This window comes from Acomys minous (genome assembly GCF_964271855.1).
Source record: "Acomys minous genome assembly, chromosome: 10".
Lineage (NCBI taxonomy): Eukaryota > Metazoa > Chordata > Mammalia > Rodentia > Muridae > Acomys > Acomys minous.
This window is the reverse complement of record NC_140491.1, coordinates 74259619-74331707: the sequence shown is the minus strand read 5'-3', so window position 1 is coordinate 74331707 and position 72089 is coordinate 74259619. Positions and strand designations below refer to the sequence as shown.

The 72089-nt window shown below is 40.3% G+C and overlaps 2 protein-coding genes and 1 pseudogene across 3 annotated transcripts in view; 2 read left to right on the top strand and 1 right to left on the bottom strand.

Annotated features, from left to right (window-relative positions):
- The window catches only part of LOC311607299 (uncharacterized protein), a gene marked incomplete at both ends in the record, with an annotated part of 23766 nt that extends 8376 nt beyond the window's left edge, over positions 1-15390 (top strand). Inside the window, one exon of the mRNA XM_084798967.1 lies at positions 14443-15390. Coding sequence (XP_084655093.1) covers positions 14443-15390 — 948 coding nt within the window. The remainder of the gene's footprint in view (positions 1-14442) is intronic.
- Positions 15391-27353: 11963 nt separating this feature from the next.
- LOC311607298 lies at positions 27354-51276 on the top strand (annotated as a pseudogene). The gene is made up of 2 exons: positions 27354-28288; positions 50321-51276. The product of its transcript is annotated as an uncharacterized misc_RNA (transcript).
- A 7148-nt stretch (positions 51277-58424) lies between these two features.
- LOC311606596 (olfactory receptor 1J4-like) lies at positions 58425-59366 on the bottom strand (the record flags this gene model as incomplete). The annotated part of the gene is made up of 1 exon (XM_084797926.1): positions 58425-59366. One exon carries the CDS (start codon positions 59364-59366, stop codon positions 58425-58427), a length of 942 nt encoding a protein of 313 aa, XP_084654052.1.
- Between the last annotated feature and the right edge of the window lie 12723 nt (positions 59367-72089).

The following is a 72089-nucleotide window of genomic DNA, read 5'->3' as shown; positions in this document are numbered from 1 at the left end:
TTTAAGAAAGAGGGAACAAACAGGTATTGATTTACATCAGGGACATAAAATAGGATTCATTTTCATAGTGAGTGTGCTATGATGATATTTCTCAGTCATTTAAAGTGGTCTGCACATGAAATGAGAGAATTCACCAACAAAGAAGATATTTAACAAGTGGCATCACCAGCATTCATCAGCATCTGAAGACAAGGCAAGAGAGATCATGTGATAACTTGCAGCTGTGTGCAGTCAGGAAAAAACCTCAATTGTTTTAGGAGAGGAATTTTCACCTTCAAATTGTAGTGTGCACTTTTGAAATGTGACTTAATTGGCATTACTAGTTAAAGTCTAAGATGGAGATTTCAAAGTGTTCAATAACAAAGATGTAAATAAATTTGGGTCAAAAATAGATTGTTGGAAGTACGGCACACTGGTAGATCACTCATTCTGCAAGCACAAAGCCTTAGGTTCAATCTCAGCACTGCAAAAACAAATAGCCTCTACAGACAATACATTGCCAAAGTCTCTGTTATTTATTAATTTTGTGAGAAAGGAGACATAGCTATTAACTATGACATCAAGTAGAAATATTATTGATGGCTGTTATACAATTATTGACAGTTATCCTACTTGCCAGAATTTTTAGATCATTTCTAATCATCTCCTGACTCAGTGACCTCTCTCTTTTTTTAAATTTTTTAAATTAATTTATTCTTGTTACATCTCAATGGTTATCCCATCCCTTGTATCCTCCCCTTCTTCCCTCCCTCCCATTTTCCTCTTATTCCCCTTTCCTATGACTGTTCCTGAGGGGGATTACCTCCCCCTGTATATGCTCATAGGGTATCAAGTCTCTTCTCAATAACCTGCTGTCCTTCCTCTGAGTGCCACCAGGTCTCCCCCTCCAGGGGACATGGTCAAAGGTGAGGCACCAGAGTATGTGAGAAAGTCATATCCCACTCTCCACTCTACTGTGGAGAGTGTTCTGACCATTGGCTAGATCTGGGTAGGGGTTTAAAGTTATCGCCTGTATTTTCCTTGGCTGGTGCCTTAGTTTGAGCGGGACCCCTGGGCCCAAATCTGCCTATCAGTGACCTCTCTTGACCTCATGAAAATACATAACCCAATATAGAAAGAGGACTTTGTTTCTTTTGTTTCTAATCAAGAGGTTCCCCAAAACAGAATCACTTGTTCCTATTTAGCTTCCTCATTTTGGGCTTCTAGCATCTGGAGCCATCCATTGACTGAGCAGTCTAGTCACGGCCCCTGGTCCTCTAGTCATCAGTATCAAGTATCCTTTAAAAATCTATCTGTGGCCTTCCCTGAAGCCTATTGTCTTCCATTGGAAATACTCTATAGCATAAGTTACCAATGCTCAAGTGTGTAGGAAAAAGAGTTGAAGACCTATGTTTTGATTGCTTTTAAGAGCTCATTTAAAGCCCAAATCAATGCTGAGTGCCTGCTCCACACACCCAAAGAGTGAGCAAGGCAGGGTGTCAGGATCTCATTGTAGTTCTCATGCACAGGAAAAGCTGGACCAACTTATGAGGTTCGTGTCTCTGACAACTCATGTTTTCCTTTAGTCTTCTTTCTGGTTTGAGCATCCTCCAATCCCACATTAGCACACTATGTCCTCTTGCCCCTTATTGAAGAGTAGCCAAATTACCATGATGAGAATCCTGAATAGTCAAGAAAACGAGAATACCTAGCCTGAGTCCCCAAGATGTCACTGCTCACAAGTATTTTGAATCTGCAGGGATGTGTGGTCTGAAGGATGAAGCGCTGAGGCTGTGCACACCATTGTATGCCGAGACAACATTGCAAAGAGGAAAAGAGAGAAAATGAGAAGACCGGCACCAGGATTCAATGCAGTTTATCACTACAGTGGGATCTATACGTAACTGTTAAATTTATGGAAGAGTCATTCTTAAATTTTTTTATTATCATTTTGAATTCAATTACAAAAGAAGATTCTCTTATGACATTTTCATACGTACTTCATTTTGGTTGGTCTCTCACTGCTCATACCCTTCTCCTTGCTCTTCATACATGACTAACCTACTTCATTCCCAGTATTATTCATCCTTCTTTAAAATTAATAGGTGTTTAAATAAGTATTTAAAATAGAAAGAATGTGTTTTGATGATAATGCAGTGGCTAAGTTAAAAACTGAGAAACTAAATATAATATGAAATTAAGACATCAGTTAAAAAGAAATTTTGACATGAAATATGTCAAAGTGTTGGTATTAATGATAGCTTGATAGTTGATTGTTTCTTGTCACTATTTTCTTCTAACTTCAAAAAATATAATTTTTCCAAAGTGTAATCAAAATATACTATATGAAATTCTCCAATAATACTTGAAAACACAAAAAAATATTTTCCCATTTTTTTCTGTGCTTTTTATTTGTATTAGTTAAAAATATTTTCTTCACTCTAAAAAATTGTCTAGAGTACCTTTATAAATCGATAAGTGTCAGACTGTTCTAGGGAATGGAGGCAGAAAATTATCAATGGACTCTTTAAAAAAGTTGGAGAATGAAGACAGTTTTTACTAAGTTGAGCTTTCTAACTAGATATATTCTTCATACACTTTCAGTGCCATCTTAAATGAGAATGTTGAAGAAAGTTAACACTGGACTAGTCACTCACTAGCTACTCTAAATAATCATATACCATGATACCTACAAAACATAAATGATGATATAAGGCCCCCAGACAGGCTGTGTAATCAACTATCTCAGTCACTTTTCTTCAATACCTAAGCCTTTGGGGTGAAATTTGAGAGAGTTATTGGCCAGTGATGACTGATACATCCCTGTCTCTAGGAACTATAGTAAAAAGTTACTTCATCAAGAGCACAGACACTTGCTGAGCACCTGGACACACACACACACACACACACACACACACACACACACACACACACATTTGATCTGAAATTCATGCTTAGCCTACCCAGCTCTCAGAAACTTCTTGGCTCACCTCTAGGAGATCCAGTGTACCCTCATGGTCCAAACCCCTCAGTGACAGAGAAAAGTCTTTAACCTGTATCTTAACTTTCTAAATTCATGGGCTTCAGAAACACAGGTGTCAAGACTCCACTCTCTACACCACAGAAAATACACAATGGACTGGAAACCACGCTTTCAGCTAGAGAAAGCTGTTAAAGATGTACTGACTTCCCAATTTCCTTCTGACTCCCTCCAGAACAGAAGCCCTAGGGCAGTGGTCTCTAAAGTTGGATATCCAGGAGAATCACCTAGGGAACTTGTTAAGGAGTGCAGCTCCAGAGACACTCATTCATGAGCTTTGAGGTCAGGTCATTCTCAGCCATGTGTTTCTAAGGGCAGACTTTGAGAAAACTGTCCAAGGAAGAGTGCCACCTTGCCTGTAAATGTGAGCGCAAGGGGAGATGGGAAGACATTCTCAGCCACAGTCAGATTTCTCTACACTAGGTCATATTGGGAAAGTTTTTCAAAGTGAAAATGCTTTTTTTATTTGATACTTAGAAAATTAATTTCCCCTTATGCCAAAAATCTAGGTAATACAGGCATGAGAACAACTATTCTATTGTTAAGCTGCTAAAATCCTGCAAAATGTTTTTCTTAATAAACACATATGTTTATATAAGTGGAATTTATAGTGTCTTTTTATACAACAATTTAATGTCATTATATCTGTATTTCCAGGTCTCTATATTATTATTACATTTAAAAACTAACAGTTGTACAAAATCGAATCTGATGTTCTCAAATATTTCAGGAGACTAAGCAGGGATTCAGAAGTTCTGGAAACTGTAGCAATAGTTTTGGTTGCACACTCTTTATGTTGATGTAGAGGATGGCTGTGAAAGAATATATAGAGTACGGATTGGTGGACAGTTTTCAAATGTTAGTAGAAAGTAACTCTTTTAGGCCTTGTGAAGCACATGGCTGTCTTGAAACTACCTCAGTTGTACTATTGCAATGTGATATCAGCCATTGATATGAGAGTGAGTGTGGCTGTGTCCCAATAAACTCATGAGAAGAGAGCATTCCTTCCACTTACCCACAGCCTGGGATGCCCTTGGCTCCACTCTTGTCACTATGGATTAGTGTGGTATGTTCTAAAACTTCTTTAAGGGGTTATAGCAACATAAAACCAGAGATACTAAATCCATTAGAAGAAAAAGCGAAGAAGAGCCTGGAACACATTGACACAGGAGACAAGTCCTGAACAGAACAGCAGCCCAGGACTTAAGGTCAACAATTAATAAATGGGACTTCATGAGGCTGAGAAGCTTCTGTAAGGCAGGAGATACTCTCAGTAGAACAAAGTGACAGCCTACAGACTGGGGAAAGATCTTAATCAACCCTACATCTGACAAAGGTCTAATATCCAAAATATGTAAATAACTCAAGAAATTAAAAACCACCAAACCTTCCAACCTTTTAGCCTCACCTTTGACCATGTCCCCTGGAGGGGGAGACCTGGTGGCACTCAGAGGAAGGACAGCAGGTTACCAAGAAGAGACTTGATACCCTATGAACATATACAGGGGGAGGTAATCCCCCTCAGGAACAGTCATAGGGGAGGGGAATAAGGGGAAATTGGGAGGGAGGGAAGAATGGGAGGATACAAGGGATGGGATAACCATTGAGATGTAACAAGAATAAATTAATAAAGGAGAAAAAAAAGTAAAAAGAAACACTTAAAGAAATGCTCAACCTCCTTAATCATCAGGGAAATGCAACTCTGAGATTCCATCTTACACTCATCAGAATGGCTAAGATCAAAAATTCAAGCGACACCACATGCTGGCGAGGATGTGGGGAGAGAGGAACACTCCTTCATTGCTGGTGGGAATGCAAACTAGTACAACCACTTTGGAAATATATCTGGTGCTATCTCAGAAAAATGGGAATAGGGCTTCCTCAAGACCCAGCTATTCCACTCCTTGGAATATACCCAGAAGATGCTCCAGCACACAACAAGAAAATTTGCTCAACCATGTTCATAGCAGCCTTATGCATAATAGCCAGAACATGGAAACAGCCTAAGTGTCCATCAGTAGAAGAATGGATAAAGAAACTGTGGTACATATACACTATGGAATACTATTCAGCTATTAAAAACAAGGAATTCCCGAAATTTGTGGATAAATGGATTGAGCTAGAAATGATCATAATGAGTGAGTTAACCCAGAAGCAGAAAGACTCAAATGGTATACACTCACTTATATCTGCATATTAGCCCAAGGGGCATGTCCCATGAAAGCCTTCACTTACCAGGAAACTGAGACAGAGGGGAGGACATTCTAGTGGGACTCTAGATGAGAGAAGCATGGAAGAATGACAAAGTAGAAGGATCCAGAGGGTCCTAGAAGCCTACAAGTAGAACATTATGATAGGCAGATTTGGGCCCACGGGTCCCACTCAAACTAAGGCACCAGCCAAGGAAAATACAGGCGGTAAACCTTAAACCCCTACCCAGATCTAGCCAATGGACAGAACACTCTCCACAGTAGAGTGGAGAGTGGGATATTACTTTCTCACATACTCTGGTGCCTCACCTTTGACCATGTCCCCTGGAGGGGGAGACCTGGTGGCACTCAGAGGAAGGACAGCAGGTTACCAAGAAGAGACTTGATACCCTATGAACATGGACAGGGGGAGGTAATCCCCCTCAGGAACAGTCATAGGGGAGGGGAATAAGGGGAAAATGGGAGGGAGGGAAGAATGGGAGGACACAAGGGATGGGATAACCATTGAGATGTAACAAGAATAAATTAATAAAGTAAAAATAAATAAATAAATAAATAAAAATAAAAAATAAAAAACCCACCAAACCAAATAATCCAATTGAGAAATGGGGCTCAGAATTAAATGGAGAATTACTAACAGAGGAATATCAAATGGCTGAGAAACACTTAAAGAAATGCTCAACATCTTTAGTCATCAGAGAAATGCAAATCAAAACAAATCTGAGATTCCATCTTACACCCATCAGAAAGGCTAAGATTAAAAATTCATGCCCTTAGGATTCTTGAACATACTAGACTAGAGAATCTCTGATAGCTCAATTTTGCATTAAAAAGCTTGAGAACTTCTATGCACTCATATATGTGTTTTGATAAAATCCACCTTCTCGTCATCAATTCCTTTTTTTATTTTTTATTTTTATTTTTTTTTTATTATTAATTTATTCTTGTTACATCTCAATGGTTATCCCGTCCCTTGTATCCTCCCATTCTTCCCTCCCTCCCATTTTCCCCTTATTCCCCTCCCCTATGACAGTTCCTGAGGGGGATTACCTCCCCCTCTATATGATCATAGGGTATCAAGTCTCTTCTTGGTAACCTGCTGTCCTTCCTCTGAGTGCCATCAGGTCTCCCCATCCAGGGGACATGGTCAGAGGTGTGGCACCAGAGTGTGTGAGAACGTAATATCCCACTCTCCACTTTACTGTGGAGAGTGTTCTGTCCATTGTCTAGATCTGGGTAGGGGTTTAAGGTTTACCGCCTGTATTGTCCTTGTCTGGTGCCTAGTTTGAGTGGGACCCCTGTGCCCAAATCTGCCTATCATAATGTTCTACTTGTAGGCTCCTAGGACCCTCTGGGTCCTTCTACTTTGCCTTTCTCTCATGAATCTCACATCTAGAGTCCCACTAGAATGTCCTCTCCTCTGTCTCTGTTTCCTGGTAAGTGAAGGCTTTCGTGGGACATGCCCGTTGGGCTAATATGCAGATATAAGTGAGTATATACCATTTGAGTCTTTCTGCTTCTGAGTTAACTCACTCATTATGATCATTTCTAGCTCAAAAATTCAAGCGACACCACATGCTGGCGAGGATGTGGGGAGAGAGGAACACTCCTTCATTGCTGGTGGGAATGCAAACTAGTACAACCACTTTGGAAATCTATCTGGTGCTATCTCAGAAAAATGGGAATAGGGCTTCCTCAGGACCCAGCTATTCCACTCCTTGGAATATACCCAGAAGATGCTCCAGCACACAGCAAGAAAATTTGCTCAACCATGTTCATAGCAGCCCTATTCATAATAGCCAGAACATGGAAACAGCCTAAGTGTCCCTCAGTAGAAGAATGGATAAAGAAACTGTGGTACATATACACTATGGAATACTATTCAGCTATTAAAAACAAGGAATTCCCACAATTCCTTTTTTTAAACCCCAAAGTCTTGGCTAGTTTTATATCAACTTGACACAGGCTAGAGTCATCTGAAAAGAGGGAACATCAACTGAGAAAAAACGCCTCCATTACATTCACCTGTAAGGCATTTTCTTAGTGATTGGCAAGAGAGGGCCCAGCCCATTGTAGGTGGGTCATCCCTGGGCTGGTGGCCCTGGGTTCTATAAGAAAGTAGGCTGAGCAAGTCATGGGAACATGAGAAACTTTCCTCCATGGCCTCTGCATCACCTCCTGATTAAATTCCTTTCCATGCTTCCTTCAGTGAGAAACAGTGCTGTGGAAGTGTGGGCCAGATAAACACTTTCCTCCCCAAGTTTCTTTGGCATGGTGTTTCATCACAGCAACACTATAATTAATAGAAACCCTATCTAAGACACCCACCAACATTCCCTGCCAGTTTTTTATTCCCTCCCTTCCCCTGCCTCTCTCTTTTCCCATGGAGTCCACTTAGTGATGCCAGCTTGTGCATGGATATAGGGGACACCTACTGGATCATAGATAGCTTCTATGATGGACCAAATTCTTGACTAAAGCTGACTCCTCAGTTCCTGAAAGCCATCAATTGCCAATAGCTCCTCAGCTAGGGGTAAGAATTCATACCCACTTCTTCCATCTGTTCTAGGATTTTGTCTGGATTGGTCTTGCACATGTCTTGTAAATGCTGTCTTAGCTTCTTGACTTCATACATGACCCTGCCATGTTGTTACTGAAAACATTTTCCCTGTGGCCTTCCACTACCTTTGGTTCTTACAATCTTTGCATTATTTCTTCTTCTATGATCTTTGAGCCTTTGGACGAAAGGGAATGTAGAAGGAATAATCATTCTTTCTATATTAATTAATACAGGAGGTTGTCATATCAGCAGTTTTCATTAACCAGAGAGTTTCCCAATGATTTATTGGGAAAGACTGATTTATTATTAAGCTGTAGGTACTATGCTGGGTAGATTCTGAGCTATTCTAATCTTAGCACATGTAAAACTCACATAAAAGTCAATAATTTTTCTGTTGCTTTTACCTAACAGATTTGGACAGCTTCATGGAGAACATTGTAGAAAATTTCTGATCCAATTTGGACCACCAATTTCAGTCTCCTACTAAGCCTGGGATCTCTCAACATTTAGAAACTGAACCACAAATGCAGTCACTAGATTGCTTAACCATTGTCTCCAATTTTTGGGTGCCCATTCCAAGGTATTTTTTGCTCCAGTTGAACCTGGAGAAACCTTAAGAGAATGATGCCCCACTCCCTCAAAGTGGGAGGGGGTGTGTGGGGGAGTTGTATAGGTTGCTGTTTGCTCGCTTGATCTACGAATGGTTATTCTCATCGGGAGGTAGCCAGAAGTCATTATTGGTCTTATACAGAGAAAAATTAGGAGAAATGCAGGAATGTCTCTCTTTGCCTTTATCTTGCATACATAGGCAAGAATATGGGAGCTGAAAGGAAAGAAAGGGAGATTTAGGAACATAGAGGGAGGATAGCACAAAAGGTAGATGATTGAACCTACTCTTTAACTCAAGGCCTTAATTGTTACTTATAAGGAAGGTTATATCTAAGTCATTGCCATAGAATTTAGTATACTGATACAAAACATGTGTACATCAAAACTTGGCAGATTGTACCACAAGAATATATATCCTAAGTCTAACAGATAGATATGACTCTATTGATATATGTAGTAAATTAGTTGAATAAGGTCTTCAAAAGCCTCAAAGACACACAGAATGTGGCATTTAAAGTTGTTCTTACAATCCTAAATTTCTTCGACAAGTGGACTCCTGACAACACCCAGCTAGCCTCAAAGAAGATGATGAGCATAAAAGAGCCTCTTTATGGAAATGGCTTCAAAGGTGGCAAACCAACCATTGGGCAAAATGTCCTTGTTCCTGCCACAAACAGAATCTGCCTAAAAAATGGACAACTTAGATGCAGGCAGAGTCTATGGCTGTACTCTGCCAAGTCAGGATAAGCAAGTCCTCAACAGTTCCTGCCCTGCAAACAAGTCTGGCAGAGATATTAGGCCAGAAAGCTGAAGATGAGGCTCCAATGTTATAAAGTGTATTGGGTGACTGGTCAGGCAGTAAACTGTCTTAAGTCAGTTTGTACATTTTGGAAGCTGCTAACCCACACTGCTGGTTCACTCAGGAATTTAAGTTTTATTCCTTCTCAATTCTCTGAGGGACATTGAAGACAAGATAGTATAGTTTTACAACCAAGGGATAGTTGATTAGGGGACAAGATTGTCTTAGATTAAGTTAAAGAAGTTAAGCTATTGGAGTTGAGATAGGATAGATATTGAATTTCATTTGGAAATTTAGACCCAACAAGACAAAAAAGACACTTACTTCAAATGGGATGAATGCAGATGGCCAATTCACTATGAATGTAATATGTATAGGACTCATTATTCTCATGATTGTCACATGGTTCTCCCTGATGTATGTAGTTTGTTTTATACATGAGTAATAAAATAAAAGGAAGGACAGCAGGTTACCAAGAAGAGACTTGATACCCTATGAGCATATACAGGGGGAGATAATCCCCCTCAGGAACAGTCATAGGGGAGGGGAATAAGGGGAAAATGGGAGGGAGGGAAGAATGGGAGGAAACAAGGGATGGGATAACCATTGAGATGTAAAAAGAATAAATTAATAAAAAATAAAAAAGTATTTTTTAAAAAGTCAATCATTTGCCAGTCTGATGACTCTCAGGCAGCTTCTTTTCCATTAGTATGTCCTCACAGCCACGAGCTCATTGTAAGCAGATTGGATCTTCATGGTAGAGCTCAATCGACAATCCTCAGACTGATGACCTTAATTTTTTTTTTGCTTACATAATTCATCAACTTGTACTTGTCTGTAGTTATAGAAAAGGAACATTTCCACACCAAGAAAAATAAAAGAGAATGACATCAAAGGACTAAAAATAGGAAAGGAAAAAATTCCCGTTTCTGCGTGACATAATTGTATATTTTATTGAGATCCAGCAAAGACCCTTGACTGGGTCTCACTCAAAGGTTCATGTTGAAGGCTTGGTCCCAGTGTGGCAGTACTGTAAGGTGAGAAAAACTTTAATAAGTGGGGTCTGAGGCAAGGGTGTCTGTTGGACTTCCTGCTGTTTCATGCTAATGACACAAACAGGCCTTTCTCCCATGCACTCCCAACATGACACATTTCTTCAGCACAGGCAGGAAACAATGGAGGCAACTGATCATGGGCCAGAACCTCTAAAACTGGGATAAAATAGTCCTGGACTCCACAAGTTTACTGTCTCAGGTATTTTGTGGTAGTGATGGATCCATGACTAATATAATATACTTGACATCGAAGACACATGTTTAGGTGACTCTGGCAGCTCAGTGCCTGCTCTACTCCCTGGCCTTTTCTGCCCTAGCCCCCATGCAGACTCATCCCCAAGGACTGGCAGGAATTGAAGCTAATTATTCTGCTTCATTCTTTTCCTAACCAGGAGCTCTGGGACTCTCCTTCTGGCTTTTGGTATCCTGCTTATATTCTGGAGCTTAAGGTCAGAAGGTCTTGTGGTGACAAAAGATGTCCATTGATCTTTTTGTTCTTGGTAGCCTTAATGGAACCAAAGGGCTAAGAGAAGTGGGTTATCAGGTGCCAGGGCTGGCAGAGATCACTGGGAGCTGGGAGCTCTTGGAGGGCAAGGTGTGTCTCTGTGTCTCTGTGTCTTTGCATATGTACTTCATTCCACCACCACCACCACCACCTCTCTCTCTCTCTCTCTCTCTCTCTCTCTCTCTCTCTCTCTGTGTGTGTGTGTGTGTGTGTGTGTGTGTGTGTGTGTGTTTTATGTAATTGGCTAGTTTACTCCTCTAGATCCAGAACACACAGTTCTGAATTGCACCCATGAGAGTAGTCCATTTATTTCTGTTTGGTAGTCCCCAAATCAGTCCATTTGGTCTAAAATATTTTCTATGCTCTCATTCTGTTTCCTCCTTTATTTTCATCTATGTGAAGACACAGACCATTCAGAAAAGACTGAAAGGTCTGAAGATATAATATGTATTCAGCAGTCTGAAATCATGTTCTGTATTTTCTTGTTTTTACACATGTGGGCATGTGTGAGCTTGTATTTTGTGAGTTATGCTTGGTATATGATTGCATGCCTTTGAGAGTTGTGTGTGTGTGTGTGTGTGTGTGTGTGTGTGTGTGTGCGTATGCATGCATGCATGAGTGTGTGTTGCCATCTGGATCATTTCAAGGTAATGTTTATGTTTTATGCCTGTGAGTAAAAGGAGATCAGAGATTTGCTGACTAAAAATCTTCATGTATGTCGGTGGCAACCAGAACCATTATTCTGAGTGGGCTGTGCACATGTGTACACTGTGTAGTTTTTGTCTTCCTAAGATTTGAGGTATATCTATGTAATTGATATATTTTTGTATGGCTTTCCATGATGTATTTAACTTTGTATTTTGGTTACCGTGTGTGTGTGTGTGTGTGTGTGTGTGTGTGTGTGTGTGTGTGTCTATAATCAGAGTATGAGCTCATTCCTCTGATATGTAATTTTTTTGTATTGTTTAATGTGTTGTGTTGGTTTTAAAGTGAGTCTGTGTGACTAGTTTTATATTTTGTTCTTATGTCTCTGTAGGTGACATCCTCTCACCAAGACAACTGTAGCTGGTGAGAAATCACAAATCAGCAGTGCAAGTGTCTGCATGGGTGTGTGCACTCACTGTGCATGTCTGTTTCATTGGTGTGGTCTAGGGGCTTTCATTAGTCCCTGGAATGTCAAATATCCCTTGGTGGCCAGTTGTTATTCTGCACTGGGCAGAAAGGCTCATATGTATTTCATTACCATCATGAACTCATGCTAAGAGTTCAGTTTAGAAACAGATTCCTCATTACTCAAGGACAGTGACCATGTCAACTTATAGATGTATTTTGTGGACTAATGATGCCAGTGTATATAAAGTACTCAGTGCCATGTTTGGTTTATTGTAGTCAGTAAAAAGAAATTATTGTCTTTCCCAAGATTCAATGTCTGGGTGGTGGAGGCTCATTAGTTCACTATTATCTGAGGAAGGAACAATGGAAAACAGAGGAAACTGGCCTATTCTGACTTGCCTTCACACTTCAAGGTTGCAGGCTGAATACCTACTGCAAGATTTGCCTATAGTAGTGTTCAGGGTTCATTAGTGGTTTCCTCTGGCTTTCTGAGGTGATACAGACTCTATCAAGTGAGAAGCCTGGTGTCTGCATTGGTGTCAGGTCACAATCTTCTTTGGGGACTATGTTCAGTAAAAGCCTGTGTCTTGGTGAGGTGCAAGTTCCTACAGGATGACTCGCTACAATGCCCTGTCCAAGTCATGTATCCTTTCACAATATCTCGGTCCAAGGTCAAGCTCAATGAATTTGTTTATTTGTGTTACTCTCCCACATGCCCTTCTCTATGTGTATGTGTATGTGTGTGTGTATGTGTATGTGTTTGTGTATGTGTGTGAATGCACACATGCTACAGAACAAGTACACAGGTCAAGGGGAGACTTGGAGTTGGTTGTCTCCTTTCACCACATGGGATCCGGGGGTCAAGCTCAGGCCATCAGGTTTGGTGACAAGAACTTTTAGTCACTAAATCAGAGGTTCTCCATCTTCCTAATGCTGCAATCCACACAGTTTCTTGTGTTGTGGTGACATCAACCCATAAAACTATCTTTGTTGCTACTTCATAACTGGTATTTGCTACTGTTATGTATTATAATTTTTTTGGAGATAGAGGTTTGTCAAAGGTGCCCAAACCACAGGTTGAGAACTACCGCAACAATCTCACTGGCCCCAAATGTATACTTACTGCTTTGAAAGAAGTTAAAAAGTGGAAATCTTTTGTAAACTGCACTATGTATAAATTATGAGTGGCACCCTTTTGTAGGACTTTTGAAAAGAGTAGTGGACACTGTATAACATCCTTGGATATTTGGGTGAGTGATGATTATGATTCTATTAAGAGCATGGACACAAACATACATCATGATTTTACCTGTTACCTTTGCTTGCAGACTTAGACACTCTGGCTTTGTTTACTCACTCTTAAAATGAGTAAGATAATGTGCTCATAACTGAATGGTGATGGAGATTGAATTGGAAAATGTGTGCAAAACATTTATAATAGTATTTGATGCTAAATTAATGCTGTCTTGGAAATCATCCTCAACCAGTTTTGGTGACAGGTAATTTGGAAAGACTCAGTACAATTTAATTTAAGGTGTTTTACATTGTTTTAAAAAATAATTGATAATCACCACTTAATGCTCTATATTTGGCTATATTAAAATTGTACATATGAAGTTTTACATTTTTTTATTCTCTTTTCCCAAGAAGAGCTATATTATGTTGTAGAAAAAAAATAAATAATTAACTTTTAGTAGCTTGGAAAAACAAACAAATAAACAAACACAGCCCTTATAAATGATGGATGCCTCTTTCTTACTGTCCATTTCTCATTTCAGAGTAAAGTACTGAGACTTGATATGACTTAATATGAAGGCACGGTCTCCTACACAGGGACCTGGCTGTTGGATCACTGCTACTGTTCATGCACTTATTATACATGAATGTGTGATCGCGCCAATACTCTTTCCCAGTAAACATGGGTTAAGCAAACTGCTGGTGACCTTAGTTTCTTCAGCAAGACATTCTTTAATGCGAAGGTGTGATACACCATTGGAGTTAGAACGGGAGATGCTTATTTATTCATGCACCAATAATTTAAAGAAATTGACATAAGCATCATGAAAGTTAAGGAGGAGATGGGTAATTGGTGGGTGTTGGACAGTGTGAAGGTAAACATGATACAAGACATACTTTTATTTTTACATTCAACCTTGACACAAGACATACTTAAATGAAAATATCTTCATGAAATTTATTGTGTTACAATGAGTATTTGTCCATAAACATTTAGAAAAAAGGAATATATTTCTGTTCCAAAACAGGCAAAAAACCTCAAAATGTAAATTTAAATGACCCAACATGCACATGTGATGTGCTGGGTAGCATTTGAGTGCCAGAACTTTTATTATTGTAGTGCAGATAAGGAAGTGGCATTCAGTATCAAATGGGTACTAGCAAAATTGGTTGCGTTTAAGTAGAAAGTAAGCAGAAACTAAACTGTGAATAATTCTTCAGTATTTTATGCAAATTCCTTGCATTTAAATCCAAGAAGAAGAATCATACAGAAAAGATCACTGCAATAATGTGATGGCCATGCTCATGTGTGTTCCATCTTTTTCTACTTCTGAAGAGCAGCACGAGGATGGAGAACCAGAGCAGTGTGTCTGAGTTCCTCCTCCTGGGGCTCCCCATCAGACCACAGCAGTGGGGCATCTTCTTCGCCCTGTTCCTGGCCATGTACCTGACCACAGTGCTGGGGAACCTGCTCATCATCCTGCTCATCAGGCTGGACCATCACCTCCACACCCCCATGTACTTCTTCCTCAGCCACTTGGCCTTCTCTGACATCTCCCTTTCATCCATTACAGTTCCCAAAATGCTGATGAACATTCAGACTCAGCAACATTCCATCTCCTACAAGGGATGCATCTCTCAGATGTATTTTTTCATTGTGTTTGGCTGCCTGGACAATTTCCTTCTTGCGGTGATGGCCTATGACAGGTATGTGGCCGTCTGTCATCCTCTGCGCTACATCACCGTCATGAGGGAGGAGCTCTGTGTCTGCTTAGTTGCTGGGTCCTGGTTCCTCTGTTGTGTCCATGCCCTGCTGCACACCCTCCCCTTGACTCAGCTGTCATTCTGTGCCAGTAATACCATCATCCCCAACTTCTTCTGTGACCTCACTGCCCTCCTGAAGCTGAGCTGCTCAGACATCTCCCTCAATAAGCTAGCCATCTTCACGGAGGGAGGAGTGCTTTTCATCTTGCCTCTGAGTAGCATCCTGGGCTCTTATATTCACATAGGAAGCACTGCCTTGAGGTCCCCCTCCACAAAGAGATTCCTTAAAACCTTTTCTACCTGTGGTTCCCATCTCTTTGTGGTGGCTTTATACTACGGGACAATTGCGGGCGTTTACTTTTTCTCTTCATTCCAGGACTCCAGTGACAAAGACATAGTTGCTTATGTTATTTATGCCGTAGTCACACCCTTGCTGAACCCTTTCATTTACAGCCTGAGGAACAGAGATATAAAACAGGCTCTAGATATAGTTGTCACTAGGACCCACTTCTTTAAGTGAAAGACATTCACTCTACTTATTATGAACACTTCACCGTATATTTCCTAAATTTTTTGTATAGTTGATAATTCTGTGTGCTTAGTATGAAATGTATTGCATTGTTATATGCAGGCTTTTCCAGTTTTTGTTTTGGTTATTTGATGCAGTTCTGGGTGTTGACCTGAGGGACTCCCTAACTGTAGGCTGCATCCCAAGTCCTGCACAGTGTTCTTAATATGTCAATATGTCCTGAGTTTTTTCAATTTTATCTTAGTCTTTGCTTGTTCACAATCCTATATAGCTAGTGTTATTATCTATGCCTAGTAGAATGACTCACTATCCTGGTGGGCTGAAGCAGGCTTGTGCTGAGTTTATGCTGTTTGTATACATATCTTCCCAACTGGACAGTTATGACATCACACTCGTAGCTTGAAGTCAGACATCAAAAGGATGATTACACTATAGAAATTGGCCACTTCTGTAAACATGTGTCATTCCATCAGCACATATCAGAGCCTTTATAATAGGCAAGAGTTGACTTAATCTTTGTAGACAGCCTCTGCCTTGTCATCATTACTTCTTAGGCAGCATCGAATGTCAGTTTTTATGTATCAGTGAATACATGCTTATTTCAATAATTTTACTTTCAACATCCTACACGTGTGATGTATATACTTTATAACAATGTAAAGTTGAATTTTTCTTTCTTCATGTACCTTGAAAATTATGTTTCTAGAGAGTTCAATTATCAACATTTAATGTAACTGTGGTACACTTGGATTTATACTTTCCACATTCCTAATTTCTGTTTGAGACACTTATTGCAAATGTTTGTCTGCAATTTGAGTATGTATTTCTGTAATTTCATTTCCCCTACTAATTTGTTTTGGTGGTGGTTAATCATTTGTTTGTTTGAGACAGAGTCCCAGTATGTAGCCTTGGCTATCCTGGAACTCACTAGGTAGACTAGGCTGGCGTTGACTCCCAGAGACTCACCTGCCTGTGCCTCCTGAGTGCTTGGCTTAAAGCTGTGTGTCACCAAGCTCAGCTCCCTTACTAACCTGTTAATAGTATGTTATTTTCTATTTTGTGCTTGTGTGAGAGTGTGCTTTATGTGTAAATTATGATTCTTTTCTTTCTGTCAAAAATTTAAATTGAGGCATAATATGTATAACATACTAACACTATAGGATTTATGGTCTTAAGCAATTTCAGGTGTATGATTAACCATCACAATTGTCCAATTCTCATGAGATCCAAAGAAAATGGCTATAATCTTGATTGAAAATATTTTCAATGATTTGTGTCTACATATTTCATTGTGTATATTATTTTCCTGAAAATACATTCTAGGAGCTGGAGAGATGGATCAGTCATTAGAAGCACTGGCTGTTCTTCAGACGGCCCAGCTTTGACTCCCAGCTCCAGCACGGTGATTCACAACTGCCTGTAACTCCAGTTACAGGGATCTAGTGCCCTCTTTTGGCTTTCACAGACACCAAGGATGCACATTGTGCACAAAAATACACACAGGCAAAACAAACACTTAAAAATTAAAAATTAAAAATGTAATCCTGTGACAATTTTTTCACATGCTGAGATTTCAGCTACCAACAACAAATGTTTGCAAGTAACCTGTGTTGTTTGTACCTTCTGCTAAACTATACTTTTGTCCTGTTTCTCAATAGTTCGGGGTACGATAAGGTCCAGTTTTCTGTGTATTCATCCTGATGGATTCTTGAAGTGTTTTATATGGGCTATTGCATCCACGAGTTTTGGGAAATGCACAGCTATTATCTCATTAAATATTACTTCTGATCTCGTTAATATTTCGTTTCTTCTCAACCACTTAATCATATACATTTTAAGTGCTTGAGTACATCCTCAAGTCTCAGATCTTCTTTGGGGCATTATTCAGTTCTCTTTCTCATTATGCTTCAATTTATCTGTCATCTAACAGCTTGCTTTCCAGTTCAAGAATTCTTTCTTGGCCTAGGGAGAGAGATGGCTCACTGGGCAAGAGTGCCTTTTGTGCAAGACCAATGACCTGAGTTCAGATCCCCAGAATGCACACAAAAGTCAGATGCAGCAATAATGCAAGCATCTGCAATCTCAATTTACATATGAGAATTGGGAGGCAAAGACAGGAGACTTTCTAGAAACTTATAAGCCAGTTGTTCTGGATTACACAGTTGTGACAAGCTCTTTCCCAGGCCATGTGTAAAGGTGAGGTGCTGCCCTCCATAGCATATCACAGCATGCACACATCTCCCAGGGGTCATTGTTATGGTATCAAATGCAGAGCATATTCTGGTGCTATGAGAACTGCACCATAGAAAAACGGCTTTTAGGTCGGATCCAGCTCAACTACCCAATTGGTTGTCCAATTCAAAGTAGTCGGCCATGAAATCACATACACACAAGCAACAGAAATGGATTCAGCAGGTTGTGTTTGAATATTTATTGTCCATATATGTAATCATCATAACCAAAGAAAAAGAAGCCATTAATCTGAGTGGGCTTATCCTCTGTGCCACACCATGGAGATCCAGCCCTACCAGCACAGGTACCTCAGACCCGTATGAGGTGCCTTCAGCTCCTTGGCCCAGCAGAGGATTGGGGACACCCAGGCTTGGGGACTTCCATCAGCCTCGCCAAGCCCTGGTAGGCTCCAGGTAGCAGACAAGTCCATCACCTTCCTGAAGGACATGGAGACTACCTTCTCCGTTTTGAGCTCTCACTCAGCTCCCATAGTTCTGTCACTGATTTCTGTTACTGGGGTGGACAGAATCCCCTCATTTCCACCTAAGATTCTGCCACTTCCTTACATTCTTACAGGATGACTCTTCTCAGTCTTTTCTGGTCATGCCCATCTGTCCAACACCTTTACTTGGCTAAGATATTCTCATCCTCTCCCTGCCCCCCGTAATCTCTTCTGACTCCCATCCTCTTCTCCTGCTTGCTTCACAGATCCTGACCCCAGACTTCCCTGTCCCTACCCTACCAGATCCTGACCTCCAATATTGGGATAACTCCACCCTAGTAATTGCTACCCACCACCAGCCAATCCTAGCATTCCTTAAGGACCGTTCCTCCTTCCATTCCAGACCCCAGTTGTCCATTTCCGAAACACATCACGTGTTCTCAAGCCCATCATTACCCACCTCCTATTGCTGGGGATTTTGATTCCTATTGACTCACCTTGAAATGCTCCCATTCTCCTGGTGTTTAATCTCTTCATTGCCCGCCCCATAGTTCAGGACCTCTGCCTCATTAGTGAGGGAATCATCCCAATTCACCACACAGTTATCAACCCCTACGCCCTCTTCTCTAACACTCCTCCTACAACATCCCTCTTTACCTCCTAGACCTAAAGGTTGCTCTCTTTACTGTCCCCTTACACGTTGACTCATATTTTCTCTTTGCCTTCACCTAGGGAGGAGCCTAATATACGGATTTCAAGGCAGTGCAGAAGGACAGGTCTCCCTCAGGGTGATCAGGATAGTCCTACATTTCCTTGGCCAGGACTTGGCCCAAGCCCTCTCCTCCTTTGATCTTAATCCTAGTACACTTCTCCAATTAATAGATGATCTCTTTCTTTGCAGCCCCTCTCTATATCTATTCTAGAGTGCCACTTATTTACTTCTGAAACATACTGGCTCCCTGGGATACCATGTCTCTCCATCTAAGGCTCAACTATGCTTTCCCATTGTTATATACTTGGGTGTTCAACTTAGCCGTGGCTCTAAGACCCTCATCTCTAACCGAGTTGTGACTCTGAGGGACCAATAGACCCAAACTATGGTGAATCAGATTCTTTCATTTTGGGGTATGGTAGGGTTCTTCAGACATTGAATTCCCAATTTTGCTATTATGGCTAAGGCGCTATACCAGGCAGCCAAGAAAACCCCCAATGGGCCTCTCATCCATAAGGCTATAGCTCACTGCCATTTTTTCTACTCCAAGATGCTCTTGTAACAGCCCCAGATTTGGCCCTTCCAGACTCTTTGGCTCTACCATCTCTTTATTGATGAGATGCTTGGGGTAGCATCAGGGGTCCTGACCCTACGTGTTGGGTCCTCTCACAAAACTGTCACTTTTTTGTCTAAACAATTGGATTCTATTGTATGCTAATAGCAGCCACTATTTTAGGCCCCAGTGGTGGCAGCTGAACTCAGCTAAGAGGCCCTCAATGTCACCCCCACTCCAGCCTATTTCTGTATACTCTACCCCCTACCTTTTCAATCCCCTCAGTCATTTTTCTCTCTCCCCTTGGACCCTCACGGGTGCAGACTTTTCATCTGTTATTCCTGGAAAACTCTCAGGTTACTTTGGCTCCTATCCTGGATCTATACCCAGCAACCCTCCTTCCTGTTTCGTTCTCCTCTCATACCACTTCCCACTTGTCTAGAAGTTGGGGAGCCCCTACGTTCACTCTTACCCAGCCTCTTAGAACAACCTCTCACATTTCCACAACTCATCCCCATTTCTGTTTGTTTTTTGAGCAGGTTTTCTCTGTGTAGCCTTGGCTGTCTTGGACTCACTTTGTAGACCAGGCTGGCCTCAAACTCACAGAGATACGCCTGCCTCTGCATGGTGTGAGTCACCATGCCCGGCTTCCAAAACTCTCCACAACTCACCCTTTTGTGGCTGGAAATTCCCTTATAGATAACTTAGGAACCCTTTAGGTGGCACACATAGTGGTCACCTTGGCTGAAATGATTGAGAAACTGCCTCTTAATGGGGAACCTCTTTTAAAAAGTTGAACTAGTTGCTCTAATGAGGACACTCCTTATTGCCAAAGGGTAAGTTAACAGTTACACTGATTTAAAGTATGCTTTTTTAAGAGCTCTATCCTACAGAAGGGTAGGGGTTTCCTTTTCCTTACTACCAAGGGCACTCATGTTGTCAATGGTTTCCTTATAGTTAAGCTCTGTGACCCTTCAACTCCCAGCAGAGGTGGGGGCACCAGACCTCCACAGATGCACTGGCTCTGGTAAATTCCAGGGCTCACTCAGTTGGAACTGAGAAGCTTACATTGTTTTGGTAGCAAGGCACACTCTTGTAATTTGTGTAACAATGGAAGACATTAAGTTTGCACTATCCTAGGAAGAACTCTGGCTAACCAAATTTTGTAAACTAATGATTATCTGAAAGTGTACTCCCATTAAATAAAATTGGATTTTGTATCACTTTGTTTGAAGCAGCATGAGCCAAAACTTAATCTGCATCAAGAGTTACTGAAAATACTAGACTAGACAATCTCTGATAGATCAATTTTGCATTAAAAAGCTGATTTTGTGATATAATTGTTATTTTTTGTAGCTTGAGAACTTCTATGCACCCATATATGTGTTTTGATAAAGTCCACCCTCTACCTCTCTTCACCAATTCCTTTTAATAACTCCAAAGTCTTGGCTTAATTTTATTTAAACATGACACAGGCTAGAGTCATCTGAAAAAAGAGACCCTCAACTGAGAAAAAACCCTTCATAACATCCAGCTGTAAGGCATTTTCTTAATTAGTGATTGACAAGAGAGTGCCCAGCCCATTGTAGGTGAGTCATCCCTGGGCTGGTGGTCCCGGGTTCTATAAGAAAGTAGGCTGAGCAAGGCATGGGAACGTGAGAAGCCCTCCTCCATGGCCTCTGCATCAGCTCCTGTCTCCAGATTCCAGCCCTGATGGAGTTCCTTTCCTTGCTCCCTTCAGTGATAAACAGTGCTGTGGAAGTGTGAGCCAAATAACCACTTTCCTCCCCAAGTTTCTTTGGTCATGGTGTTTTATCGCAGCAACACTCTAACTAATAGAAACCAATAGAAATCTTATCTAAGAAACCACCAACATTCCCTGCCAAATTCTTTATTCCCTCCCTTCCTCCCTCCCCTTTCTCTTTCTTCCCATGGAGTCCATATAGTGATGCCAGCTTGTGCATGGGTATAGGGGCCACCTGCTGTATCATAGACAGCTTCTATAATGGACCAAATTCTCGATTAAAGCTGACTCCTCAACTCTTGAAAGCCATCAATTGCCAATAGGTCCTCAGCTAGGGGTGAGAATTCATGCCTGCTTCTCCTAAATGTGCCAGGTTTTTGTCTGTATTGATCTTGCACATGTCTGGTAAATGCTGTCTTAGCTTCTGACTTCATACATGACCCTGCCATGTTGTGACTGAAAACGTTTTCCCTGTGGCCTTCTGCTACCTTTGGTTCTTACGATCTTTGCATTCCTTCTTCCTCTATGATCTTTGAGCCTTTGGAAGAAAGAGAATGTAGAAGGAATAATTATTTTTTTTATGTTCACTTTACTTTTTTATTTTTTATTTTACAGTTCTTTTATTAATTTATTCATATTACATCTCAGTTGTTAGCCCATCCCTTGTATCCTCCCATTCCTCCCTTCCTCCCGCCCCCCTTCTCCCCTCCCCTATGTCTGTGACCGAGGGGGACCTCCTCCCCCTGTATATGCTCATAGGGCATTGAGTCTCTCCTTGGTGACCTGTTATCCTTCCTCTAAGTGCCACCAGGCATCTCCATCCAAGGGACATGGTCAAATATGGGGCACCAGAGTTTGTGTGAAAGTCAGATCTCCTTCTCCACTTAACGGTGGAGAATGTCCTGTCCATCAGCTAGTCTGGGTAGGGGTTCGAAGGTTACTGCCTATATTTTCCTTGGCTGTTGCCATAGTTTGTGGAGGACCCCAGGGCCCAGACTCGCCTGTAGTTTTCCAGGACCCTCTGGATCCTTCTATTTCCTCATTCTCCCAGGCTTCTCACATCTAAAGTCTCAATAGGATGCCCTCCCCTCTGACCCACTTTCCTGGTAGGTACAGTTTTTCATGGGGACGTACACCTTGGACTAGTGTCTCGATATAAGTGAGTATATACCATTTGACTCTTTTTGCTTCTGGGTGAACTCACTCATTATGATAATTTCTAGTTCAATCCATTTGTCTACAAATTTTGGGAATTCCTTGTTTTTAATAGCTGAGTAGCATTCCATAGTGTAGATGTACCACAGTTTCTTTATCCATTCTTCTACTGAGGGACACGTAGGCTGTTTCCATGTTCTGGCTATTGTGAATAAGGCAGCTATGAACATGGTTGAGCATATGTCCCTGTTGTGTGGTAGTGCATCTTCTGGGTATATTCCAAGGAGTGGAATAGCTGGGTCTTGAGGAAGCCCTATTCTCATTTTTCTGAGAAAACACCAGATAGACTTCCAAAGTGGTTGTACTAGTTTGCATTTTCACCAGCAATGAAGGAGTGTTCCTATATTAATTAATGCAGGAAATTATCACAGCAGCAGTTTTAATTAACCAGCTAGTTTCCCAGACATAGAAAGACTGATTTATTATTAAGCTGTAGGTACTATGCTGCTAGATTCTGAGCTCTTCTAATCCTAGTACCTGTAAAACCCACATAAAAGTTAATCATTTGCCAATCTGATGACTCTCAGGTCTGCTCCATCAGTCCATCCTCACAGCCACATGCTTATTGTGAGCAGATTACATCTTCATGGGAGAGCTCAATGTACAATCCTCAGATTCCTGACCCTTAACTTTTTTGGCATACAAATTCATCAACTTGTATTCATCTGTAGCTACAGAAGAGGAACATATCCACAACAAGGAAAATACAAGAGAATGACATTAAGGGCTAAAATTAGGAAAGAAAAAAATCCCCATTTCTATATGACATGATTCTATATTTGATTGAGATCTAGCAAAGACCCTTGGCTGGGTCTCACTCAAAAGTTCATGTTGAAGGCTTAGTCCCAGAGTGGCAGTACTGCAAGGTGAGAAAAACTTTAAGAAGCAGGGTGTGTGGCAAGGGTGTCTGTTGGACTTACTATTGTTTCTTGCTAATGACACAAGCAGGCCTTTCTTCCATGCACTCCCAACATGACACATTTCTTCAGGACAGGCAGGAAATAATGGAGACAATTGATCATGGAATGGAACCTCTAAAACTGGGATAAAATAGTCCTGGACTCCACAAGTTTATTGTCTCAGATATTTTGTGGTAGTGGTGACTAATAATATGCTTGATGTGGAAGACACATGTTTAGGTGACTCTGAGCAGCTCAGTGCCTCCTCTACTCCTTGGCCTTTTCTGCCCCAGCCCCCATGCAGACTCATCCCCAAGGACTGGCAGGAATTAAAGCTAATTATTCTGCTTCATTCTTTTCCCTACCAGGAGCTCTGGGAATCTCCTTGGGACTTTTGGTATCCTGCTTATATTCAGGAGCTCAAGGTTAGACGGAGAAAAGTCAGAAGGTCTTGGGATAACATAAGATGGCCATTGATCTTTTTGTTCTTGGTAGCCTTAATGGAACCCAAGGGCTCAGAGAAGTGGGTTATCAGGTGCCTGAGCAAACCAAGGGCTGGGAGAGGTCACTGGGAGCTGGGAGCTCTTGGAGGGCAAGGTGTGTCTCTGTGACTCTGTGTCTTGGCACATGTACTTCATTGCACCATCTCTCTCTCTCCCTCCCTCTCTCTCTCTCTCTTTCTCTCTCTCTCTCTCTCTCTCTCTCTCTCTCTCTCTCTCTCTCTCTCTCTCTCTCTGTGTGTGTGTGTGTGTGTGTGTGTGTGTGTGTTATGTAATTGGCTAGTTTACCCCTCTAGATCCAGAACACACAGTTCTGAATTACACCCATGAGAGTAGTCCATTTATTTCTGTTTGGGAGTCTCCAAATCAGTCCATTTGGTCTAAAATATTTTCCATGCTCTCATTCTGTTTCCTCCTTCATTTTCATCTATGTGAAGACACAGTTAAATAGAGGAAACTGAAAGGTCTGAAGATATAATATGTATGCAGCAACCTGAAGTCATGTTCTGTATTTTCTTGGTTTTACACCTCTGGGCATGTGTGAGCTTGTATTTTGTGAACTGTGCTTGGTATATGATTGCATGTCCTTCAGAGGAGAGAGAGAGAGAGAGAGAGAGAGAGAGAGAGAGAGAGAGAGAGAGAGAGAGAGAGTGTTTGCATGCATGCATGAGTGTGTGTTGCCATTTTGATCATTTCAAGGTAATGTTTATTTTTGTGCCTGTGAGTAAAAAGGGATCAGAGATTCGCTGACTAAACACCTTCATGTATGTCAGTGGCAACCAGAACCATTATTCTGAGGGGGCTGTGCACATGTATGTACTGTGTAGTTTTTGTCTTCCTAAGATTTGAGGTATATCTATGTAATTGATATATTTGTGTATGACTTTCCATGATGTATTTTACTTTATATTTTGGTTTCCTTGTGTGTGTGTGTGTGTGTGTGTGTGTGTGTTTCATTCCTCTGATATGTGATTTTTCTGTATTGTTGAATGTAATGTGTTGATTTTTAAGTGACTGTGTGTGACTAGTTATGCATTTTGTTGTTATGCCTCTGTGGGTGCCATCCTCCCTCCAAGACAACTGTAGCTACTGAGAAACCATAAATCATCAATGCAAGTGTCTGCATTAGTGTGTGCATTCACTGTGCATTTCTGTTTCATTCATGTTGTCTCAGAGGCTTTGATTAGTCCCTGGAAAGTCAAATATGCCTTGGTGGCCTTTCAACAGTTGTGATTCTCCATTGGTCAGAAAGCCTCATGCGTGTTTCATTATCATGAACTCATGATAAGGGTTCAGTTTAGAAAGAGAATCCTCATTACTCAAGGACACTGACCATCTCAACTTTTAGAAGTATTTTGTGGGCTAAGTGAGCCAGTGTATATAAAGTACTCAGTGCATGTTTGGTTTATTGTAGTCAGTAAAAAGAAATTATTATTGTCTTTTCCAAGATTCAATGTCTGGGTGGTGGAGGCTCATTAGTTCACTACTATCAGGGGGAAAACAATATAAACCAGAGGAAACTGGCCTATTCAGACTTGCCCTGACACCTCAAGTTGCAGACTAAGTGCCTCCTGCAAGATCTTGCCTATAGTAATGTTCAGGGTTCGTGAGTGGTTTCCTCTGGCTTTCTGAGGTGATACAGACTCTATTAGTGAGGAGCCAGGCCTCTGCATTGGTGTCAGCTCACCATCTTCCTTGGGGACTATGTCCAGTAATAACCTGTGTCTTGGTGAGGTGCAAGTTCCTGCAGGATGACTCACTGCAATGCCCTGTGCAAGTCACGCATCCTTTCACAATATCTCGGTCCAAGGTCAAGTTCAATGAATTTGCTTATTTGTGTTTCTCTTCCCCAACCCCATCTCTCTGTGTATGTATGTGTGTGTGAATGCAGGAGTGCCGCAGAACAGGTATGAAGGTCAGGGGGAGACTTGGAGTTGGTTCTCTCCTTTCACCACATGGGTTCCAGGGGTCATACTCAGCCCATCAGGTTTGGTGAAAGGAACCTTTATCCACTAAATCAGAGGTTCTCCATCTTCCTAATGCTGCAACTCACACAGTTCCTTGTGTTGTGCTGACACCCAGCCATAAAATTATTTTTGTTGCTACTTCATAACTATAATTTGGTACTGTTATGAATCATAACATAATTTTTTTTGGACATAGAGGTTTGCCAAAGGCACCCAAACCAGAGGTTGGGAACTACTGCAACAGTCTTACTGGCCCCAAATGTATACTTAGTGCTTTGAAAAAAGTTAAAAAGTGGAAATCTTTGGTAAACTGCACTATGTATAAAATATAATTTCACCCTTTTGTAGGACTTTTTAAAGGGTCGTGGACACTGTATAGCATTCTTGGATATTTGGGTGAGTGATGATTATGATTCTATTGAGAACAGAGACCCAAGCATACATCATGATTTTACCTGGTACCTTTGCTTGCAGACTTAGACACTCTGGATTTATTTCCTCACTGTTAAAATGGGTAAGATAATATGTGTTCATAATTAGACTATGGTGAAGATCGAATTGGAATACATGTGCAAAACATTGAGATTAATATTTGATGCTAAATTAATGCTGTCTTGGAAATCATTCTCAACCACTTTTGGTGGCAGGTAAATTGGAAGGACTCAGAACAGTTAAGACTTTAATGTTTCTGCTTTAACTTAAGGTGTTTTGTGCTATTTTAAAAATAACTGATAATCACCACTTAATTCTCTAAATTTGGCTATATTAAAATTGCACATTTGAAATTTTACAATATTCTTTCTTCTGTTTTCCCAAGAGGAGCTATGTTGTGTTGTAGAAAAGAAAGTTAATAAGTAATTTTTAGTAGTTTGGAAAAACAGATAAACAAACACAATCCATGTAAACAGTGGGTGCCCGTTTCTTACTGTGTCCATGTCTCATTCCAGAGTAAAGTACTGAGACTTGATATGGGTTAATATGAAGACACAGTCTCCTACACAGGGGCTGTATGATCACTGCTACTGTTCATGTTTTACATGAGTGTGTGATGGAGGTCAATACTCTTTCTAAGTAAATATGTATTAAGCAAAGTGCTGGTGACCTTAGTTTCTTTGAAAAGACATTCTTTAACGTGAAGGTGTGATATATCACTGGAGTTAGAATAGGATATGTTAAAGAAATTGACAGAAGCATCAGGGAACTTAAGGAGAATAGATGAGAATAATTGGTGGGTGTGGGGGAGTATGAAGGTGAACATGACACAAGACATACTTAAATGATAATATCTTCATGAAATTAACTATGTTACAATGAGTATTTGTCCATAAACATTTAGAAAACAAGGAATACGTTTCTATTTCAAAAGAAGAAAAAAAATCCTCCAAAATATAAATTTAAATGACCCAACATGCACATGTGATGTGCTGGGTAGCATGTGAGTGCCAGAAATTTTATTATTGTAGTGCAGGCAAGGAAGTGGCATTCAGTATCAAATGGGTCCTGCCAAAAGAAGTTCGTTTTAAGTAGAAAGTAAGCAGAAAATAAATTGTGAAAAGTTCTTCAGTATTTTATGCAGATTTCTGCATCTAAAGCCAAGAAGAAGAATGATACAGAAAAGATACCTGCAATAATGTGATGGCCATGCTCATGTGTGTTCCATCTTTTTCTACTTCCCAAGAGCAGCACGAGGATGGAAAACCAGAGCAGTGTGTCAGAGTTTCTCCTCCTGGGGCTCCCCATCAGACCAGAGCAGTGGGGCATCTTCTTCGCCCTGTTCCTGGCCATGTACCTGACCACAGTGCTGGGGAACCTGCTCATCATCCTGCTCATCAGGCTGGACCATCGCCTCCACACCCCCATGTACTTCTTCCTCAGCCACTTGGCCTTCTCTGACATCTCCCTTTCATCCATTACAGTTCCCAAAATGCTGATGAACATTCAGACTCAGCAACATTCCATCTCCTACAAGGGATGCATCTCTCAGATGTATTTTTTCGTTCTGTTTGGCTGCCTGGACAATTTCCTTCTTGCGGTGATGGCCTATGACAGGTATGTGGCCGTCTGTCATCCTCTGCGCTACATCACCGTCATGAGGGAGGAGCTCTGTGTCTGCTTAGTTGCTGGGTCCTGGTTCCTCTGTTGTGTCCATGCCCTGCTGCACACCCTCCTCTTGACTCAGCTGTCATTCTGTGCCAATAATACCATCATCCCCAACTTCTTCTGTGACCTCACTGCCCTCCTGAAGCTGAGCTGCTCAGACATCTCCCTCAATAAGCTAGCCATCTTCATGGAGGGAGGAGTGCTTTTCATCTTGCCTCTGAGTAGCATCCTGGGCTCTTATATTCACATAGGAAGCACTGCCTTGAGGTCCCCCTCCACAAAGAGATTCCTTAAAACCTTTTCTACCTGTGGCTCCCATCTCTTTGTGGTGGCTTTGTACTACGGGACACTTGCGGGCGTTTACTTTTTCTCTTCATTCCAGGACTCCAGTGACAAAGACATAGTTGCTTCTGTTATTTATGCAGTAGTCACACCCTTGCTGAACCCTTTCATCTACAGCCTGAGGAACAAAGATATAAAACAGGCTCTAGATATAGTTGTCACTAGGACCCACTTCTTCTTCAAGTGAAAGACATTCACTCTACTTATTATGAACACTTCACCATGTATTTCCTAAAGTTATTGTATAGTTGATAATCCTGTGTGCTTAGTATGAAATGTATTGCATTGTTATATGCCGGGTTTTCCAGTTTTTGTTTTGGTTATTTGATGCAGTTCTGGGTGTTGACCTGAGGAACTCACTAACTGTAGGCTGCATCCCAAGTCCTGCACAGTGTTCTTAATATGTCAACAGGATCAAGTTTAATTCTTGAGTTGTTTGAGTTTTATCTTAGTCTTTGCTTGTTCATCATCCTATATAATTAGTGTTATGATCGATGCCTGGTAGACTGACTCACAAATCGTGGTGGGCTGAAGCAGGCTTGTGCTGAGTTTATGCTGTTTGTGTGCATTCCTCCCAACTGGACAGTTAGGACATCACACTACTGGCTTGAAGTCAGACATCATAAGGATGACTATACTGTGGATATTGGCCACTTCTGCAAACATGTGTCATTCAGTCAGCACACATCATAGCATTTATAATAGGGCAAGAGTTGACTTAGTCTTTATAGACAGCTTATACTTTGTCATCACTATTGCTCATAGCAGCAAAACAATGCCAGTTTTTTATGTATCAGTGAATATATGCTTTTTTCAACAATTTTACTTTCAACATCTTTACATGTGTGAAGTATACACTTTATAACAATGTAAAGTTGAATTTTTCTTTCTTTATGTACTTTGAAACTTATGTTTCTACAGAATTCAATTATCAACATTTGATGTAACTGTGGTACACCTGGACCTATATTTTCCACATTGATAATTTCTGTTCAAGACACGTATTGCAAATGATTGTTTGCATTTTGATTATATATTTCTGTAATTTCATTTTCCCAACTAATTGTTGTGATGGGGATTAATCATTTGTTTCTTTGAGACAGTATCAGTATGTAGCCTTGGCTATCCTGGAACTCACTATGTAGACTAGGCTCGCCTTGATTCACAAAGACTCACACCTGCCTGGGCCTCCTGAGTGCTTGACTTAAAGGTGTATGTCACCAAGCTCAGCTCCCTTATTAACTTGTTAATAGTATGTTATTTTCTATTTTGTGTGTGAGAGTGTGCTTTAAATGGAAATTATTATTTTTTCTTACTGTCAAAATTTTAAATTGAGACATAATATGTGTAACATACTAATACTATAGGATTTATGGTCTTAAGCATTTCAGGTGTATGATTAACCATCACAATTGCCCAGTTCTCAAAAGTTCCAAAGAAAATCGCTATAATTTTGATAAGGAAATATTTTTATTGGTTTGTGTCTACAATTTTCTTTGTGTATATTATTTTCCTGAAAATACATTCTAGGAGCTGGAGAGATGGATCAGTCATTAGAAGCACTGGCTGTTCTTCAGACGGCCCAGCTTTGACTCCCAGCTCCAGCACGGTGGTACAAAATTGCCTGTAACTCCAGTTACAGGGATCTAGTGCCCTCTTTTGGCTTTCACAGACACCAAGGATGCACACTGTGCACAGGAATACACACACAGGCAAAGCAAACAATTAAAAATTAAAAATATAATCCTGTCACAAATTTTCCATATGCTGAGATTTCAGCTACCAAGAACAAATGTTTGTAAGTAACTTGTGTTGTTTGTAAGTCTGCCAAACTATACTTTTGTCTTGTTCTTCAGTAGTTTGCGGTACGATAAGGTCCAGTTTTCTGTGTATTCATCCTGATGGATTCTTGAAGTGTTTTATATGGGCTATTGCATCCATCAGTGTTGAAAATTCACAGTTATTATCTCATTAAATATTACTTCTGATCTCGTTAATATTTCGTTTCTTCTCAACCACTTAATCATATACATTTTAAGTGCTTGAGTACATCCTCAAGTCTCAGATCTTCTTTGGGGCATTATTCAGTTCTCTTTCTCATTATGCTTCAATTTATCTATCATCTAACAGCTTGCTTTCCAGTTCAAGAATTCTTTCTTGGCCTAGGGAGAGAGATGGCTCACTGGGCAAGAGTGCCTTTTGTGCAAGACCAACGACTTGAGTCCAGACCCCCAGAATGCACACAAAATGCAATAATAGATGCAGCAATAATGCAAGTATCTGCAATCTCAATTTACATATGGGAATTGGGAGGCAGAGACAAGAGACTCTCTAGAAACTTATGAGCCAGTTGTCCTGGATTACACAGTTGTGACAAGCTCTTTCCCAGGCCATGTGTAAAGGTGAGGTGCTGCCCTCTATAGCATATCACAGCATGCACACGTCTCCCAGGGATCCTTGTTATGGTATCAAATGCAGAGCATATTCTGGCGCTATGAGAGCTGCACCATAGAAAAAAGGCTTTTAGGTCAGATCCAGCTCAAATACTTCATTGGTTGTCCAATTCAAAGTGGTCAGCCTTGAAATCACATACACACAAGCAACAGAAATGGATTCAGCAGGGTTAATATCCATATATGTAATGATGATAACCAAGAAAAAATTGGCCATTAATTTGAGAGGAAATGAATGGGGGGACATGGGAAAGGTTGAAGGGAGGGTACATTTATATTTTAATTGAAATAAAAAGATAAAACTTAAAATATATTCTTCCACTGAGTCAACCATTATGAAGCTGTATACTAAGTAATAAGGAAGCATGAAAAGAATATGTGAGATCTATGTGATACCATTAAAAATAACTTGAAAACATGGGTGTAGAAGAACACATACAAGCTAAAGGCATAGAAATTACAGTCAACAAAAGCATAGTAGAAAAAAATTCTACTAGACTGGGCAGAATATATCATCCTGATTACAGGACACATTAACTTGCTAAACATGACAAGAAAGGAGCCTCCACAATTTATAACAGAGTTAAAATATTAAGGCTGATGAAGAGAGACTATTGATGGCTGCAAAAGAGAATCACCAAATCACACATAAAGGCAAACCAATAAGAATATCAAAATTTCCAACAAAAAGCAGAAAAGCTAGGAGAGCATGACATACAGTTTCAAAAGACAGTGACTGTCAAACCAAATTTTATACCCAGCAAAATTATACATTACAACTGAAGGAGGAAAATTAATGCACAAATTAAAGGTGTTTGGAACTTCTGCTTGCTCCCACACAAGCTGGGAAACCCTGTCTTCTCTCCTTCCCTCAACCCCACCCAAAAGGAGGAAACTCTGGCCCACACTTTATCACCCATTATTCTATGTTTCCAGCAACCCACCCAAGAAAGCCCATGGGTTCAGGTTTTGACCATATGTGGACACAATCCCAGCTGCTACTTGACACGTCATCACCCTTGGCCTAAGACCACTTGCCATAGCCTGCGTGGAAAATTTCTCTGGCCCCATTCCTTGGGAACTGGTGACCCTCTTGATGTAGTATCTGATACACATGCTTTCATCTACTTTTAATCTGGTCTAATCTGGCCTATATAATGTCAGAAGAAAACCTATTATATTGATGCTAAAACCTGGAAGGAAGTGAACCCCCAGCCCCTAGGTTGGCCTGGCCTCTGTGGGGACAGCCCCCTACCTCTGACATGGTTGACTTTCCACTCAAGATATGTCACCTTTTCCAACTGCTGCCCAAGAGGTACTGGGTCCCTGACACCCAGGATCCCCTGCCAAGCTGCACGTGTGCCAAGGCAAGCTCATCTGTTCCAGAACAAAGATGATCTTTGTTCTTGGGAGCCTTAGGAAATTGGAGACATCCTTTCCACCTCCCACTGTTTGAACCCAGGCTATCTGTGGCACACTGGTGGTGGAATCACGGTCTTTGGTTTCAGCACGTGCTTGGAAATAGGCAACTCTGGGTTAAAATCTATTGCTCGGTTGACCCTGGGGTGCCAACTGCAAAATTTATCCAAATCAGAGTTGTCTCAGACCTTACATCCAAAATGCCTGATTTTCTATTGTTCTGTGGCTTGGCCTCAGTACATTCTAGATTGCCAGCCTAGATGGCCACCAGAAGGCACTCCTTTTTTGCATTTTATCATTTTTAATTCTTCTTTCTTTCTTTTACATATACATTTATATTATTACACCTATATGCATTAAACTACATATAATAAGAAGAACCTTGAAACAATCAGGAAATATATCAATGTTACATTCATAATGTTTTGGCTACTTGTATTTGACAACCTTGAAGAAAACATCTTTCCCATCTTGGTGAGCCTAAAATTCTGAATGTAAATCAAAATCTATTATATCTCACCTCTATCAAATTTGACTATAACATCTTTTGTGATTTGGCTATTTCTGAAGGCGTATGGATAAGTGGTCTGAATTCCCTATGTTCAGGTTTTTTGGGAAATGTGTTCCTGCTGATCCTCCTTCTGTAGCCAATGCTAGAAGTCCCAGGTCTTGTTGGCCAGGGTTGCGGCACCTCCAGTTACCCTTTCATTGGTGGTCTTGGTCCCTGAGCCTCCGTCCATCCTGAATGAGCCTCCTGTGTTACTTGCATCCCCACCCCTTCCTCCTTTCCCACCTGCCCATTTCCCTCCTACACTGGCACATGCTTTACCTACTCCCCCCCCCCACACACACACGTTCCTTCATCCCTTCCCTCTGAGACAAAGCCATGGGCAGTAAGCCTCCATCTCCTTACCCATCTCTTTCTTCCTCTCTCTCTCTCCTCCCGCTGCTCCTCTTTCTTCTTTACCACCTAAGGATCCACCTAATAGTCAACCCTCTCCCTTTATCCACTGACTCTCTATCCTCGTCTTCCCTCCTTGCCTTCTCTCTCTCACCTGCATCTTCTACAATGCCACAGTGAATATCTTGGTCCCCATGCACACATTAGTCTACTCCTCCTTAACCCTCCCCTTAACCTCTCATACATATCCCAACAAACCCATGCTCTCCTCTGTCCTATCTGGGAAGTGACTGGAGTTGAGGGGGTTTGAGTTGCATTCATGTACCTTTCTCCCTCCAATATCTATCCCAGATTGAAAATCAGCTAGGCTCCTTCTCTGCCAACCTGTCCACCTATAATAAGGACTTATGCTATCTTTGCCAGGCCTATGACTTAACATGGCATGCCCTCTATGTCATCCAGGCCTCCACTCTCACCCCTAAGGATCACAGACAGGTTCAGGCAACAGACAAACGGTACCCAGACCAGACCCACCTAGTAGACAATATGTCCTTGTGGGTGACACTGAGGAGTGTGCTACAGAACCTAATTGAGACTATCAACCAGATCAAAAGAGGAGGGACCCCATGGTCCACTCTCCTCCTTCATGACATGGAAATGGTCTCAAAAAAAGTTGTTAACTTTGATATGTTCCTCAAAATTACACAGTGAGCTAACAAAAATCCAGCCAGTTTTCTAAATTGATTACAAGAGACTATGATCCAATATACCTGCCTTAATCCAGCATCCGCAGTGGAAGCCATGGTCCTGCATGCCTGTTTTATTTCCCAGTCGTTGCTAGATATTTAAAAAAAAAACCTAAAGACTAAAAAATGCTGAAGATGGTCCTCAAACCCCCATACAAAAGTTGGTGAAGATGGCTTTTAAGGTCTTTAATGCCCAACAGGAGGTGGCTGAATCTTCATGACAGGCTCAGCAACAAAAAAGGCTACCCTCCAGGCCCAAGCCTGGACAGTTGCCTTGAGGCCAACAGCAATATTGCAGAGGGAACAGGGATTGCCATCCAAAACCCATCCTGCTGTAGTCCAACCAAAGTCAACTCTGTCAGGGCCTTGTGTCATTTCAAATGCAGCCCGGAAAGCCACTGGTCACATGGCTGCCACAACAATGACCCACCAGGTCATGTCCTATGTGCCGGTGGCCCAGTCACTGGAAGTTGGAGTGCACCAGTGTGGGCTTGTCCTCTGTGGCACACTATGGAGATCCAGACCTACCAGCACAGGTACTTAAGGTCCTTCTGAGGTGCCTTTGAGCTCCTTGGCCCAGCAGAGGATTAGTGGCACCTAGACTTGGGGACTTCCATCACCCTCACCAAGCTGTGGTAATGCTACAGGTAGCAGGTAAGTCCATCACCTTCCTGATGGGCATGGAGACTACCTTCTCCGTTTTGAGCTCTCACTCAGCTCCCCTAGTTTGATAACAGATTTCTGTTACTGGGGTGGACAGAATCCCTTGCTTTCCACCTAACACTCTGCCACCTCCTTATATTCTTGCAGGACGACTCTTCTCACTCTTTTCTGGTCATGCCCACCTGTCCAACACCTTTACTTGGCTGAGATATCCTCACCCTATCCCTGCCCCCATAATCTCTCCCAACACCCATCCTCTTCTTCTCATGCTTGCCTCACAGATCCTAACCCCAGATTGTCCTGTCCCTACCCTACCAGATCCTGTTGACCTCCAAGTATGGGATAACTCTACCCCAGTGGTTGCTACCCACCACCAGCCAGTCCTATCTTGCCTTAAGGATTCCTTCTCCTTCCCTTCCAGACCCCAGTTGCCCATTTCTGAAACCCATCGTGTGTTCTCAAGCCCATCATTACCCACCTCCTATCTCTGAGGATTCTGGTTCCTATTGACTCATCTTGCAATGCTCCCATTCTCCTGATGTGTAAGCCCTTTACTGCCCACCCTATAGTTCAGGACCTCTGCCTCATTAATGAGGGAGTCATCCCAATTCACCTCACAGTTACCAACCCCTATACCCTCTTCTCTAACATTCCTCCTACAACATCCCTCTTTACCTCCTAGACCTAAAAGATGCTTTCTTTACTGTCCCCTTACACCTTGACTCATATTTTTCTCCTTGCCTTCATCTGGGGAGGACCCTAATACATGGATTTCAAGTAAGTTCACAGGGACAGGTCTCCCTCAGGGCTGTCAGGATAGCCCTACATTTCCATGGCCAGACCTTGGCCCAAGACAACTCCTTCTTTGATATTAATCCTGGTACACTTCTCCAATTTATAAATAACCCCTTCCTTTGCAGCCCTTCCCTATATCTATTCTAGAGGGCCATTTCTTTGCTTCTGAAATATAGTGGCTCCCTGGGATAGCGTGTCTCAGCTATGCTTTCCCACAGTAATATACTTGGGTGTTCAACTTAGCCATGGCTCTAAGACCCTCATCTTTAACCAGGTTGTGGCTCTGAGGAACTTACTGACTCAAACTGTGGTGAATAATGCCCAATTGCAAGAAATTCTACTCTCCTCTAAGTCAATAGAAACATAGTAGATGGTACCCTACACTCTGATCCTTCCCACCCCCTTGGCAGCTGTCCCATCCCATGGAACATGTCAAGCCAGGGTAAACCTGAAAGAGGGGGTGTGAATGGAGAGAGATAGAACAGGGACACACAGAGATGAAGGCAAACATGAGATGTCTAATCAAGGCCTTCCATTTATTATACACAAAGTGAGGTTTCTATAGTAATCACACAGCCACCTACATAGACTCCATCCTGCCCTGCCCCCTCCAGACAGGCTAAAAAGAAAGCACTCTCCAGCAACTCTCCAGATAAGCTCTGAGCCTGAGCTCCTTTGAGTATCTCAGTGATAGGTAATCCAAACATCCAAGTGCAGCAAAAGTCCTTCAGCAGCATAAGGAACAGCAAGGATTCTCTCAGCAGAGGCCGCAGCACATCAGATTTTACTCAGCTAACCACAAGCTGAAATATAATTTTTGGCTCTCTAAAGGAAGCGATATTCCTAGGACATCAGTGTTGGTACCATCTACCTAGCCTCAAAATGGCCCTAGCAAAGATAGATGGCCTATCTAACATCTGGGACCCACCACTGTCAGGTTCTGCAGAGATTCTCAAGGACACATCTGAATTTTCAGGCCTGGCTGCATTCATTCTCATCATATTCACCCTCATCTCTCTCTTTCTGGGTCATGCATTTTTCTCTCTCTATCCCCTGCCACCACAAGTGCCAGATGCTACGACTGAAACCCCTGCCAGCTTGCCCTTTTATTTACAATCATCTCAGTCCTCACGCAGCTGGGTGAGACTGTGCCAACTCTAACATACTCCTGGCATTTCTTTTTTTTTTTTTTTTGGCTTTTTGAGACAGGGTTTCTGTATGTAGCCTTGGCTGTCCTGGTCTCGCTTTGTAGAGCAGGCTGGCCTCGAACTAACAGCAATCCGCCTGCCTCTGCCTCCCAAGTGCTGGGATTAAAGGCGTGTGCCACACGCCCGGCTTCAACTCCTGGCATTTCCATGTTTAAGAAACTTGGACCCATGGAGCTTGCAGGACACACAGTGACACCATGGGCCAGGCCAACTGTTGTGTTCTAATGGATGCCAAAATGCCATCTTCTTCCCAGTACCTCATTTTAAATGCACAGAGAGGTATGATTACCTCAGTTTTGCTTTACCTTTGACCGGACAGACAAGGGCTATCATACCCAATAGGTGAAAGAACATATGGGCTACCCATGAAGCTCTTGTAAAAAGAACCCCCTAAGATGGTGTGGACAAAATTTCTGTGGGCTAACATGGTCTACTATTCCCTAGTGCAATACAGCAGTATATTAATATCCAAGATCCCTGGGATGACCAGTGGACTCAGGGAGTAATAGGCAGGGTCTATCAAAGGAAACTGTCTTCATACACATGTAAGCAAATAGAAATCTGGTGAGCCTACATCCAGACCCTGACCTCTGCCCTCCAGAACTTGGCAAACCTCACCAAGACCATGCAACAGCAGGAAGAGTCCCTCCAATCACACCTAGGAGACCTCTCCCAATCTCAGGAAAAAAACTAAGGAAAATGAACCTTTCTCCAGGCTGGGCACAATTCCAGAGAAAGCAACTCTACTTAACTTCATTAAAGCCCCCAACCTTAGCAACTGCTCTCTCTGTGCTGGTTTGGGTCAACCCCTCTGATTACAGTGCCCTTGTATAGTCCATTCATAATGTCAAGGACTGAAACCCAACCAAGGACAACTACTATACAAGACATATCCCTCTTTCAGGACTTTCTGGACACCCTATTCTCTTTCTGCTACACAAGACCTTTGCACTACTAAAAACACAAATTTGGTATCTACCTGGGCACCCACAGGAGGGTTCTTTTGGTGCAATGTCTCTGTATTTAAAAAAAGCTTGTCATTGGTAATGCCTCCTCTCTATTTATCCTGGTGACATTGGTAGCAGACCTAACACTTTATGGAAAGGGTGAAAAGGCCATTCTCTTTTCTCCTACTAAGACCTCCAAGTCCTGGGCAACCTTTACCCAGACACAACAGGATGTCCCAATTGTGGCACAAGCAGGCATTGGTACCGTGGTTTCAAAAATAGCGACTGGGTTAAGCACAGGTACCAGAGGGATACGGGATACTTAGCAGTTGGAATCAAAAGGGTGTTCAACCATCTTTAAATGGTGATGGACAACTTGGTGGCATTATTGGCCTCCCTCCAGCATCAGATCACTTCGGTGGCTCAGGTGGTCATGCAGAACTGGAGAGCATTGAGCCTCCTCACAGGAGACAAGGGAGGCACCTGTCTCTTCTTGTGGGAAGAGTGCTGCTACTATATAAAAGAGTCTGGCCTGGTGAAAATTAATATCAAGTCACTTCACAAATTGTCTGAAGGATTCTGCCAATACAACCAGGGCACATTCTTTTTCCACTCATTCTGACAGTCTTCACTACTCGCATGACTGTCCCATTCCTAGGGTCAATGGTGGTATTATTTGTATTTTTTCTCTTAGTACCATGCCTCCTCCACTTTCTCCAGGCATGAATTTGCTAAGTTTTCCCTAGTAGCCGACTACCAAATGTTTCTGCATGGATATTTCCCACTCAGTGTGAGCCCTCTGACTCCTGATTCTCTCACCCCATTCAGTCCCTCTTCATCAGGAAGTAGAAATATCTGAATTGGTGCCCCTATACCCCAAAAGGTCAGGATGTTTGTTTGGAGCCCCTGCTCACCCTACAGAATCTGAAACACCCAGTCTTCTTTCCTTTCTTCAACACCACCCAGACAGAGAAAATTCCAGGATAACAATAATCACCCCTCACCCCTGCATTCCCAGCAATCCTCCCAAGAGTGCCTGCCCAAGGTTTAGCTTTTGTACATATATGAGCACAATCCCAGCTGCTAGCTGACACATCATCACCCTTTGCCTAATAACTATAAAACCCTCTTTCCTTAGCCCCCTTGCCTTAGCCTGGGTCCACGACTTCCCTGTTCCCATTCCTTTGGACAGGAGAACCCCACCAGGAGCAGCATCTAATAAACCTACTTTTATGTACTTTTAACCTGACCTAGTGTGGTCTATAGTGTGTTGCTGGAAATCATATTAAGAGGAATCCATGACCACCAAGCTGAACTGTAGAGTATACCTGAAGGAATCTTGCACACTAAAGAGAAAGATAAATAGATCCATGAAGTTAGAGCAAAGAATAAACTATGCTAGAACAGTAAGCAAATGAACAACAGGAAGGTAACAGACACCACAAAACAATAAAATGACATGGACTAGTATATGTTTTTTTTAAATACTCTGAATGCTAAAGGTCTCAAGCCTCCAATCAAAATACACAAATTACCATGTTGGATTGAAAACCAGGATCCATGCAATAATGAGAAGGACTAAGAGGACACGAAATTGAGAGGAGTTTGTTAGGGGGCAAGGAAAAGTTGGTTGGAGAAATTTTTGAGGTCTAAATATTTTACAAGGTTGTTTGTTCACTTAATAGCAATTCAAATAAAAACTAATTTCCAACATAAAACAATCAGATAATAAGACTTATAAATAGCTAAATATGTCTACATTTAGTAAGGAAGAAATGGAATGGAAGATCTATGGATTTGATTTAGAAACAACTTCCTGAGGCAGTAGTTCTCACCTTGTGGGTTATGGCCTCTTTGGGAGTCAAACAACCCTTTCACAAGGGTCACCTAAGACCACTGGAAATCACAGATATTTACATTATGATTCTTAGCTGTAGCAAAACTGTGCCTATGAAGTACCACAAAAACAATTTTATGGTTATGAGTCATCACAATATGAGGAACTGTATTAAAGTGTGGCAGCATTAGGAGGGTTAGGAACTACTGTTCTAAGGTGCTGAGTGGAAATTACATTAAATGATTGTTTCATGGTGTTGTGAAAACCTTATGCCAATGGGATGCCAGCTTCATCATTTTGTGACAAGAGAGTATCATTTATAGTAATAATGCTCCATTTCCCAGGGAACAGTGCCAGTCTCAGTGAGATATAATTTGTTTCCTTTAGTCAGAGAATGAAGGTAGTCCAGTGTTTCTAGAGAAACTCATTAACTACAGAAATTGACTGAATCTGTCTCCAGCATGCTTCATTTGTAGGCCCTCAACACATTTCCCAGTGAAAACTTAGAACACAATGACTTGTGAAGCACCACCATCTTAGTGGTTGCCTTGTGGTTATTATTGATATTTTTCTAAAGGTGAGCTCTCTTATAATTGTTTCAATAGTAGTTTTTCCCCAAGAGAGTCAAAGGCAGTGCAATAATTATACTCTTGTTGCCCATAATTTGGAGGTGAGGATGATGGAATCACCCTCAGGTCCTGTCCATGGTTTGCCAAATTAAAATTCTTGGATTCTCAGGAGCTATAAACAAAAGTATGTATATATAATTTGGCAATTAGTTGATTAATCTGCCTATGACAAAGAGCACTTTGACAACTCCAACTGTTCCATTACATTTTGTGTCTTCTAGAAAGAAATTGATCATTCTCTTTCCTCTCTATAGCTGAAGGTATCCTTGCTCATCACCAAAGGGCCATGCCAAAGCAGGATGTACAAATCACAGTAAAGTATTTTTGTTATGCTGGGATGTGTTCTCCAGTGTGGTGTGATGATCTTAACCTTAATGTGATTCTTTGAGGATGTTACCTTGATGATAGAAGCTAGTCTCAGATCTAAGCATCGAGGAAGAAGCATGTCAACAAGAAGGGCAAGAGGTTCTGGGGGAGTTTGTGGCTCTTAACCCACACATTTATCATTACATATGAAGACATTATTCAGGGTAAAGGAGAAGCTGTAACTGTGAAAAAATAGAAGCCAATTGAGTTCCTTAAATCAAACCCTTAATTAATACAATGGAATGAGAAACACCGCCAGTTTTACCAGTAGTTAGGATGATAGACTATCAATAGTTTATTCAGCAGAATTTAGTTATTATACTACTTGGGGGAATTCCATCCCTTATAAGATGTCCTGAGGACAAGGCTATCAAATTCTGCACTTTACAGTTTGTTTTTAGCTAAATAAATATAAATGTTCGTTCTATCTATCATCTATCTATCTATCTATCTATCTATCTATCATCTATCTATCTATCTATCTATGTATCTATCTATCTATGAATCTATCTATCTATCTATCTATCTATCTATCTATCTATCTATCTACCTACCTATCTATCTATCTATTTGAGACAGGGTTCCTGTGTGTAGCCTTGGCTGTCCTGTTACTTGCTTTGTAGAACAGTCTGGCCTCAAACTTATAGAGACCCATCTGACTCTGCCTCCTGAGTGTTGGGATTAAAGGCGTGTTCCACCACTGCCTGGGCAAAATGGAACTTTAAAAAGAAATTCATTTGTCTACTATTCTTATTGATAGTGTGGCACATTTTCTGTAATAATTGTAATTTATCCTTAGTTTTTGAAATCATTAATATTCCTAGTTAATTTTTAATGTAACATAAGATCAAAACTCAATTTACTATCTTCTCACATCAATTATAAAGCATTTACAATACTTTATCTCTTTTCCTTTAATTTACAGTCTAACTGCACCATGAATTTACACTAATAAATGTCATCCCTTATGTAGATATTATACTTAACTTTTATTATAAAATATATACCATCAGATTACCTGTTTAGAAGCTATAGATTCATGTCTTTGTGGTAAGACAAGTACAGTTAAATAATTTACACATTATATCTCAAGTTTTCCACCCATGGTATACAACCATTAAAATGAGTTTGTGCTCAACAAATGGCATATGTAAAAATGCACTTAAAAATATACAATTACATCAGTATTTATTTCCATAAATATATAAAATAAGTAAATTTTTCTTCATTCTAAGCAGCTGAATTGAGTGTTTTCACCATCACAGCATAATCCAGTGTATTATTTCCTTTTATATTAATATTTTCTCAACTGTGGAATACAGTATTACTAGCTAGAAGCATTATTCCTATTTTATTTAATTAATTTATTCAGATTACATTTCAATTGTTATCTCATCAGTTGTATCCTCTCATTCCTCCCTCCCTCCCACATTCAGCCTATTCCCCTCTCCTATGTCTGTGACTGAGGGTGACCTCCTCCCCCTCTGTATGATCATAGGCTATCAAGGTTCATTTTGGTAGCCTGCTATCCTTCCTCAGAGTGCCACCTGTTCTCCCCATCCAAGGGATGTGGTCAAATATGGAGCACCAAAGTTCATCTGAGAGTCCTTCCATGTTCTCCACTCAACTGTGGAAGATTTCCTATCCATTGACTAGATCTGAGTAGGGTTTCACCGTTTACTGCATGTATTGTCCTTGGTTATTGCCATAGTTTGAGCAGAACCACTGGGCCCAGATATTCCCATCATAAAGTTCTTCTTGTAGGTTTCTAGCACTCTTTGGATCCTTCTGTTTCCCCATTCTCCCATACTTCTCTTACCTAGAGTCACAGTAGACTCTCCTCTCATCTATCCCAATTTCCTGGTAAGTGAGGTCTTTCATAGGACATGCCCCTTGGGCTAGTGTCGCATTATAAGTCAGTATATACTATTTGAGGCTTTCTGCTTCTGGGTACTCTCTCAGTATCATCATTTTTAATCCAATCCATTTGTCCACAAATTTCAGGATTTCCTTGTTTTTAATAGCTGAGTGGTATTCCATAGTGTAAATGTACCACAGTTTCTTTATCCATTCTTCTACTGAGGGACATTTAGGCTGTTTCCAGGTTCTGTCTATTATGAATAAGGCTGCTATGAACATGTTTGAGCAAATGTTCTTGTTGTGTCCTGACGCATCTTCTGGGTATAATCCAAGGAGTGGAATAGCTGGGTCTTGAGGTAGCCCTATGCACAGTTTTCTGAGAAAGTGCTAAATACATTTCAAAGGTGGTTGTACAAGTTTGCATTCCCACCAGCAATGAAGGAGTGTTCCCCTTTCTCCACATCCTCCCCAGCATGTGGTGTCACTTGAATTTTTGATCTTAGCCATTCTGATGGGTGTAAGATGGAATCTCAGAGTCGTTTTGATTTGCATATATCTGATGACTAAGGAGGTTGAGCATTTCTTTAAGTGTGTCTCAGCCATTCGATAGTCCTCTGTTGAGAATTCTCTGTTTAGTTCTGAGCCCCATCTCTTAATTGTGTTATTGGTTTTGGTGGTGTTTAATTTCATGAGTTGTTTATATACTTTAGATATTAGACCTTTGTCAGAAATAGGGTTGATGAAGATCTTTTCCCAGCCCATAGGTTGTTGCTTTGTTCTGTTGACAGTGTCTTCTGCTTTACAGAAGCTTCTCACCCTCATGAGGTCCCATTTATTTATTGTTGATGTTAATGCCTGGGCTATTGGAGTTTTGTTCAGGAAGTTGTCTCCAGTGCCAATGTGTCCCAGGCTCTTCCTCACTTTTTTTTCTAACCGATTTAGTGTCTCTGGTTTTATGTTGAGGTCTTTAATATATTTGGATGTGAGTTTTGTGCACGATGATGAATATGGATCTAATTGCATTTTTCTACATGTAGACATCCTGTTAGACCAGCACCATTTGTTGAATAAGCTATCCTTTTTCCATTGAATAGATTTGGCTTCTTTGTCAAAACTCTAGTGACCATATGTGTGTGGATTCATTTCTGGAACTTCAATTCAATTCCATTGATCAACCAGACTATTGCTTTGCCAGTACCAGGATGTTTTAATTACCGTTACTCTATAGTACAACTTGAGATTGGGTATGGAGATTCCACTGGAGGATTTTTTATTGTACAGAATTGTTTTAGCTATTCTGGGTTTTTTTGTTTTTCCATATGAAATTGAGAACTGATCTTTCAATGTCTTTTAAAACTTGTACATGTAATTTGATATGGATTGCATTGAATCTGTAAAATGCTTTTGATAAGATGGCCATTTATACTATGTTAATTCTCCTGATCCATGAACAGGATCTTTCCATCTTCTGATGTCATCTTCAATCTCTTTCTTCACAGATTTGATTTTTTTCAAACAAGTCTTTCACACCTGCTTGTTTAGAGTTACTCCTAGATATTTTATTTTGCTTGTGGCTATCATGAAGGGTGCGGCTTCCCTAATTTCTTCCTCTGCAGGGATGTCCTTTGTATATAGGAAAACTACTGACTTTCTTGAGTTAATTTTGTATCAAGCCATTTTGCTGAAGGTGTTTATCAGCAGTAGGAGATCTCTGGTGGAATTTTTGGGGTCCCTTATGGACATGATCATATCATCAGCAAATAGGCATAATTTGACTTCATCCTTTCCCATTTGGATCCCCTTGAACTCTTTTTGTTGTCTTATTGCCCTGGGTAGAACATATTAAAGAGATATGGAGAGAGTGGACAGCCTTGCCTGGTCCCCGATTTTAGAGGAATTTCCTTGAGTATCTCTCCATTTAATTTGATTTTGGCTATTGGTTTGCTGTATATATCCTTTATTATGTTGAGGTATGTGCCTTGTATCCCTGCTCTCTCCAAACCTTTAAACATAAATTGGTGTTGGATTTTATCAAACGCTTTCTCTGCATCTAAGGAAATGATCATGTGGGGTTTTTACTTTCAGTTTGTTTATATTGTGAATTACATTGATGGATTTCTGTATATTAAACCATCCCTGCATGCCTGGAATGAAGCCTTCCTCATCATGGTGAATGATCTCTTTGATTTGTTCTTGTACTTCTTTGCGAGTATTTTATTGAGTATTTTAACATCAATGTTCATAAGAGAAATTGGTATGAAATTCTCTTTCTTTGTTGGGTCTTTCTGAGGTTTAGGTATCAAAGTGACTATGACTTCATAGACTGAATTTGGTAATGTTCCATCTACTTTGGAGTAGCTTGAAGTTCCATCTTTTGGAGTAGCTTGAAAAGTACCTTGGAAGAGCTTAAAGAGCTCATCTTTGTAGGTCTGGTAGAATTCTGAAACCATCTGGCCCTGGGCTTTGTTGTGGTTGTTGTTGTTGGGAGACTAACAATGATTGCTTCTATTTTTGTAAGGGAAATGGGACTATTTACCTTGTTTATCTGTTCTTGAGTCAATTTTGACAAGATCAAGAAATTGTCTGTTTCCCTTAGATTTTCAGATTTTGTGGCATATATGCCTTTAAAATGGGATCTTATCATTCTTTGTATTTCTTCAGTGTCTGTTGTTATGTCTCCCTTTTCATTTCTGATTTTGTTGATTTTGATACTATCTCTCTGCCTTTTAGTTAGTTTGGCTAATGGTTCATCTGTCTTGTTGGTTTTCTCAAAGAACCAGCTCCAGGTTTTGTTGGTTCTGTGAATTGTTCTCTTTGTTTATGATTTATTGATTTCAGACCTGAGTTTGATTATTTCCAGACATGTACTCCTCTTGGGTGTTTCTGCTTCCTTATTTCTAGTGCATCCAGCTAGAATGTTTATGTGGGATGTTTCCAATTTCTTTATAAAGGCACTCAGTGGTATGAATTTTCCTCTTAGCACTGCTTTCAATGTATTCCACAAATTTGGGTGTGTTGTTCCTTCATTTTCATTGAATTTCAGGAAGTCCTCAATTTCTTTCTTTATTTCTTCCCTGACCCAGGTGTCATTAAGTAGAGAGTTGTTTAGTTTCCATGTGTGTGTAGGCTTTTTGTTATTTCTGTTGTTGTTGATGTGCAGCCTAAGACCAAGGTGAGCTGATAGGATACAAGGTATTATTTCAGTCTTCTTGTATCTTATGAGGCTTGCTTTGTGAGCTACTTTGTGATGAATTTTGGAAAAGGTTCCATGGGGTGCTGAGAAGAAGGTGTATTCCTTTGTGTTTGTGTGAAAAGTTCTGGATATATCTGTTAGATCCATTTGATTCATGACATTGGTTAAACTTGTTATTTCTCAGCTTAGTTTCTGTTTAGATGACTTATCTGTCATGGAGAATGGAGTGTTGAAGTCTCCCACTATTATTGTGTGGGGATCGATGTGCTGTTTAAGTTTTGTTAATAGTTCTTTTACAATGTGGGTGCCCTTGTATTGGGAGCATAGATGTTCAGAATTGTGATGTCATCTTGGTTCACTTTACCTTAATGAGCATGAAATGTCCTTCCTCATCCCTTTTGGTTAATTTTGGTTCAAAGTCTATTTTGTTAGATATTAAACTGGCTACACCAGCTTGCTACTTGTAACTATTTGCTTGGAATATTTTTACCAGTCTTTTAATCTGAGATAATATCTATCCTTACGGGTGAGATGTGTTTCTTGAATGCAGAAGAATGTTGGACTCTGTTTATGCATCCATTCAGTAAGCCTGTGTCCTTTTATTAGAGAATTGGGACCATTGATGTTGAGAGATATTAATGACAAGTGACTGTTTAGATCCTTTTGATGTTGCTTCCAGTAGAGAGTTTGTGTGGTTGTGTTTTTGTGATGGTGTAGTTATCTTTTTCCTGTGTAGTTTTGGTTGTAACTTGTCTCTTTGGGGTAGAGTTCTCCTTCTAGTAACTTCTGTAAAGCTGGATTTGTGGATAGGTACTGTTTGAATATGTTTTTGTCTTGGAATATTTTGTTTTCTCCGTCACTGGTTATTGATAGTTACACTGGATATAGTAGTCTGGCATGCCATCTGTGGTCTCTTAGGGTTTGCAGAACCTCTGTGCAGGCCTTTCTTCCTTTTATGGTATCTGCTGAGAAGAAAGGTGTGATTCTGATAGGTTTGCCATGAGATGTTACTTGGCCCTTTTCCCTTGCAGCTTTTAATATTTTTTTGTTATGTATATTTTTGTTTTGATGATTATGTGACAGGAAGTTTTTCTTTTCTGTCTATTCTATTTGGTGTTCTGTAGGGCTATTGTGTGTTTATAAGCATCTCCTTTAAATTGGGGAATTTTTCTTCTATGATTTTGTTGAAAATATTTTCTGAGCCTTGGAGTCTGGCATCTTCTCTTTCCTCAATTCCTATTATAATCAGGTTTTTTTCTCTTCATGCTGTCCTTGATTTCTTAGATATTTTCTATCAGGAATTTTCCAGACTTAGTCTTTTGTTTTATGGTTGCTTCTATACCTAAGATTAGTTCCTCCATCTCTTGTATTCTGTTCGAAAAGCTCCCCTCTGTGTTGCTTGCCTTCCAATCTGAGCTCTCTCATTCCCGTTTTTCTTCTGTGTCTTTATCATTGTATCCATTTTCCTCTTCAGATCTTGACATGTTGTATTGATTTTTTTTCATCTGATTGTTTGTATATTCCCAAGTTTCTTCCATTGCCTCTTTACAGTCCTTCAGAGCTTGAACAGTTTTATTGATTTCCTTCATCTGTTTTTTTATACTGTTCTTGAAATAACATGGGTGTTGGGAGGCTCAGTAATTAAGAGTATGCACCATTCTTGCAGAGGATCTGAGTTCAGTTCCCAGTTCCACTCCAGATAGTGCACAACCACCTGCAACTCCAGTTCTGAGGGATCTGAGGGATCTGAGGGATCTGACACCCACTTCTGTCTTTTGTGGGCACCTGCATTCATAGGCACATTATTCCTCACATTTAATAAAACAATACAATGTTTCAGAAATAAATAACCTGGGATCAGAAGCAAATTTAAATATCATTCGCTACAGCTTACTTCATGGTGAACTCTTAACGTTTTCTGCAAGGCAAAAGTAGAAGACAACAAACTTTTGCAACTGCCAAATACCTAATGGCTGCCTTGGGGTTATTATTGTTGCCCCTCAAAGGTGAACTGCCTTCTGTCTGCTGCAGTAAGAGATTTCTTCCCCAGGGAACCAGAGGAAATGCAGTAATTATAGCCTATCCATGTCAGATTTGAAGCTGAGGGTGGTGGGGTTGCCCCTTGTAGCTTCTTCATTGTTTATGTTAAAGTCACTCACTATATTAGGAACTGAAAACATGAGGGAACGGTGTAACTATAGTGTCTGTGTTTGATTATAGACTTATTCAATTACAATGGAACCTGGAATCTTAGAGATGACCCTTTTCACAGTGCTATGTGCCTTTTAGGGACAAATGAGAGAATCGACACACATCTTGTGCATGAAGGTAGGTATGTTCACTAAAGGGTCTTGTCAGGGCATCCGCAGTATTTACATTACCTTACTATGTGTTTGGATGTGCAGATGTGAGTGTGCCTCGTGTGCACTACTGATTTCTGACATCTCCTCTTCCACAAACCAGAACATAGTCGTTACATCTACTGAAAACAGCTCATCTGAACTAGTATGCACTAAAATCATGAAAGGATGGGGTCATATCAAAATTCTACATGAAATAATTTCACTTAAGCAAACTGATCTTTGTGTGTACCTTCTCAGTGGATGGCAGGAAAGCTTTATCTTGTTTTCCCTTAACCCTCACAGTCTGACTTTAAAACAGGCATTCTGTACCTAACTCCTGAAATATCGTATTCAGATTCCCTCATTACAATGAAATCTATACCATTAAAAATATAAACTGTGTAGCCCAGGCTGGCCTCGAACTCGTGATCCTCCTGCCTCTGCCTCCTTCAGCAAATCCTACCAGCGTGTGCCACCACAGCCGATGGACAGGACATTCTCCACTGTTGAGTAAGAAGGAGATCTGACTTTCACACAAACTCTGGTGCCCCATATTTGAAAATGTCTCTTGGATGGAGATGCCTAGTGGCACTCAGAGGAAGGACAATAGGTCACCAAGGAGAGACTTGATACCCTATGAGCATATACAGGGGGAGGAGGTCCCCCTCATACACAGACATAAGGGAGAGGAGTAGGGGGGAAGTGGGAGGAAGGGAAGAATGGGAGGATACAAGGGATGGGCTAACAACTGAGATGTAATATGAATAAATTAATAAAAAAATTAATATATATAAACTGTTTAGACTACTTTGTTACTTATTCAAATCTCTTTTTTGTTTGCTTTGCTCTTTCTCTTTGCATTACATTCTCCAACTATAAAGTGTTAATAATTATGGTGTAAACCTATCCTCATGAGAATGCTGTCAGGAATACAGAGACTGACACAGGTAACAAGTTTAGAACAGTTTGTTTTATCACCAGTAATAATGAAAAACCATTTAACAGACAAGTATCGTGTTCACAGAAAGATGGTTTTCTGTATAGCCCTGGCCTGGAACTTACTCTGTAGATCAGGCTGGCCTCAAATTCAGAGACCTGCCTGCTTCTGCCTCTCAAGTTCTGGGATTAAAAGTGTGTTCACCTGGCTCTTAAATCACTCATTTAAAAAATTAAAATACTCTGAGGACTTCATACACCAGTACTGTATTTAACATTGCTTCTATTTTGTATATGTACTTATATATGTCTATACATACACAGGTATGCCTACATGAATGCAGCCTGATGCTCATATCTATAGAGTTGTGTTTAGAGAAGTGGTAGTAGTAGTTTCTCCTCTATGGTCCATGATCTCAACAGCCACAGGCAGTTGGTTAAGTTTGTGGTACCAGATGTGAATTCATTTCCATGAATCTTCAGTCCAATTAGACAGCTGTTGGTAACCCTCAAGACATAAGTGCCTTTGAGGAATCCTGCTGTTCTGATAATTGGATTTTGCAGGCCTCACATCTGGGTAGATGTATTCCTTGCTTTCTCCCTTGGCAGCTTGTGTAGCTTGTTCCAGACTATAAGAATTAGTCCTCGGGGGCACATTCAGTTCTGATTGATTGCTCCAATTCTGTGTCCAAAGTGTGTGGTGTCTTCAGCAATAGCGTCTTCCCTTCAGGTTCTGTGAGACAACCAACAGCAATAGCCTGTATTTTGGAAGAGGGGTTTCTTCAACTCTGTTGAATAACTCAAATGAAGCTTTCCATGCCTGGCTCTGAGGCTTCGTTAGCTACGCTATGGCTTTAGAGTAGGGGTGTTTTTGTTACCCCCAAGTGACTTAACTTCCTTTGATATACACACACACAAAACAACACACACAACACAAACACACACACACAGACACACACACACATGCATGCATGCTTAACTGTGTCTATGAGGATAAGTATTTAGATTATGGTTGAAAACTATACTGGTTTTGGATAATTCAGGGTAGGTTCTTCCCTGATGTCTATGACCTCTCCAAACATATAGTAGATACTTAGAGAGGGAGAATAGTTTTCTCAGTGGTAAGAACCCCTAACAAGTTATTAGTCTCGGGTGGTCAGTCCTAAACATATGTACATATAAGCATCTTAACGGACTTAGTAGGCTATGTGGATGGTGTGTGTGTGTGTGTGTGTGTGTGTGTGTGTGTGTGTGTGTGTGTGTACACTCATTGTATATATGAGGAAATTTGAGAGGAAATAGGAACACATAGGTAGTTGAAGGAAGGAAGGAATAAAAGTAATGGAAATACAAGGACACATGTATAGAATTCTCACAAAATAAAAAGTTAAAATAAAAAAGGAAACTGATTTTTGTGGGCAGGGTCACATTAGCTTTTTATTAAATGAGTCATGTAAAATCATGAGCAAACAATCTTACACTCTGGTTCCTGAATCTTTTGTTGTTGTTGTTGTTGTTGTTGTTGTTTTTCTTTTGTTTGCTTGCTTTTTGAGAGAGACTATCTCTGTGTAGCCCTAGCTGTCCTGGAACTCACTTTGTAGGCCAGGCTGCCCTTGAACTCAGAGAAGCACCTGCCTCTGCCTCCCAAGAGCTGGGATTAAAGGCATGTCCCATCACATCTGGCTGCTCCTGATTCTTATATATTCATTCTAGGTGAACTCCTGGATACTGAAGTGATCCAATGATTTGCCTGTATGTTGGGTTTCTAGGCAGACAATGATTTTTTTTTAATTTTAGATAATCACTAGCCTATTGTAGCAACAGAAAATGTGATATATGAAGTTAAATGCATTTAAAATGCTATTTTCTGGTGTAAGAGTTACAACAACTCATTCTTTGATATTTCCATGTTTTTTCTTCTCCAGCAAAAGAAAGAAAAAAGAGCATGAGGAGAGATAATGAGAGCAGTGTGTCTGAGTTCATCCTCCTGGGACTCCCCATCAGGCCAGAGGACCAAGCCATGTACTCTGCCCTGTTCCTAGCCATGTACCTGACCACGGTGCTGGGGAACCTGCTCCTCATCCTGCTCATCAGGATGGACTCTCACCTCCACACCCCCATGTACTTCTTCCTCAGCCATTTGACTTCACAGACATCTCCTTCTTATCAGTCACAGCTCTGAAGATGCTCATGAATATGCTGACACACAGTCAGTCCATCTCACATGCTGCATGCGTTTCCCAGGTATATTTTTTTCTATTTTTAGTAGCATTGGCAGCTTGCTTCTGACCTCCATGGCCTATGACAGGTAGGTGGCCATCTGCCCCCCCTCTGCACTACACTAGAATCATGAACCAGAACCTCTGTGTCCTGCTAGTAGTTGTATCCTGGGTCTTGTCTAATGCCTGTGGCCTTGTGCACACCCTCATCTTGGCTTGCCTATCTCACTTTAGAGACAACACCATCCCTACTACTTCTGTGACCTCTCTGCTTTGTTGAAGCTGTCCATCTCAGACACCACTATCAATGAGCTGGTCATCCTTCCTGTAGGCACTGTGATCATTACCATGACACTCATATTCATCTTGGTCTCTTATGGCCAAACTAGGGCTACTATCTTGAGAAATCCCTCCATCAAGGGAATTTACAAAGCCTTATCCCCATGTGGCTCTCACCTCTGTGTAGTTTCTCTGTACTATGGAGCCATTATTGGGCTATACCTTGTCCCCTCATCTAATAACACTAATGACAAGGATGCCATTGTCACTGTGATGTATAGTCTGGACACACTGATGCTGAATCCCTTTATATATAGTCTGAGGAATAGGGATATAAAAGGAGCATTGGGAAGTATCCTCAGATGGAGCACAAAATAATGTGTCTTCTGCTTCTTATTAACTGCCTAAGACTCCTCCTTGATTGGCACATTTAATATTTTCCTTTTCAATGGCTATATTTTGGGATGTTTTAATTTGACATTCTTGCTTATATCTTGGATGTTACTCTTACCTCTGTTTAATTTTCTTGATCTTGATAATCATTGGAAAGGGCTTTTCAAAGACAGATACACAAAAGGCCTTTCTGTGTTTTCCCTTGCACACAATATCTTTCCACAAACAGTTTAAATCTTACTGTCACGACTTTCGTTTTCATTTGAATAGATTGTAGCTTTTGGAGCAAAGTCTTTTTTCTTTTTCAAAAGAAGTAAAATATCTTGGATACGTTTTTATTATTTTGTTCATTTTTTGAGAGGAAATATCTCTGTAAGTGGCTCCAGATGTTCTAGAATTTTCTATGTAGAACAGGGTTGCCTTGAACCTATAGAGATCTGCCTGCCTCTGCCCTTTAGTGCTGGAATTAAAGGCATGAAGAACCACCATGTCCAGCTTTGATCTTATTTTTTCTCTTTAATTTAGCAATATTTTAAATTTTCTGCTGTTAATAAGCTTAATTAGGTACTTAGCTCAGATACACCATCAATGAACTGTTATGTTCACTGCACATGTGAGTACCTGATATGCACATGTCTTCTGTACTTGTGTTGGAGTCATCATTCTGAGCACTCCATCCATCAATGGGATTTCCCAATTTCTTGTTTGTAATACACTTTTCCTGTAACTTGACACATGAAGTCATACATTTCTATAAGAGGTGTTTCAATACATATACGTGTTGTATGATATTTAATGAATGAGACTATCTCTTCCTTGTATTACTTTTGTAATATACACTAAATTTTTATCATCTCTTGTTGTCCTACTATGCACTGAACACCATCATTCCCTCCTTCATTCTAATTTCACATACACTGATCAGATTTTCTCTTACTTCTCACACAGTTTACTTGGTGGTTTTTAATTTGTTCTTCAGTTCAAATTAATCTTAAAATATATTCTTAGATTGACATTAACTATTCAGTTGCCTTCTTTTTTTCCAAACTCAATGTCCATTGGTGTCAGGTGGACAAAATGGGTACAGGGTCTAGGTGGTAAACAGGGGTTTGGAAACCTCTTTGTTTAGGACAATCAAGTTTATGTGAAGCATACAACTGAGAAGATAGGTTTTTAAATGGCCTTTAATATCATGCTGTGACTATGTGTAACTAAGAAGTATAGACAATCTGGACAGAGATCAAACAGTTTGCAGCTTCACTTAATCTAGCTATGACCTACATGCAATCAATGGCTTCTGGGAGAAGGAGAATCAGTCTTCTCCTGGGAACAGCCCACAGTAGCTTTTCAAATGCTGAGTGGCCAGACCTAAACACGGGCACATATGAGCAACACCAAACAGACACATGCACAGGCACAGGCAACAGGCAATCAGACAGAAAGACAAAAAAAATCACCAAACAGGATCTATTTATCATCTATCTATCTATCTATCTATCTATCTATCTATCTATCTATCCATCTATTTCTGTATGTGTACATGGGTGTATATATATGTATGTATTGTGTATATACATAATACATATATATCAATAGTATAGATGGGGTCATTCATTTGAGGGGGAATGGGGAGACAGGGAGAGGTGAGAGGGAGGAAGAGGGAGGAGTGGAAATTATGTAAATACAATACTCATATGAAACTCTGAAAAAGTTAAGCTAAAAAATTACTCCAATTATACTATGTTCTAAAATGGAAATGGTTCCACACGTAATTCTGTACTTGCATTGCCCTCTATCCCAATCTGAAATGATGAACCTGTGTGTTTAGTCCTTGGAAAACCATCTCTGCTGAGACAAAGGTAGTTAGCTTCATTGGTGGTAGCCAACTGCTGTTATAAATATTTCCATATCATGATTATTATGAAGAAAGATATTAAGAGAACTTAGTTGCCCTTCTGCCATTACACTGGCAATTTTAGTGGATGTGCTTCTCAGTGTATTGTGTGCAAAGCTGACTCAGTAGACCGGTGTGCAAATCAGAAACTTTGAAATCTGAGCTGCTTTTTCTTGTCACTGAAATTTTAATTTATACTTATGAAAATTGAAAAAACTTCCAAGAAAAATAATATGCACATTATTATTTAGCAAAACAAATAATATAGCATTCATAATTAATATATGTGTATATAATCTTGAACTAAACACATACATGTTTGTTCATAGATGAGGCATTTGAAATTAGTAATATAAAAATGATCACTAGGCTTAAGTGATAGAAAGCAATTCTAAAAGTGCTGAAGTTTCCTTGGTCCCTCATCAATGATATCTTTACAGTTGAAAATGGTGTCTTTACTGTTTTTTAAAATCAGTGTATATTAATTATACAAAGTGATGACTTTTTGTTTGCTCTTGAGACAGGGTCTCACTACATGGCCTTGGAAACAGCTCCATGGAAAGCTGTGAATGCCAGAGTAAGCCAGAGCAGGCTGAGCCTATAGTTCATAGAGATCATGTAGTTCATGTAGCCCAGGCTACTTTTTTCTTCCTAGAGATCTTTCTGCCTCTGTCTCTTGAGTCTTGGATTAAAGACATTTATTACCGTGCCTGACTCAAAGTAATGTTTTAAAATCATTTTTGTAATGTATCTAATATAGTTTGACAATACTGACCTCCTCTTACTCTCTCTTCCTTTTACTCATCAAATTCCTAAAGTCCTCTTTTTATGTTCATGTCCTTTCTTTTTCCAAATCCCATATGAGAGAAAAATTGTGAAGCCTGTCTTTGGGAGTCTGAGTCATCTAACACAATAATCTCTAATTCTGTCCATGTCCTACAAATGACATACTTTCATTCTTTACTGATGGATAACTCTTTACTATTTTCTCTTTTATTAAATAATATTTTAAATTCATTGTGAATACATCATGCAAGGTTACAATGAATTTTGATGTACCTACTCCCAACTAGCTTCCTCTAGTGAGGAAGGTAACATGTCTCCCACACAGCTTCCTGCCCTTTCTGTTGTTATTATCTCACCAAGTCCAATTAGTACTCTCCATACGCACAAGAGTGTGGGATTACCTACTGTGACCTGCGGAACTTACCAGAGGCAAGACTAGCAAAAGCATGACCCTTCCTCATTAACCATCACCTGCCTATAGGTACTGTGACAGGGGTGGGACCTCTGGAGCCCCTCCCCTCCATGTTTGGATCCTAACTGGTTTGATCTTGTGTGAGTCTTGTACAGCTAAAGTAGCTATAGCTACTGTGTGTTCCCATGTGCAATGGCCCTGTGAAGTCTAGAAGACAGCTTCCTATAGCTTTCCTTATCCTCCTCCAACTCCTACATGATTTCTGCCCTCTCTTCAGTGATATTTCTGAAGTCTAGGTGGGAAGTCGATGTAGATGACCCATTTAGGGATGAGCTCTCATTAATTCTCACCACTTTTGCTTGTTGCAACTCTCTGCATTAACCACTACCACTGAAGAAAGCTTCTGAGGTCAAGGTGACAGCAGCATAAATCTATGGTATAAACATAAACTTTCTTTTTTGGTTTTTTGAGACAGGGTTTCTCTCTGTTCACTTTGGCTGTCCAGAACTCACTCTGTAGACCAGACTGGCCTTGAACTCGTAGCAATCTGCCTGCCTCAGCCTCCTAAGGGCTGGGATTAAAGGCCTGCACCACCACGCCCAGCTAAACATAAACATTTACAAAGGAGTTTGACAACATGACGGTTTAGCAAAATAACAACAGTATATTCATCCTTAAAGCCCATGAGCTCCTCTGACACAGGGTTTTGGAGTTTACAATAGCATGCATGAAATTCCTCTTGTACAATGTATTAGTTGTTTGCATATTATTGTGATTAAACACCATGACAAGGCAATTTATAGAAGGAAGAATTTATTTAGGTTTCCAGCTCTAGAGGGTTAGTGCTCATGATGGAAGCATGTATATATGGTTGCAGTAGCAGAAAGAGGAGAGCTTATGTCTTGAATTGCAAGTACAAGCACAGGAAAGAGAGAAAGAGAGAGAGAGACAGAGAGACAGAGACAGAGAGAGACAGAGAGAGAGAGACAGAGAGAGACGGAGAGCTTAAGCTCTCAAAGCCCACCTCAGTGACACTTCAGCAAGACCACACCACCTAAGCCTTCCCAAACAGTGTCACTGAGTATTTAAATGCTTAAGACTATGAGGGGGTAGAGGAGTCACAAGTCAAACCATCAAATTCCATTCCGTGGACTCTATTTTAGACTTGTGGCCATATCATAATATAAAATGCATTTAGTTGAGCTTTAAAATGTCCCAACAGTCTTTAATAGTCTCAACATTGTTTTAAAGTCCAACGTTCCATCTGAGACTCAAGGAAATCTTATCATTGTCTCTCCCTCTAATATAAAAAAGCAGATTGAATACTTCTACCATACCATGGTACATACTGTACATTACCATTTCTAAAGGGAGGAGTGGGGGGCATAGTGAGGAAATATTGGACCAAAACAAGACTGAAGCCCAGTAGAGGAAACTCTACATCCTGTAGCTCCATGATGGCTGTCAAGGGGTTTAGATGGTTCTGCCCATTCAGCTTTACTGCCTGCATCATCCATCTTTCTCTTTGGATGCATATTCCCTGCATGCAGCTATTGTTGGCAGATATCCCATGGTCTTGGCATTTTCAATACCATTTCCATCAAGAAGCACATTCAGGGACAGACTGTGTATTTGCTCCACCACCAGCACTCCACTTAGGCACAGATCCAGTGCTGATGGTTTCCTACCAGCTGCAGTTGAGGTTATTGGCAGAATCAAAGCAGAGCTAACCCCAGCACCCCACCACCACCATAGGTGGGGTTTGACACACCATACCGCAAATGATGTGACTTCTGTGTCCTGTGTAGAGTTACCTCAAAAGTGTCTAAAAGAGACATTAGCAATTGCCTCTGGATGATACTGGCAGGTATGGTGTGTTAGGAACCTCACTGGAATGAACATAATGGTTTTATTTTGGTATATATTTGCCTAAATCAGCTTCTGTATTGATTTATAATGAATTATTCCATGACCTATACTTATTATGTGAAATCCAGTTGAAAGCAATTATGGCCATAGAATAAGAATGTGACATACATGTAGAAAAACTCACCAGAAGGGTCATTATATTAGTGATTATTTCTTCATTCAATTGTTTATTATATAAGTGTTTTTTCTATGTACTAGTATATGAAGTTGCACACTCACACTTGCTCTTGTATTTACATAATTTTCTCTTTCCTCTTCTCAGACTCCTTCCATGGGCATCCCCACCCTGTCTCAAATTCATGTCTTCTTATTCTTTAATCATGATTGTTGGGGGCATGTACTTTATAATTTTATGAATATAAATTATAAGCATGAATTTATAAAATTCCACATCTATAAATTGATACAATATTCACATATATCAATTATATGAACTTATAAATACCACTTCCTGGGTGCATCTAATGTCACTCATGTGTGTGTATTTCGAGTTGACCACTTGTGATCAGGTAACCTTTCAGAGAGCTTATCCCTGGAGAGGTCTAGCTCTCTCTCCCTTTCAGCAGCCATTAATTGCCTGTAGCTCTTAATTTAGGGGCTGGACCTTGTGAGATTCCCTGATCCTCACTGGTAATGTTAATTTATAGGGCATTTTTGGGAAAATATTTAAATCTACTCTTTAATTGTCTACACAGTACCTTCATCTTTCCTCTCAGGAGGGAAAGATGAGCCCAAACTGTGCACATGACTCCAGTAATTTTAATAGTTTATTTTTATATTTTTGCTTATTTCTAAAGGAGATAATTTGTATTTATTTACTTAAATTAAATTACTTTTTTTGTAATTTATTCTCTCATATATTACATCCCTTGTTCAGTCTGCCACCCTCCCTCCACCCCCACCTCCTTCATCCCCTGCTACCTCCTCCCTGCCCATCCACTCCTCCTCTATTTCCCTTTAGAAAAGGGCAGGCCTCCCAGGGATACCATTCAAACATGGCACATCAAGTTGTAATAAGACTACGTATCTCTTCTCATATTAAGGCTGGACAAGACAACCCAGTAGGAGGACCTGGGTCCCAAAAGTAGGCAAAAACTTCAGAAATTCTGCACTGTTTTTGTTAGAAATCTCACAAAGACAACAAACTGCACAACTATAACCTATATGCAGAGAGCCTGGGTTAGACCCATGCAGGCTCCCTGATGATTGATTCAGTCTCAGTGAGCTTTTACGTATCCAGGTTTGTTGGTTCAGTGGGTTTTCTTTTGGTGTCCTTGACCCCTCTGGCTTCTACAATCCTTCTTCACCTCTTCAGGAGGATGTCCCAAACTCTGTCTAACATTTGGATGTGGGTCTCTGCATCTTTTTCCATCAGTGACTGGAAGAAGTCTGTCTGATAACAATTGGGTTAGGCACCAATGTTGTGGTTAACTTATCAGTAAATCAATAATTATTATTACCCACCAGCAATCATTCAAGACACAGACACCTGTTATCTTTTTTTAAAGGCTTATTTAATTTGGGACAGGGAAGATATTAATCCCCTCAGCTATTTCCCATAGTGGGTCAGGTATGGGATATCTGAACCAATCCCATGACATCCGGTTCTAATAATTTCTATGAAGCACCTCCCACCCATAATCCCAAATACTTGCTAATGTTTTTCATCTAGGCCAAATCTTCCATCCCTGCCAGCCATGTACTTCTTCTCTACCTAATCCATGATGGCACAACCTCCTTGTTCTCTCTTTTCCTCTGGTCTCTCTTCCTCCCAAGATTCTCTCTCTCTCTTCCCCAGCCTTGGAGCCTTAGCCACACCTACCCCATTTGCCCTGCTAAGGTGTGATGGCCCTTTATTTATGATTTATTTGTGATTTAAATTATTCAAACACTGTAATTTCCAAATGCAGAAGCAAAATAAATTGACAACAATAGCACAGAGTTTACTTTTTACACTAAAGAGATACAAGGAAAATAAAGAATAAGTATGCCAGAATGCTCTTTGAGTAATCAAATATTTACTGAGCACTCAATCCATGATAAGTCTATGATTAGGGATGTAGTACTGGACATATGTGAATACATAGATTTATTTTGAAGATATGAAAGATGTCATTGAGTTGAGATTACAGCCCTGTTGAAGAGCTTCTTCAAAGCCTCCTTCATGTCTCTGTTCCTTATGCTATAGATAAAGGGGTTTAACAATGGAGTCACCACTGTGTACATCACAGAAGCAACTATATCCTTGTCACTGGAAGTGCTGGATGAAGGTATAAGATAAAGTCCAATGATTGCACCATAATACAAAGCCACTACACAGAGGTGGGAGCCACATGTGGACAATGCTTTGCAGATACCTTTGGTAGATGAAACCTTTAAGATGGTGGTCCCAATGCAGCCGTAAGAGATTAAGATGCATATTAGTGGTAGACTAATGACTGTTGTGCCTGCTGTAAAAATGACCAACTCATTGAGGGAGATGTCTGAGCATGAGAGTTTCAGCAAGGCATCCAGGTCACAGAAGAAATGAGGAATGGTGTTGTCAGCACAAAAGGACAACCGGGTCAGGAGGAGGGTATGAGACAGAGCACTTACACAGGACAGGATCCAGGACATAGCTACCAGTAAGATACACAGCTCATCTCTCATGACAGTGGTGTAGTGGAGGGCATGACAGATGGCCACATACCGATCGTATGCCATTGAAGTGAGGAGGAAGTTGTCCAGAGTAGTGAATAATAAGAAAAAATACATCTGTGTTATACACTCTGCATAGGGAATGGATGGATCCTGAATCTGCATGTTCCTCAGCATCTTGGGTACAGTGACAGATGAGAAAGAGATGTCTGCGAAGGCCAAGTGGCTGAGGAAGAAGTACATGGGAGTGTTGAGGTGAGGGTCCATCCTGATAAGCAGGATGATGAGCAGGTTCCCCAGCACCGTGGTCAGGTACATGGCCAGGAACAGGGCATAGAACATGGCTTGGTCCTCTGGCCAGATGGGGAGCCCCAGGAGGATGAACTCTGACACACTGCTCTTGTTATCCCTTCTCATGTTGCTTTTCTCTTTGCTGTGGACAACAGGACATATAAGAAAGAGGGAACAAACAGGTATTGATTTACATCAGAGACATAAAATAGGATTCATTTTCATAGTGAATATGTTATGCTGATATTTCTCAGTCATTTAAAGTGGTTTGCACATGAGAGAATTTTCCAACAAAGAGGAGACTTTAAAAAGTGGCAACATTGGCATTCATCAGCATCCGAAGATAAGGCAAGTAGGATCATGTGATAACTTGCAGCTGTGTGCAGTCAGGAAAGAACCTCCACTCTTTTAGGAGAGGGATTTGCACCTTCAAATTGTAGCATGAACTTTTGAAATTCGACTAAATTTGCATCAATAGTTAAGTCTAAGATGGAGATTTTGAAGTGTTCAATAACAAGGACGTAAGTAAAATTGGGTCAAAAGTAAATTGCTGGGGCTACAGCAGACCAGTAGGAAATTCATTCTGCAAGCATGAAGCCTTAGGTTCTAATCAGCACCGCAAAAACAAATGGCCTCTGCAGACAATAAGTTGCTAAGGTCTGTTATTTATGAATTTTGTGAGAAAGGAGACATAGCTATTAACTATGATATCAAGTGGAAATATTATTCATGGTTGTTATACATTTATTGACAGTTATCCTACTTGCCAGACTTTTTTAGAACATTTTCACATCATCTCCTGATTCAGTGACCTCTCTTCACCTCATGAAAATACATAACCCAATATAGAAAGAGGGTTTTGGTTGTTTTGTTTGTAATCAAGAGGTTCCCAAAAACAGAATCATTGTTGTTCCTTTTTAGATTCCTCATTTTGGGCTTCTAGCATCTGGACCTATCCATTAACTTAGTATCCCAGTCAGGGACCCAGGACTCCTAGTCATCAGTATCAATTATCCTTTTTTTAAAAATTCTATCTGTGGCCTTCCCCGAAGCCCATTGTCTTCCATTGGAAATACTCTGTAGCATAAGTTACCACTGCTCAGAAATGTAGGGAAGAGAGTTGAAGACCTATGTTTTGATTGTTCTTAAAAGCTCATTTTAAGCCCAAATCAATGCCGAATACCTGCTCCACACACACAAAGAGTGTGCAAGGCGGGGTGTCAGGATCTCATCGTAGTTCTCAAGCCCAGAAAGAGCAGGACCAGCTTATGAGGTTAGTGTCTCTGACAACTCATGTTTTCCTTTAGTCATCTTTCTGTTTTGAGCATCCTCCAATCCCACATCAGCACACTATGTCCTTGTGGCCCTTACCAAAGCATAGCCAAATAACCATGATGAGAATCCTGAGTAGTCAAGAAGACAAGAATACCTGGCTCGAGTCCTCAAAATGTCACTGCTCACAAGTATTTTGAGGCTCATGGTCCTGTGGTCTTAAGGGTGAAGCGCTGAGGCTGAGCACAGAATGGTGTACTGAGACAACATTGCAAAGAGGAAAGAGAGAAAAAAAGAAGACTATCCACCAGAATTTGATGCAGTTTATCACTACAGTTGTGATCCATGTTTAACTGTTAAATTTAATTTGAAAATTTTTATTATTATTTTGAATTCAGTTACAAAAGAAGATTCCCTTATGACATTTTCATATGTACTTCATTTTGTTTGATCTCTCACTTCTTACTCCCCAACTCCTTGCTTTTCATCCCTGACTAAACTCTTCCATTCCCAGTATTACTTATCCTTACTTTAAATTAATAGGTATTTAAATAAGTATTTAAAATGGAAAGAACTTGTTTTGATGACCATGCAGTGGCTAACTAAAAACCGAGAAACTAAATGTAATATGAAATTAAAACATCAGTTAAAAAAAATTTTGATATGAAATATTCCAAAGTGCTGATATTAATGATAGCTTGATAGTTGATTGCTTATATTCACTATTTTCTTCTGTCTTTAAAAATATATGATTTATGCAAGATATAATCAAAGTACACTATGAAATTCTCTAATACATAAAAACAGAAAAATATTTTCCCATTTTTCTCTGTAAGTGCTTTTTATTTTTATTACTTAAAATAACTTTTTCATTTTGAAAAAAATTGTCTAGAGCACCTTTATGGTTTAATAAGCTTCAGAGTGTACTAGGGAATGGAGGCAGAAAATTATCAGCGGCTTCTAAAAAGAAGTTGGAGAAGGAGGGCAGTGTTTAGTAAGTTGGGCTTTCTGACTAGATGTATTCTTCATATACCTTCAACGCCATCTTAAATGAGAATGTTGAAGAAAGATTACACTGGACTAGTTAATCACTACCTACTCTAAATAATCACATAGCATGATATGTACTCTAAATTATCATATACCATGATAACTACAAAACATAAATGATGATATAAGGCCCCAGACTGGCTGTGTAATCAACTATCTCAGTCACTGTTCTTCAGCACCTAAGCCTTTGGAGTGAAATTTGAGAGAGTTATTGGCCAGTGATGACTGATACATCCCTGTCTCTAGGAACTAGGAGTAAAAAGTTACTTCATCAAGAGCACAGAAACTTGCTGAGCACCTGGAAAGACACACACACACACACACACACACACACACACACACACACACACCTGATTTGAAATTCATGCTCAGGCTACCCTGCTCTCAGAAACTTCTTGGCTCACCTCTAGGAGATCCAGTGCACCCTCATGGTCCAAACCCCTCAGTGACAGAGAAAAGTCTTGAACCTGTATTTTAACCTTCTAAATTCATGGGCTTCAGAAACACAGGTGTCAAGACTCCATTCTCTGCTCCACAGAAAAGACACAGTGGACTGGAAACCAAGCTTTCAGCTAAAGAAAGCCGTTAAAGATGTACTGACTTTCCAATTTCCTTGGGACTCCCTCCAGAACAGAAGCCCTAGGGCAGTGGTCCCTAAAGTTTTATATTAGGAGAATCACCTAGGGAACTTGTTAAAGCGAGCAGTTCCAGAGACACTTATTCATGAGCACTGAAGTCAGGTCATTCTCAGGCAAGCATTTCTTGCCTTTGAGAAAACACTATGCAAGGAAGAGTGCCAGCTTGCCTGTAAATGTGAGCCTAAGGGGAAATGGGAAGACATTCTCAGGCACAGTCAGATTTCCCCCAACTAGGTCATAATTGGGAAAGTTCTCAAAGTGACAATGCTTTTTTCATTTGATACTTAGGGTATGTTTATATAAGTGGAATTTATGGTGTCTTTTTCTATAATAATTTAATGTGATTATATCTGTATTTCCAGGTCTCTATATCATTACATTTAAAAACTAAAAGTTTTTAAAAATTGAATCTGTTATTCTCAAGTATCTCAGGAGACTAAGCTAGGATTCAGAAGTTCTGGAAACTGTAGCAATAGTTTTGGTCACAAACCCTTTATGTTGCTGTAGAGGATGGCTGTGAAAGAATATTATCAGCAGACAGTTTTCAAATGTTAGCAGAAAGTAACTCTTTTAGGCCTGGTGAAGCAGATGGTTGTCTTGCAACTACCTCAGTACTACTACTGTAGTGTGATATCAGCCGTTCAAAACACATGAGTGAATATGGTCGTGTCCCAATAAACTCATGGAAGAGAGCATTTTGTCCACTTACTCACAGCCTGGGATGCCCACGGCTCCACTCTTGTCATTATGAATTAGTTTGGTATGTTCTAAAATGGGCAGACAGTGGAGATGCATGCCTTTAATCCCAGCACTTGGGAGGCAGAGGCAGGTGGATATCCATGAATTTGAGGCCAGCCTGGACTATAGAGTGAGTTCCAGGACAGCCAGAGCTGTTATATAGAGTAGCCCTGTCTCAAAAAAAAAAAACCCTTCTTTAAAGATATAGCAAATAAATATTTTTGAAATGGCTCTTTTCATATGTTTTCACTATATGTATCATAATTTTTACTTTTGTTGCTACATAAAAATTTGTGGATACAATTAAAATTATTATGGAAACTGAAAAATGGTAAAATATTTGTTTAGTCATCTCTTCTAGAAACAGCACAAAGATTCCGCATGAAACATTAATAAAGACTGTATGAGGCATTAAAATCACCTGGTTTGCCAATTGCCTAAAAAATGCTGAAAAGATCAGCATTTTAAAATTTAGAGATAGATTGTCATAAGTAAAAGGGCTTGAAATGTGTGGTCTTAGTTAAATTCCCAGATTCTATGATGTCTATAGAGAACTAACTCCCTCAAATTCTCCTTTACCTTCACAGGCAACCATAGTAGGTGTACACCTGGACACACACAGACAGCAATCTATCTGTTCTGGCTGGTTTTGTGTGTCAATTTGACACAAGATAGAGTCACCAGAGAGGAGGAGCCTCAGCTAAGGAACCACCTCCCTGAGATCCAGCGGTAAGGCATTTTCTCAATTAGTGGTCAATGGGGGAGGGCTCATTCCACTGTGGGTGTGGCCATCCCTGGGCTGGTGTAGATTCTATAAGAAAGCAGGCTGAGCAAGCCATGGGAAGCAAGAAAATAGGCAGCACCCCTCCATAGCCTCTGTATCAGCTCCTGCCTCCAGGTTCCTACGCTCTTGAGTTTCTATCTTGTGGAAGTATAAGTCAAATGAACCCTTAGTTTTCCTACCTGTTTTTTGATCATGCAGCAATAGAATCCCTAAGACACTATCAACCAACAATAAATTTTTATTTTACTGAGTTTTAATTAGTATGTAAATCATTACAGTTTTAAATGAAATTTTCAAACTTAACTTGTTTTGTTGACTCTCTTTCCTCACCCTTGAGCATTCTACCCCCCCCCCCATTTTGTACCTTTCTAAGTGGAAGGGAGAAAGAGAGAAGGAAGTGGAAGGTGGGAGGGTGTGACTGGGAGGACAGGAGGGGGGCTACAATAGGGATGTAAAATGAATAAATAAATAAATTTTTAAACAATAAAAAAGTTTAAATAATTGTCTTCTAATTTCAAATCTAGCCTCAATACTCTCCAAGCAGCATAATAAAACTGATCTTGAGTGAAGAATTACCAAGGGCAGCAGCAGACTCAGGTCAGCTAGTGTGCAAAGAAAAGACTCTGACCCCTGAAACTTCTTGGGACTCACTCAAAGAAGAGCATGGATGCATCTGCCTTGAGGGGCAACTTGTATTGGGCTGGACACTTTGTCGATTCAGCTGCATTTGAGCTGCCCTTTGCTCCTGTCAGTAACCCATTCTCCATATACCCCAGTTCAAGCCCAGGATGGTTGATACTTGCTAACTTTGGTTGGTTAGTTCTTGTAAAAACTGCTCATCGGAGGGGTTCCAAGATGGTGGGGGGCAGTGTGGACTATGTTTAAAAGCTCCAGTGAAAAATTCAGGGAATTGCATGGATTTCTGAGCCAGGAACACCAGGGTCCCCACACCACGGCAGCAGGAGTGTTCCACGGTTCAGAAGGACCAGGGTGTGAAGGACCTGTGTGCCCCTGCACAAGGGAGGAGCACGGATTTTCTCGGATAGGAGCAGCGGCACAGAGGCAGTGGCAGCGGCAGCAGCAGCAGCACCAGCGGCACCAGCGGCAGCAGTGGCTGAGGTTTGCAGCTCGGGGCCTTCCAGTGGAGGCAACTGGAGTGGTGGCTAGTAGGAGTTGCTGTGGGAGAGGGGACTCTGGACAGGAATTGGGTCAAGTGGTGCCTTGTGACCTAAACTGGACTCGGTGGACAGTTCAGCCCCAGAGTCCCTGGTTCGCTCAGTGCGCTGTGCCGTGGAGATGCTGGCTCAGCACAGCAAGCAATTCTGCCTGAGGCACTATCTCAATGCAGCCACAGCTCCCCTGCTGTGATGCAGGCTGGGCAGAGCGCTCAGTTCCACCCTAGGTGGCAGCTCAGTGCAGCCGCAGTTCTCCTGCTGTGACATTGGCTGGGCAGAGCGCTCAGTTCCACCGGAGGTGTGAGCTCAGCTCAGCCTCAGTTTTCCTGCTGTGACGCAGGCTGGGCAGAGAGCGCAGTTGCACCCTAGGCGCTAACTCAGCATAGCCGCAGTTCTCCTGCTGTGACACAGGCTGGGCGGAGCGCTCAGAGGCACCAGAGGCAAAAGCTCAGCGAAACTGAAGTTCTCCTGCTGTGGCAGATGGTTCAGGCCCTGAATATCTAGCTGAGCTTGACACGTAGTTCAGGCCCAGTGTTCCTGGCTGGACTTGGCAGGGGACCCGGAAGGCTGTGGATACCTTGGCCTGATCCAACGCTCATTCAGAGACCCAGAACAATTGCAGGACCCACAGCAAAGGGGAGCTGAGGATCACTGGCTGTGAGAGCCCAAAACGACTAACCTCCACCTCCCAAAAGGGCTAACCTCCCGCCATCCACACCAGTAAAGCATCAGAGCTTCCAGCCTACGGAAATCATGGGAAGACAAGTGAATCTATCATCAGACTCCCTCCATCTAACTCTGGAAGTTACCCAAAAAAAAAACAGAGACGGCAAGATGTCTAAAGGGCAGCATAAAAGCGTACACAAAAAACCCAAAACAACATGGCATCTCCAGTTTCCAGCTATTCTAAAAAAAACAACCCTGAGAACTCAAATACAATGGAAACACAAGAAAATGACCTCAAATCCTTGGTAATGAGGATGATAATGGAGGAAACAAATAAAATTCGTAATCGAATGCAGGAAGACGCAGCAAAACAGGTGAGAGACATAAAAGAAACACATAGAGTGGAACTGGAAATTTTTCAGAAAAATGAAAACAACCAAATGAAAGAAATAAAAAAATCTGTTCAAGATATGAAGATGAAAATGGATTCAATGATAAACACACAGACAGAAGAAAAACGAGAACGTGAGAACTCAGAGAAGAAGGCAAATGACACAGTGCTGAGCTTTTCTAACAGAATCCAAGAGATGGAAGAACGAACCTCAGGGCTAGAAGATAAAATCACAGATCTTGAAGCAACAATTAAAGAAAATAGTAAATCTGGAAAACTCCTGACACAAAACATCCAAGAAATTAAGGACACCATGAAAAGAAGAAATCTGAGGATAATAGGCATTGAAGAAAGAGAAGTATCAGACTCCAAGGTCCAGAAATTAGTCTCAACAAAATCATAGAAGAAAATTTCCCCAATCTAAAGAAAGAGATGCCTATAAACATATAAGGGGCATACAGAACACCAAATAGAATTGACCAGAAAAGAAAAACTGCCCGTCACATAATAATCAAAACACAAAACATACAGAACAAAGAAAAAATATTAAAAGCTGCAAGGGAAAAGGGCCAAATAACATTTAATGGCAAACCTATCAGAATTATACCCGACTTCTCAGCAGAGACCATCAAAGCCAGAAGGGCCTGGACAGAGATCCTGCAAACCCTAAGAGACCACAGATGCCAGGCCAGACTACTTTACCCAGCAAAACTATCAATAACCATTGATGGAGAAAACAAAATATTCCATGAAAAAACAAATTCAAACAGTACCTATCCACAAATCCAGCTTTACAGAAGGTACTAGAAGGAAAACTCCATCCCAAAGGGTCAAGCTACAACCAAAACTACCCAGGAAATAGATAACTATACCATGGTAAAAACACAACTACACAAAGGCTCAACTGGAACCAACAGCAAAATTAAGACTCTTAACAGTCACTGGTCATTAATATCTCTCAACATCAATGGCCTCAATTCGCCAATAAAAAGACACAGACTAACTGAATGGGTGCATAAACAGGATCCAACATTCTTCTGCATTCAAGAAACACATCTCACCCCTAATGATAGGCATCACCTCAGGATAAAAGGTTGGAAAAAATATACCAAGCAAATGGTCACAAAAAGCAAGTAGGCGTAGCCATTTTAATATGGAACAAAATAGACTTTCAACCAAAATTAGTCAAAAGGGATGAGGACGGACACTTCATACTCGTCAAAGGTAAAGTCAACCAAGATGACATCACAATTCTGAACATCTATGCTCCCAATACAAGGGCACCCACATTTGTAAAAGATCTGCTAAAAAGGCTTAAACCACACGTCGATCTCCACACAATAATAGTGGGAGACTTCAACACCCCACTCTCACTGAAGGACAAGTTATTGAAACAGAAACTAAGCCCGAGAAATAACATCATTAACCAATGCCATGGGTCAAATGGATCTAACAGATATCTATAGAACCTTTCACCCAAACAAGAAAGAATATACCTTCTTCTCTGCACCCCATGGAACCTTCTCCAAAATTGATCACATCATAGTTCACAAAGAAAGCCTCAACAGATACAAGAGGATTGAAATAATACCTTGTATCCTATCAGATCACCATGGGCTTAGGTTGCAATTCAACAACAACAGAAATAACAAAAAGCCTACACATACATGGAAACTAAACAACTCTCTGCTAAATGACACCTTGGTCAGGGAAGAAAGAAAGAAAGAAATCAATTAGTTTCTGAAATTCAATGAAAATGAAGGAACAACATACCCAAATTTGTGGGATACATTGAAAGAAGTGCTAAGAGGAAAATTCATAGCACTAAGTGCCTTTAAAAAGAAATTGGAAATATCACACATAAGCATCTTAACGACACAACTGGAAGCCCTAGAAAAAAAAGAATCAGAAACACCCAAAAAAAGTAGACTTCTGGAAATAATCAAACTCAGAGGTGAAAATAACAAAATAGAAACTAAGAAAATAGTCCAAAGAATCAACAAAACCAAGAGTTGTTTCTTTGCGAAAATCAACAAGATAGACAGACCGTTAGCCAAACTAACTAAAAGGCAGAGAGATAGTATTGAAATCAACAAAATCAGAAATGAAAAGGGAGACATAACAACAGACACTGAAGAAATACAAAGAATCATAAGATCCTACTTTGAAGGCATATATGCCACAAAATTTGAAAATCTAAGGGAAATGGACGATTTTCTTGATCAATTTCACTTGCCAAAGTAGAGTGAAGAACAGATAAACAAGCTAAATAGTCCCATTTACCCTACAGAAATTGAAGCAATCATTGATAGTCTCCCAACCAATAAAGCCCAGGGCCAGATGGTTTCAGTGCAGAATTCTACCAGACCTTCAAGGGTGAGCTAATACCGATACTCTTCAAGCTGTGGTACATATACACTATGGAATACTATTCAGCTATTAAAAACAAGGAATTCCCAAAATTTGTGGATAAATGGATTGAGCTAGAAAGGATCATAATGAGTGAGTTAACCCAGAAGCAGAAAGACTCAAATGGTATATACTCACTTATATCTGCATATTAGCACAAGGGGCATGTCCCATGAAAGCCTTTAATTACCAGGAAATTGGGACAGTGGGGAGGACATTCTATTGGGACTCCAGATGAGACAATCATGGGAGAATGGCAAAGTAGAAGGATCCAGAGGGTCCTAGAAACCTACAAGTAGAACATTATGATAGGCAGATTTGGGCCCAGGGGTCCCACTCAAACTAAGGCACTAGCCAAGGACAATACAGGCTGTAAACTTTAAACCCCTACCCAGATCTAGCCAATGGGCAGAACATTCTCCACAGTAGAGTGTAGAGTTGGATATGACTTTCTCACGTACTCTGGTGCCTCATATTTGACCATTTTCCCTGGAGGGGGAGATCTGGTGGCACTCAGAGGAAGGACAGCAGGTTACCAAAAAGAGACTTGATACCCTATGAGCATATACAGTGGGAGGAAATCCCCCTCAGGAACTGTCATAGGGGAGGGTAATAAGGGGAAAATGGGAGGGAAGGAAGAATGGGAGGAAACAAGGGATGGGATGACTATTGAGATGTAACAAGAACAAATTAATAAAATAATATATATCTTGGGGAAAAAAGTCACTTAAGCCTGGACTTTTTTTGGTTGGGAGGCTTTAAATGATTGCTTCTATTTTCTTAGGAAATATAGGACTATTTGAATTTTTATCTAATTTTCAGTTAACTTTGGTAAGTGTTATCTACTGAGAAATTTGTCCATCTTTTTTTTTTTCTTTAGATTTTCCTATTTTTTGGAGTATAATTTTCTGATGTATGACCTAATGCTTTGGATTTCCTCAGTGTCTGTTGTTATGGCTTCCTTTTCATGTCTAACTTTGTTAATTTGTTAGTTTAGATAAAGTTTTGTCTAACTTGTTGATTTTATCAAAGAACCAACTGTATTTTATTAATTCCTTTTATTGTTCTCTATGTTTTTATTTTCTTTTTTTCCCTTTTTTATTTCTTTTTTTATTAAACATTTTTCCTTTACATATACATTTATATTATTACACATATATACCTTAAATTACCTATAGCAAGAACCTATGTTTTTATTTTCTTGATTGTACCTTGAGTTTGATATTTTTTCTGCTGCCCACTCCTCTTGGGAATGTTTGCTTCTTTTTTTTCTAGAGGTTTTTTTCAGGTGTGCTTTTAAGTTGCTAGTATGAGATCTTTCTAATTTCTTTATTAAGGCACTTAATGCTATGAACCTTCCCCTTAGTAACACTTTCATTGTGTTCCATAAGCTTGGGTATGTTGTATATTCATTCATTTTCATTGGAATCTGGGAAATTTTAATTTCTTCCTTGACCCAGAGGTCATTGAGTAGAGAATTGTTTAGTTTCTATGATTTATAGGGTTAGAGTTATGGTTAGTCCAGCTTTAATGCATAGAAATTGGTAACATACTGGGAGTTACTTCAATTTTCTTTTACTTGTTAAGACTTGTTTTGTGTATGGTCAATTTTGGAGATGGTTCCATGAGGTTCTGAGAAGAAAGTATATTCTTTTGTGTTGGGTAAAACGTTCTGTAGATGTCTCTTAGTTACATTTGACTCAGTTACATGATTTCTCTGTTTAGTTTCTGTATGGATGGCCTGTTTGTTTGTTTGTTTGTTTGTTTTTGGTGAGAGTGAGATATTGCGCTCTTTTATGATCAATGTTTGAGGGTTGATGTATGATTTAAGCTTTAGTAATGTTTCTTTTACCAATGGGAGTACCCTTGCATTTGGAGCTTAGATGTTCAGAATTGTGACATGATATTGGTGAATTTTTCTTTGATGTTCATAAAGTATCTATCCTTATCTTTTTTATTAATTTTGGTTGGAAGTCTATTTGTTAGCTATTAGAATTGCTACACAAGCTTGTTTCTTGGGTCCATTTGTTTGGAAAAATCTTTTTACAGCCCTAAACTTGTAGGTAATGTCTATCTTTGACATTAATGTGTCTTTCTTGTATGTAGCAGAATGATGGATCCTATTTTCACATCCATTCTGTTAGCTCGTGTTATTTTATTGAGGAATTGAGTTTGTTTGCTATTGAAAAGTATCATTGATCAATGACTATTAATTCCTGTTATTTTGTTGTTGTGGTGGTGGTGGTGGTGGTAGTGGTGGTGGTGAGTGGTTTGTGTGTGTGTGTGTGTGTGTGTGTGTGTGTGTGTGTTACTTCTTTTGGTGTTGCAGGTGTGAGCTTATTTATTGTCTGTCTTTTCATGGGTATAGTTAACCTCCTTGGGTTGGAGGTTTTTTTTAACCTAGTAACTTCTATAGGACTGGGTTTGTGGATAGATACTGTCTAAATTTGACTTTTTCGTTGAATATCAAGTTTTCTTCTTTATTGTTATTGAATGTTTTCCTGAACACAGTAGTCTGGGCTGGAATCTGTCATCTTTTAGAGTCTGTAGGACATCTTTCCTGGCTCTTATGTGTTGTTATAAAAACTGAAAATCCCAATTGTTCAATATTACCAATAAAGACTCAAGAACCAGATGCTGGGGTAAAACCTGCTAGTTCAGAGGGGTAGAGAAAGCATCAGCTGACCTTCCTACTCAGCTCATATCTCAGAGGAAAAAGCTAAAAAGCTCACTAGCTCAGCTGACAGCCCAGGAGGAAAAGGCAAAAAAGGCCAAAGGTTTGCTAGCTCAAAACTCAAAAAGCCCCTTCTTACTCTCTTTGTCTTAAATACTGATCCCTGCCAGCTAGTTTCTTGACCTACCTCTTTACCTAGGGTTAACTTTATTAAACCCTGTGTACAAAAAGCCCTTGGATTAAAGGTGTGTATTAGGGCTGGCTTAATCACCTGATTACAATAAACAGAAAGTTCTCGGATTAAAGGTGTGTGCCAAATAAGAAACAGGTTTTTACAGTTCACAATCTCAGTGTTCACAGTAGGATTAAATATCTTACAACACTTATGGCTTTTAGAGTTTCCATTGAGAAGTGCTGTGTAATTCTAATAGGTCTGCCTTTATATATTACTTGCTATTTCTTTCTTTGCAGCCTTTAGTACACTTTCTTTGTGCTGAATATTTAGTGTTTCGATTATTATGTGTGAAGGAACTTCCTTTTACTGATCCCATCTATTTGGTGTTCTGTAAGCTTCTTCTATGTTTGTAGATGTCTCCTTCTTCTGATTAGGAAAATTTTCTTCTGTGATTTCATTGAAAATATTTTCTGGGCCTTTGAGCTGGGGATCTTTATTTTCTTCTATTTCTATTTTTCTTGGGTTTGGTATTTTCATAATGTTGCAGATTTCCTGAATGTTTTTATGTTAGATTTAACATTTTCTTTGATCAGTGTGTCTATTTCTTCCATCATATCTTTAGTGCCGCAGGTTCTTTCTTCCATCTCTTGTATTCTGTTGGTGATGGCCATGTCTGTATTTCCTGTTCTCTTACCTAGGTTTTTCCCTCTCCAGGATCACCTCAGTTTGTGTTTTCCTTGTTCCTTCTACTTCTGTTTTTCAGGTCTTGAATAGTTTTATTCATTTACTTCAACTGTTTGTTTTTTCTTGGCTTTTTAAAAGGATTTAATAATTTCCTCCAAATTTTTGCTTGTGTTTTCCTTTCCTTAAGGGATTT